At 38.4% G+C, this 71,587-nt stretch overlaps 3 protein-coding genes across 3 annotated transcripts; 2 read left to right on the top strand and 1 right to left on the bottom strand.

Moving 5' to 3' along the window:
• Positions 1 to 23,123: 23,123 nt before the first annotated feature.
• On the top strand, positions 23,124 to 24,610 carry LOC148865050 (uncharacterized). Its single transcript, XM_088975522.1, has one exon. It carries the CDS (start codon positions 23,609 to 23,611, stop codon positions 24,116 to 24,118), a length of 510 nt encoding a protein of 169 aa, XP_088831648.1. The 5' UTR covers positions 23,124 to 23,608; the 3' UTR covers positions 24,119 to 24,610.
• An 11,213-nt stretch (positions 24,611 to 35,823) lies between these two features.
• Positions 35,824 to 48,610, bottom strand: LOC148865049 (peroxisomal membrane protein PMP22-like). The gene is made up of 7 exons (XM_088979394.1): positions 47,556 to 48,610; positions 47,244 to 47,342; positions 46,848 to 46,949; positions 46,647 to 46,722; positions 38,908 to 38,978; positions 38,726 to 38,811; positions 35,824 to 36,023 (listed from the first exon to the last, which is right to left on the bottom strand). The coding sequence occupies exons 1-7, from the start codon at positions 47,625 to 47,627 to the stop codon at positions 35,972 to 35,974; spliced, it is 558 nt and encodes a 185-aa protein (XP_088835520.1). The 5' UTR covers positions 47,628 to 48,610; the 3' UTR covers positions 35,824 to 35,971.
• Positions 48,611 to 68,464: 19,854 nt separating this feature from the next.
• Positions 68,465 to 70,721, top strand: LOC148865048 (alpha-1,6-mannosyl-glycoprotein 2-beta-N-acetylglucosaminyltransferase-like). Its single transcript, XM_088974537.1, has one exon. It carries the CDS (start codon positions 69,257 to 69,259, stop codon positions 70,550 to 70,552), a length of 1,296 nt encoding a protein of 431 aa, XP_088830663.1. The 5' UTR covers positions 68,465 to 69,256; the 3' UTR covers positions 70,553 to 70,721.
• Positions 70,722 to 71,587: the final 866 nt, after the last annotated feature.

Below are 71,587 nucleotides of genomic sequence, written 5' to 3'. Positions count from 1 at the left end.
TGTCCCGATTACTAATTGGGCCACTTTCGGTTCTTACTTGTTCTGAATTGATTCAGAGAGGAGACTATTTTGTTAATAATATTGAAAAGGATTCATCTATGATATAAGAAAGATATGATATCTAAAAAATTTCTCACTAGTCAATTGGAATCATAAACATAATAATCAATCAGGTGTTATTTATCAAAATTTATGAGTGAATTTTAATTGATCAAAACTCTTTTAATATCATATCTTTCTAGCATCATAGATTTTTAATTAAAACGGTTTTGAGTCTATGTTTCATTCCAATTAAATAAAAATAATCAGTTTGAGACTAGTACTGTACTAAATCAGACCCGGTCCATTGACAGCACTAAAATAAAAATACCCCTAACCCTAATTTTGGTTGGGGGTGGAAGGTAAATTAGGGCATTTTCATTTTCACCAAGCAGAGTAGGATGTTTTGAAGAAAGGTTAGAGAATTCTGCGGCTCTGTGGCATTTTACTACGGTTCCTAAATGGGAAAATAACCGTACCTAATTCAGAAATAGTGCCCACGTCGCCAAGAGTTGCGCATACTTGTTTTGTTCACGCCGGACATACATAAAACGTAGTCCTGTTGGACTGCAGAGCATCGTATACGTCCTGCGTTAAAGCTCTCTCACGTACTAGTAGTCTAGCCCTATTCAATGTGTTGTTCTTTCACGTTGATTGTTGACTTTTCCCACCCATCCCCCCTTTTAGAAAGCTGCTCTCTTAAACAAATTATACTGTCTTCCTTTGCTCGCCTCGATCGGATCCAATGCGATATGGCATATCCAAATTTGATTCCTTGGTATTCGGATTCAAATCGAATTTAAATTGCAAAATATTTTTTCAATCACGTTAATTATAAATTAATCAAATTCGGATCACCCTTAATCGAATGAATGGATATCGGTATCGCTTGCACCTCTACTACATAGGACTGCAAGTTAGAGTAATCCAATTTGAAGATTTTCAACTACAACCATTGAAATTCTAACAAATTCCTGATCCAACCCTACCTATGCGACATTGGTTCCTTGTACATTTCTTCGCAGTTTCCTCAATTCGTTTATGGGTCTAGGGTTTTTTTAGAAAATTTTATGGGTCTACGTTCATCTTCGACATTCCTGTCATGCTTTTTAACAAAAGAATTATTAAAATATCATATATTTATTGATAAATGAAAATGTAACTGTCAATGTCATGATTTTCCAACCATTGTTGACCCGGACAATCAGCCATTTGGCCCAAAAACCATTTAGACAACCAGTTCTATTCCACCCCTGACCCAGTCCTTTGTTAAAAATCGTTGACTTGATCAACAATACATTGACTCGAGCAGTTGAAACATCAACCCGTTTGATCTGGAAAATGGTTTTGGCCATTCTTTTAATTACTTTTTATTTTTTATTTTATTTTTTATTTTTTAAATTGCAACAAGTCATCTATTGAGACTGGGCAGTCGAGCTACTGACCTGAAAACCAATGGCCAAAGTAGTTATGGTTCTGAGTTAGTTTTTAAAACATTGGTCCATGTAGTTTATAATCTAAATTGAAATCACTTATTTTCTGTACCTGTTTGGTTGGTTCAGACAAGAATCGAAATCTGATTTCATAAAATACACACAATTCCCAATCAAAATTGGTGTTAGATTAAGAGAAATAGAGTTTATGAACTTCTTAAGATTCTTTTTCTTTTTTAATATTCTCAAGGGGAGAGTCCAAAATAACCATTCCCTCGAACGAGAGAATGCAATTCCACTAGGAATGAAAATGAGAACCAGAAATGAAATCCCAACCAAAATTCTAGAACTGGACCAAACAGATCCTAAAAACCTCCCCTATAGTTTCATTTTAACAAAAACCTCCCCTTTATTTTTTTTTTAAATTGATAGATACCTCCCTTCCGTCAATGACCAAGATGGAAAACATGTATAATTACATTTTTACCCTTGGGTGCCATCATATCAATTTGCAAAATTCTGTATTTGCCCTTAATAACCCTACCCGTATAATTACATGTATAATTACATTTTTCTGGCGGTTGTACTTCACCAGAGACAATCGGTTATCACCGTTCTTCACCGAAGACTATTATTCTATTCATTCTTTGAGAAACCAAGTCATTTTTCACTCTCTGAGAATCCAAAACTTTGTTCACCGAAGACTATCACCGTTCTTCATCGGAGACTATTTTGTTGTTCATTCTCTGAGAATACAGACGGTTCTTCACCGAAGACCTCCGTTCTTTCTCTGTTCTTAACGGGAGACTATTGTGCTTTATACAACCACACTGATACCACCATTTTGGGAATAGGCAGGTGAGGACGAATACCCAATACCGCATGCTCTCCCAACAGTAATGACTCTGGATGAGAGAGAGAGAGAGAGAGAGAGAGAGATGTGGGCACTAGAAAGAGGGGAAAAAAACCAAGTGCCCTGTCACTTCCTAGCTGCAACCAGTATTAGATTCAGAGCTTTTGGGTCCATTGTCTAACCACACCAACAGCTTTGGCTTTGGTTTGGACCTACATTTTACCATCTTAATTAGTTTATTCCCAACAATGCCCCTGCCCTTACCAATAATTTGCAATGCACCTCTTGCTATAGGTCAACTATTTCACACAACTCCGAGGGTTTTTGTTTATTTTTCTCACCTTATAAGGAATTGGTCTATCCGTTCACTGACGTTGTTCTAAAAGAGATCATCGGATTTTGCTTTTCAGTCGGTGACGGCTATTTTTTGAGCAGTAATGGACGTAATGTCACGGAAAACCACATCTTCCTTGAATCCAAATGCTCCATTATTCGTTCCATGGGCTTATTGGACGGTGAAGGATTTTTCCTACCAATAGTGGGAGCTGGTCCAGACTTCTCCTTGGTTTCGTTATTATTGGCTCCTGGAGTGCTTCCAAGAGCCTTCCCCACACTGGTACCACTGGAGACCTCCTTGGTTTTCACTCAGTATGCACTCTTCGTTCTCAACATGGCTTCAAAGAACCAGCATCTTTCTTTGTCATTAGACTCTGGTGCGGATTTCAACAACAACACTAGGGGAGTAGACGAACTTCAGCATAATGATCTCTCCGACACCATCTTCAAATCATATATACAAATCACTGGCCAATCATCACCTGATCTCTCCAAGATCCAAACGTTCCTCACCTCATCCTGATGCATATGCCTCGAGAGAATCCAAACCTTTGATCCTACCTGGTCCTACATTAATGGCAGTTTCGTTGTCTTCGACCTCCTTTGTATCCAAAGTTGGGCTCACCAAACATTTAATCTCGTCGTTGAACAAGCTGTCGCTCGCCTCTTCTAGGAACTCTTCCCTTTACCCCACCCCACTCTCTACAACTATTATCAATCCTCAAACTAAAACTCTCTACAACTATCCTCAATCAGAGAACCCACCTTTCCGAAATTCTTGATTCGTTCTTCCTAGATTCTTTCTCGTAAGTTGCTCCTCTTTAGAGTATAAAATGTTTTAGTGAAAATCGGATACACATTAATTTGTAAAGGGTAAAAGGGTAAAATAAGTATTTTGAAAAAAAAAATAGTCATTAATGAAAATTGTAAAAAACTTTTGGGGATGTTTTTGTATTTTACCCTTTAAATTCGGACCAACGTCACTCGTGGATAAAAGGGTATCATTGTAAATACGTAAAAAAACTTTAAGCAAGTTTCTGTGTCAACACGAAACATTTGACTCATCCCATCTGCCTCTCGCTTTTACTGCAATTGACAGGGTCACAGGGGATTCTCACCACGTGGTAGAATCTAATTAATTGACGAGTCCTTCCACACGCGCAAATCTCGCCTCTGGTTTTCAAATGACAATATTACCCTCAGATCCCTTCTTTTCTCATCCTCCCCTCCCGAGCCCCAAGGCTTCGGAATTCTACTAATTTCCAAACACCTCAAAAATAAACCGGGTCGGACCCACGCAGGTAATATTCTGATTCTAGGCCTACAGAACCCTAGACCGGTCTGGCCCAATAACTCACCATATCCGCACAACTTAGTTAATAAACCGGATTGACCCACTATGCCGTCAGTGTTGATAGCTTCAACCACCACGTGATACGTGAACCATGAGGAGAGAAGAAAAAGCTTGATCGAGCCATGAGCTATGCGGTTGAACATTGGCCCTAATTGGTCCGGTTCTCTAGTTACATTGAAATAATTTGAAACTAGTGAATGACCCCGTACTTAGTACGGGGAAGTTATATATATATATATATAATTTATTTATTTATTTATGAATAAATATTAATGATTATATATATATGAATAAACATTAATAATTTTTATTATCATTTTTTATTTTTCAAGACATTCATACAGTCTATGGGTCCAAATAAATTGACCCTTACATGTCAATGAAGGGATAGGATATCCATCACATGGACGCCCAAATCTTGCAGAATGGATTGGGCGAATTTCAAAAATTTCTCCCATCTTTGTAAGGAATCGAATTCTCTATTTTAGAAAAACATATTTTTCAATGATCAATATTGAACCATTAACCAAACCAGATCTGAACCAAAAGGAGTAGGAGGGAGGATGTACTTGATACGGAGAAATAATATCTCCAATGGAGGTGTTCACGCCCAAGGAATTATCCAAAGACTGCTCCCATTGAAGATGACGCAGTGTAGGATGGAGCAGAATCATCAATGTTCTTCAAAAGAACTTGACCCTTCGCAAAAATCAACTGGATGGCTTGTGAGTACAACTCCAATCAATCTTTTCCCAAAAGATTGATATCAAGATTAGATCTTGAATTCTCCGAAGAACTGGAGATAATGGCAATGGCAGGAATGAGGCAGCAAGAGAGATTTCGCAGGGTGCAAAATTTTCTCTTCTTGTGATTTCAGCTTTGAAGACAAGAGTTGTTTGGGTTGCATATTTAAAGGCTGCCACCCCCTCCTCCTTTTATAGATTTAAAGGGATCAGCTCCTAATCCTATTAGGAGCTGTTGATCCAAATTATATTTGGATTAGAAGTCCCTTTAAGTGATAAGGAAGAACCATTATCTTATCTACAAATCAGATCAACCATCTCCCAATCTAATTAGGAGGCTTCCAGATCTAAATCTTATTTAGATCTTGGACTCTCTAAGTGGATAGGGTCTAGGCTCAATCCTATGAACTGATCCACCTCAGAATTTGCCCATTTTAATTGACTGATCAAATCAACCCAGTTCGAAATGGGCTTAAGGCCCAATTAAGGTTATGTACTCACTTAGTCTTCCAAACTGCTACTCAGTTGGATTTCCTTGTATGGCGTGGGGCCCAAACATTGATCTACACATCAGCCACATGGATTCAGCCCAGCCTTTGTTACAAGGCCTGGCCGAATACATTGTTATATACAGTGTACCCCCTGAAACCCATCTTATGGATTCTATGGGCCCAACACTTATCCTAAGTGGTCCCGAAAAGAAAAAGGTAAATTCCCTATTTTTTTGTCCATGTTCCTAAATTCAATATTAAAATGAAATAATAGAAAAGTGGAAATGAAAGTATCTTTCTCGCATCCGTTCTCAATCACATTGTGGGAACAAATGGATGCATCGGTATAGAAATATTTAGTACATGAAGCCACGATCTGATATATATATCCAGAACTGATTTTTTCTGGAACAAAAGAAAGTAAAGATATTAAAAAAAAGATGGCTCTTGCGTTGTGACTTGGAATAAACGTTTCTCTGTGGAGGAACGGAATAACAATTTATTCCTATAGAGCATAGAAGATTCAATCGGAAATATCGACAAATTCTTTCGTAGTCCAAGGAAATTCAATAAAAAAATGGTCCCCAGCTACAATTTCATCTCTATTGAATTTTAATATCAGAATAGCTCATATAGTCATGATTCAATGGGTCAGGTCCACTTACTTTTCTTTTGTTGATTTTTTTTTTTTTTTTTGATTTCTAATCTTTACAATGGATTTGATTGGAATAAAAAAAGCAGGAATATTTGGTGATTCATAATCGGGCAATTTGGCAAAGAAAAAACTACTCGAATGAAAGGCAGAATTAAGACAGATATAGATCAAACTAAAAATATTAAGCATAACAAACATTTCGTTCATGGAAATAATTGCATTTTGATTGAGTTATTGATATAAGGAGAAAAATGAAGAAAGTAAGAAAATTTTCTTCTTTTTCTTTGAACTCGCCCAATCAAAACGCTCTCAAGTCCCTGAACTTTTGAAGTCTTGTTTCTGTACTGGACCAATTCGTTGACATACCACCAAGCCATTTTTTATTAACATAATGACACCGAGCCCTTATTGCAGCCGATGCTACTAAATCGGCTGCTTTATTTTTGGTACCAACTATTAAGAATTGTTTTCCCCTACTTGCTGCATCAAAAACTAAATCACAAGCTTCTAATAAAAAACGAGCAGTTCTAGTAAAATTTGTGATAGAGCGCAATCTAGTGGTCTTAGCTATCAACGAATTCGTATCTAAGCTGGAGCGTCGGGAGCCTGAAACGGGAAATATGAGAGAACTCCGGGGGGAACCTGGTGTGATAACTCCGAAGCTCAAATCAGTAATCTCTCAAAAGCAAAGTGTAGACCAGATGGCGCAAAGTTTACATACCTTGTTCGTTGGGGGCAAGGAGCTCTTATAATCACTTCGCGCACTCGCTCCGAGGCCCTTGTCAGGTCGGGTATGATTACCCTTACGTCTGTCAATTCGGCCGTTGTCCTTTCTGCTGGGACAGAACCGTCTCTCTAACTGGAGATGGCGGTGTCAGGTGGCGGTGGCAGGTGGCCATTTAGAGTGCGGCCGTCAAGCGTCAGATCCCAAGCCAGTCAGGTGCAGCGCCCTTGGGAACGGACTTCCTCAGTGTCAGGCATAGTACGATTTGTTTGGTTTTGGTGCCCTGAAGGTGTGGAGTGGTGAGCGAGGCAAAGTCTTGAGTTCGGAGGTATGTATAGGGCAGGTCAATTCGGCGAGGTGTATCCCGAGTTGTTACCAGGTAGGTCAGTTTGGCGAGGTATGTCCCGAACTATTGCAAGGCAGGTCAGTTCGGCGAGGTGTATCCCGAGCTGTTACCAGGTAGGTCAGTTCGGCGAGGTATGTCCTGAACTGTTGCAAGGCAGGTTAGTTCGGCGAGGTATGTCCCGAACTGTTGCAAGGCAGGCCAGTGGATTACTCTCCGGTTTGGGGCCAAGGGTGAGTTCGGGCCCCTAGTAGGGAGTTTGGTCCGCTGGTTTCTCCTCTTGGTAAAAACGCCTTAGGCTTGCTTTTGTGCTGAGCTGTTGCTTTTGCCACGTGTCGCATAACTGTGAGGTCGGGCCAAATCATCCTTCATCAATTGCCCCCCACTCCTTGCGCCAAGGGTCTTGCCCTGGTGCGGGGAGTTTTGCAAGGTGGTAAGTGGATTTGTCCCATCCTTCGAATCTTGACTGCGCGAGTTGCATTTGCCAGGGTTCTTCGGTTTCGAGAAGGCGGGAAACGTGCCTACTGCTCATGAATGTTGATGGTCGTGACAGTGCACATTTTTAAATTTCAAAAATTCGCGCCGCTAAGACATGATAGTGGGTCATTTAAATTTGAAGAAAGTGTGCCTCTGTCGTTCTGAAGGGACGTGCGCTGGTGGTTTCTGTCAGTTGCAGGGGGACGTGCGACGCGGTTAGTTTCGGAAAGACGTGCGCCGGCGCGACGTCGGTTTCAAAAGATGTGCGCTGACGTTTTGCTCTTTTTGGAAAGACGTGCGCCAATCACGTCTCAACCTCAGGGGATGTGCTGTCAGCGCAAATGTGGGCCGCCGGATTGTCTTTGATCTGCACGGTTGGTTCTTGGTTACTGTAGCTATAAATAGTGGGGGACCCCAATCGATTTGTCACTTCTGCGGTTTGCCTATTGAGCTCGCGCCCAACTTTTCAGCTCGTGTCCAAGTTTTTCAGCTCTCGTCTAGGCTTGTTACTTAGCCTCCAAGGTTTTTTGGCTTGTTCCCGTCTCCGGAGCCTTCAAAACTTTCTTCTGGTGAGTACCTTCCTGAATCCACCTATTTTCCTCGATGTCTAGCTTTGATAGCTCAGACGACTCTTCAAGTAGGACTGATGTAGGTTCTACAAACTGAGTCATATCCCCCGATTGCCTTAGTGATCCCGAGGTGGAACTTGAGGATGACTATGAACCCATAGGCCGAGAAGCTTCGGGCTGTTTGGCGCCTACCTCTCGCCAAGGTCGGATGCTAGATAGGTTTGGTCCCTCAACCATGACGCCCGAGGGGCTCCAATCTATACTCATGTCTTACAATATGCCTGGGGCGTATACATATTTCATTCCCTCGGGTAGTTTTTCTTGGGAACACGGTCCTGACGAGATCGTGATTTTTCGAGAGCAGCTCGCCGCGGGGCTGCGACTGCCTTTCCACCCCTTTTAGTCGAAGTCATAAACCACTTTGGCGTTACCATTGGCCAGCTTCACCCGAACTCTATTCGGAACCTAGTGGGGACAGTCTCCCTTTTCTGCGAGCAGAATTTCTCTTTAGACTTGGAGATATTCTCCTCCATCTTGATGCTTAAGAGACAAGCGGGTTCTCTTCCTGGGGGAAGATGGGCGTATTACCTTTCTCCTCGCCCGGGCTTTAACCTTCTGCACGTTCTTCCTAATAAGGTCCCGGCATGGAAGCGGGATTACTTCGGCGTGCGAAGTGAGCAAGGATGGCCTTTTCAGACCGGGTGGGGTGAGGCCGCTCCTGATTCTGGTGTCACTCTCGACAAAGAGACGGTGAAGGGCCTCCGGCAATGGGCACGGCAAAGTTTAAAGTGTCATGAGTACTTGACAGAGGCCAAGCTTATTGCGGTCGGTTTGAGTTCGGGTCGGTTTCTAGTTCTGCGATTTCTTGCTTTTTTCCTTCATTTTTTCTGATGTTGAACTCGTTTCTACAGTTGTGATGGATGCGGAGAGAACTCGTGGGGGGGCGCCTGTTCTAGGGCATGAAGAGGAGGAAGCGGGTTGCCAAGCGAACTTGTACCGAGCTACTCCCGAATGAGGAGCCTAAAGTTCCAGGCCACATGCCAGAGGATCTGCGGAGGGAGCCCAAGGTGACTCCGCCGATGTATGAAACTACCGGGGCGCCTTACGCTGAGACTACTCATACGGGTGCTCTTGCATACTCCAGTGCTCCTGCTCACTCTGGGTCCGTTCATACGTGAGTTGGGCCCTCGGGCTCGGGAGCTCAAGGGGAGTTCAGGAGCGTGTTGGCGCCGAACTATGCTCTTCAGAAGAGTAGGGAGGCCACTTTCCCCGAGGAGACCGCGGCGTGGACTGGTCTTCCATTGAATCAGGTCGCCTGCCGCACCGTAACACACGCTATGGTGGTAAGTCAGATTTCGTCTGCCTTCACTTTCTATCGCTTTTGCTGCTGTTGCTCACTTGTTTCTTTTGGTAGGTGAATTCTTCAATTCACGCCTTAGCAGCCTAAGTGGGGAGGAGCTCGCGACAGGCGCAAGCTGCTGAGGTTGCCGCCCATGCTGCTGAAGAGGCTTTCCATGCTACCAAGGCGAATACCCGAGCCGCTGAGGCGGCCGCTTATGCTACCAAAGAAGCTGCTCGCATTGCCATGGCCAGGTAGGCGATGTCTCAGCGTGATGCCGAGGCCATGGGGGTAGTCGTCAAACACATGGCGGATTTGAAGTTGGACTTGCAGTATCAAGTCGAATATCTTCACGAGGACATCAGGGAGAAGACGCAGATTTTTTCCCAAGGTATTGAAGACGCCAAGAAGAAGGTTGTTGAAGACTATATTGCCTCTCCGCATTTTGACGATCTGATGGTGGATTCTTACAGAAGGGGGTTCAAGTTGAGCCAGTGGATGATCCAGAACACATACCCTGACCTCGATGTTAGTGTCATATCCACTTTGCGTATAACTCAGGAGATGGCCAATGCTGCCGATGGTGAGCCGGACTCTGAAGGAGAGGCAGGGCCTTCGGGTGTTGTTGAAGTGCCTTCTGATGGCGAAGAAGTAGCTCCGGGCATGTAAAGATAATTTTTTTTTGAAGTGCCTTCTGATGGCCAATGTACTCCTGTTTCTTGCAGCGGAATAGATAAATCTTTTTGCCCATGTTCCTTTTTCCAGAACTAATTCTTTGTCGAACTGATAATATGCCATTTGTCCGGGTTATTGTACTTCTGCGACCTGTTTTGCCGCGAAGGCTTTTGCAATGAACTGGTTTTTTGCCGAGCTGATAATATGCCCGAATTTTCTTTGCATCTTTACGTCGAGGTTTCTCTTGGCTCCGCATCGTGGCCCATAGGACCTTATAGCGATTTCGTCCACTTCGCTTGGTGGTTTATAAGTAGTATCGCCTTAAGTTCACGATGTTCCACGCTCTAGGTACTAGTTTGCCTTCCAAGGTTTCGAGCTCGTATGCCCCCCCGAGCGCTCTCTTTACTTTATAGGGCCCTTCCCAGTTTGGTCCAAGTTTGCCCACACCGGGTTCGGGCACCATAATCTTACGAAGGACCAAGTCGCCGACTCGGAAGCTTCGTCGCTTTACTCTAGCATTGTAGTAGCGAGCTACCTGCTGCTGGTAGGCCGCTGTCCAGATGTGCGCGAGGTCCCTTATCTCGTCCAGTAGGTCAAGGTTGGTACGTAACTCATCTCCGTTTGTCCGATCGTCGTATGTTTCTAGGCGCAATGCTGGTACTTCGATTTTCGTCGGGATAACTGCTTCAGTGCCGTAGGTGAGGTTGAAGGGGGTTTCTCCCGTGGCTATTTTTTCTGTAGTTCGGTGAGCCCACAAGACACTTGGTAGCTCTTCGGCCCACAATCCCTTAGCACGATCCAGATGTCCTTTCAGTCCGTACAGGATGGCTCTGTTCATTACTTCCGTCTGACCATTTGCCTGCGGGTGCGCGACTGATGTGAAGTTTTGTCGAATCCCCATGTTCTGGCACCACTCTTGGAACTTGATATCCTTGAACTGCTTGCCGTTGTCAAAAATTAGTATCCGAGGTAACCCAAAACGATATATTATGTTCTTCCAAAAGAAGTTCTGTATGTTTCGGGCCGTAACAACTGCCAGAGGTTCGACTTCTATCCACTTCGTGAAGTAATCTACTGCAACAACTAAGAATTTTCTTCCACCTGTTGCTAGCGGGAATGGCCCCAGGAGGTCGATGCCTCATTGTGCAAAGGGCCACAGGCTAGCGAGGTATTTGAGGTCGGAAGCAGGCTGATGGTGGATATTGGCGTGTTTCTGACACTTGTCGCATTCTCTGACGAGCTCGACAGCTTCTGCCTTCATCGTTGGCCAGTAATATCCTTGTCGAAGTGCTTTTTGGGCCAGTGCTCTGCCCCCCAAGTGTCCGCCGCACAGGCCTTCATGAGTGTTGCGGAGTACGAACTCGGCTTCGGCAAGTCACAGGAAATGCAAGTAGGGGAGCGTGTAGGACCGTCGGTATAACCGTTCGTCTATTATGACGTATTTGGCTGCCTGGCGCTGCACCCTCTTGGCCGCATTGCGTTCTGCAGGGAGGGTTCCGTCTATCAAGAAGCTCGCGAGTGGGTCGATCCAACTCGGCTCTGCTTCGAGGACGAGAGCGACCTCCTCTGCCCCCCCAAGAATACTAGGCCGAGGTAAATCCTCTATGTACACGGTTCTCATGTTGTTGTGACTTGTGCTGGCTAACCGGGACAGAGCATCGGCCTCAGTGTTCTCTGACCTCGGGATTTTCCTGATGAAGTGTGACTGGAAGTTGAGCAGGGCCTCTTTTACTTTCGCCAAATATGCGATCATGGAGAGCTCGCGTGCTTCATACTCGCCCATAACTTGGTTGACCACGAGCAGGGAATCGCTGCAGATGACCAAGTGATTTGCCTTTACCTTTTGCGCTAGGTTAAGCCCAGCTATCAGTGCTTCGTACTCTGCCTCGTTGTTGGATGCCGCGAACTCAAAGCGTAGTGTGTATTCTAATTTTGTGCCGCCCATGCCGCATAAGACTATTCCAGCCCCGCTGCCTTGCTGGTTTGAGGAACCATCCACGTGAAGGATCCAGGGCTCCTCATCCCAATTCGCGTTTTGCCTAACTAGGAGAGATGCCACACTGGCTACTATTTCACGGGGTTCAGACTTTATTGGCTCGGGAGCTCCGGGTTCGTCCAAACTGGGGACCTCGGGCTCAACCTGTAGGGCTTCATGACTGAAAGTGCACTCGACGATAAAATCTACCAAAGCTTGGGCCTTAATTGTGGTCCGGGGTTTGTACTGGAGATCATACTCGCTGAGTTCAATGGCCCATTTCGTCAGCCTACCGGAGACCTCGGGCTTCAGCAAAACTTGTCTTAGGGGTGTGTCGGTTAAGACAACGACAGTGTGAGCTTGGAAGTATGGGCGGAGTTTCCGAGCTAATATCACTAGTGCGAAGGCAATTTTTTCTATCTGCGGGTACCTTGTTTCTGATCCCTGCAGAATTTTACTAACATAATAGACGGGCCGCTGGACCCGATCTACTTGTTTTACTAATACCGAACTGACCACTTCGTCGCTCGTCGAGAGGTACAGTTCTAAGACCTCGCCCTCCTCGGGTCTGGCTAAGGTTGGTATGGTGGCGAGGTAAGTCTTTAGCTCGTCGAACACGAGCTGGCAATCTCGGGTCCATTCGAACCCTTTGCCTTTGATTGCCTTGAAGAAAGGCAGGCAGTGGTCTGTCGACTTGGACATGAAGCGGCTCAGAGCGGCTATGCGGCCATTTAGCCTTTGAACTTCTTTTACTTTCCGAGGTGGTCTCATATCAAGGATGGCCTTTATTTTGTCCGGGTTGGCCTCAACGCCGCGTCGGTTGACAATGTACCCTAGGAACTTACCCGATGTGACACCGAAGACACACTTGTTTGGGTTTAGTCTCATGTTATACTGACGTAGAATTTGGAAGACAGAATCCAAGTCTTTTATTAATTCTCGCGAAAACTGTGTTTTGACGACCACGTCGTCTACATAACATTCGATTTTCGTGCCAACTAAAGGCTGAAAAAGTTTATTTACAAGTCTTTGAAAGGTCGCACCAGCATTCTTTAGCCTGAAGGGCATGACCTTGTAACAGTACAGGCCGAACTCAGTAATGAAGCTGGTTTTTTCTTGGTCGGACTGGTCCATCTTAATCTGGTTGTAGCCTGAGTAGGCGTCCAGGAAGCTTAGCAGCTCGTGTCCCGAGGTCGCATCAACCAAGCGGTCAATTCAAGGAAGGGGGAAGCAGTCTTTTGGGCAAGCTCGGTTCAGGTTGGTGTAGTCGACGCACATGCGCCACTTGCTGTTGGCTTTTTTCACCAGCACTGGGTTGGCTACCCAAGTCGGGTAATGAACTTCCCTTATGAAGTCTGCTGCGAGGAGCTTTTCGACTTCTTTGTCGACCACCCTCCAGCGCTCCGGGTATAAGTTGTGTTTCTTCTGTCTAATGGGTCTGACTACAGGGTCAGTGTTAAGCTTGCGAGTTATAAGGCCGGGGTCAATACCGGGCATATCTGTCGTGGACCATGCAAAAATGTCTAAATTTTGGAGTAAGAAACTCACCAGTTCAGTTCGCAAAGGCTCGTTGACGGAGGCACCGATCTGTAGTGTTCCCGTCGGATCTGTTGCCGAGGCCGGGACGGCGACTGTTTCCTCAGTGGGCGAAGCTCGTTCCTCGCCTTGCTCCACAGGTCGCTTTAGTTCGAGATCGTTGGCTGCCTTGGTTTTTCCCTTCAGGGCGGCAACATAGCATTTGCGGGACTCAAGTTGGTCGCCCCGCACTACCCCCACACCGAAGTCCGTGGGGAACTTCATTGCCAGATAATAGGTGGAGACCACTGCACGTAGAATATGCGTAATTGGTCACCCTATTATGGCGTTGTATGGGGAGGGGGTTGCGACCACTAGGAAATCGTGGTTGAGTCTTACCGCGCACGGCCATGTGCCGACTTCCACAGGTACTGTTATTTTTCCCAAGGACATGACTTCCTCTCTACTGAAGCCTACCAGAGGAGTGTGAGTGGGTTTCAAATTGCTTTTTTGCAACTGCAACTGGTCGAACGCCGATTTGAATAGTATGTTCGTCGAACTGCCTGAGTCTACCAGTATGCGCCGGACTTCGAAGTCGTTGATTCTTAGCTTTATGATGAGCACGTCGTCGTGGGGGTAATGAACACCTTGCATGTCGTCTTCTGTAAAAAAGATTGATTCTTCCTTCTTCAACCTCTTGGGAGGGTTCGGCTCCTCTCGGGCTGCTTCGTGAACTGACGTCCTTGCTGCCGCCGAAGTGCATCCTGCCACCACCGAACCGCCCACTATCACGTGGATGGTTCCCCGGACTGGCCTTTCTTCTGAGGGAGGTCACTGCAAGGTTTCGGTCGGTCTGTTGCTCGGCTCGGGGACATCCTTCCCATGTTCCCCTTGTCGACCTGCTTTATTACTATTGTCATAATGTACAAAATTTCTTAAGTACCCGCGACGGATGAGTCCTTCTATCTCGTCGCGGAGATTATTACATTGCCCGGTGCTATGACCGTGATCTTTATGAAAACTACAATATAAATTTTTGTTCCTCTCGTTGGGGTTGCTCTTTAGGTGAGGTGGCCACTTTACGTACGTCCTTGATCGTCATCAGGATCTCGGTCCGCCTTGTGTTCAATGGCGTGTAATCCGTCCAAACTGCTAAGGGAGCTCGGGACGGCTGGCTTGGCTTCGCCTCTCGGTTGTGGCCTCTTCTGTCACCGGGGTTGGAGGGCTCGCCTTCTCTTTTTCTTTTTTCAACCCCACCTTTGTTCCTCTGGTTGATCTCTTCTTCTGTTCTCATAAACTTGTCCGCGAGTTTGAGGAAGTCGGCCATGGTTGCTGGCTGGCTGGCTACCATGTGCCATTTGAACTCTTTATGAGTCACTCCTCTTTTGGCCGCGACGAGCTGTACCGCGGGGTCTAACCGAGGGATCTGCAAACATGCTTCATTGAATCGTTTGATGTAGCTCCGGATGGGTTCTCCCTCTTTGGATCACCCCGAAGATACTTTCCTCGGTTTTCAGACACCTTTTGCTAGTAACAAAGTGTGCAGTGAAGATCTGCACGAACTAGGGCCAGCTTTTTATTGACCCGGAAGCTATGTTCCGGTACTAGGTGCAGACCACCCCTCTGAAGGTGGTGGTGAAGGCCACGCACATGCACGACTCGCTTGCCCTAGCGAGGTGCATTTGCGACTGAAACACGTCGACGTGGTCGTTGGGGTCAAAGGGCCCATCATACTTGTCCAGAGAAGGGAGTTTGAAATCTCTAGGCAAGGGGACTGCCAAAAGTTCTGCTGAAAGGGGGGAAGGAACTGAGAGAATGGGGACGGTTTTTACCTCGCTCGAGATCGTTTCTTCCTTGCCTCTGAGCTCGGGTAGCACGCGGGTAGCAGTTCGGCGACTTCGTCGACGCCTTCTTTGATCGGGCCTGGTGCTGGCGCTGCTTGCCTCTGTGTTGCCGAGCTCGATGGGCTCGGATTGCTGGCCTGCTGCCAAGGCGCTGAAGCGGTTCTCCATGAGTGGGAACTCGAGCTTGGAGCGCCGAGGTGACTTTGTTAGCGAGGTTCTTGACCCACTCGCGGGCTGCGAGACGAGGGTGATCTTTCTTTGCTTTCGGCTTGGGGATGAGGCCTGACTGTTAGAGAGGTTCTGCAGTCGGGAAGCCTATCCTTGGTGAGGTCGTCCACATTGGGGGGAGGCCCTGACCGGCTTTGAAACAGGGTGCCGGGGGGGGGGGGAGGGGGGAGCAGCTGGTTCAAGGGTAGCTGAGGGAATTGTTGTTGATAATGGTGTTGGGAGAGGTGGTGCAACACCTGGTGTTGCTGGAGTTGGTGCTGCTGGAATTGCTGCATTTGGGCCTGCATTGCCCGCATGCATTGCATCAGATCATCTATCTAGTTTTGGCGGGCTGCCAGTGGGACAGCAGTTGGTTCCGCGAAGTTCGTTTCGATGGGGAGTGGGAGAGGGATATTCAGCGAGGGAGTGTTCAGAGGTGCCACCGCATGTGGCACATTCAAACTTGGGATCCCATCCATGAAAGGGGGATGGTGAACTGCCCAATGCACACCGCCGGAGCATGAAGTTGCTCTCCGGAAGTTGCTGTTTCAGTTCCACGTCCGGCACTGCTGGAGGAGGTCATTTCGGTGTTGGAGTGGGTGTTGGAGTTTTTGAAAGAAGGGTAGGTAGAAGAGATTTAGAGGGAGGCTTTTAGAAGCATTCCCCTAGACGGCGCCAATTGATGGAGCGCAATCCGGTCGGTCTTAGCTGTCAACGAACTCGCCTCTGAGCTGGAGCGTCGGGGAGCCTGAAACAGGAAAAATGAGAGAACTCCGGGGGGAACCCGGTGTGATAACTCCGAAGCTCAAGTTAGTAATCTCTCAAAGGCAAAGTGTAGACCAGATGGCGCAAAGTTCACATACCTTGTTCGTTGGGGGCAAGGGGTTCTTATAATCACTTTGCGCATTCGCTCCGAGGCCCTTGTCAGGTCGGGTATGATTACCCTTACGTCTGTTAATTCGGCCGCCGTCCTTTCTGCTGGGACAGAACCATCACTGCCTAACCGTCTCTCTAATTGGAGATGGTGGTGTCAGGTGGCGGTGGCAGGTGGCCGTTTAGAGTGCGGCCGTCAAGCGTTAGATCCCAAGCCAGTCAGGTGTGGCGCCCTTGGGAACGAACTTCCTCAGTGTCAAGCATAGTACGATTTGTTTGGTTTTGGTGCCCTAAAGGTGTGGAGTGGTGAGTGAGGCGAAGTCTTGAGGTCGGAGGTATGTATAGGGCAGGTCAGTTCGGCGAGGTGTATCTCGAGCTGTTACCAGGTAGGTCAGTTCAGCGAGGTATGTCCCGAACTGTTGCAAGGCAGGTCAGTTCGGCGAGGTGTATCCCGAGCTGTTACCAGGTAGGTCAGTTCGGCGAGGTATGTCCCGAACTATTGCAAGGCAGGTCAGTTCCGCGAGTCCCGAACTGTTGCAAGGCAGGCCAGTGGATTACTCTCCGATTTGGGGCCAAGGGTGAGTTCGGGCCCCTAGTAGGGAGTTCAGTCCGCTGGTTTCTCCTCTTGGTAAAAACGCCTTAGGCTTGCTTTTGTGCCGAGCTGTTGCTTTTGCCACGTGTCACATAACTATGAGGTCGGGCCAAATCATCATTCATCAATTTGTAATATGAATACATTTACGCTTTGTAGAGATGTAAGGTGTCATTCTAGGATTCCATTTCCTAGTACCATGACCAAGCCATCTTATAATACCCAGGAACTATGGGCGGATGCAAGATTAGCCCATTAGGTATCATCCTCAATGGTCTTACACTTAACCTCTCAGCCCATAATGATCATACGCTGCCCGACAAGAGAGGACCTCTCCCTTGGTTGTAAGGAACAGTGTTGCACTCTCTGCTTACATGGATCCCGAAAATTAAAACCTTTTGCAAATCATTTCGAAACCATGATATATATACTTTTATATCTCATATAAAATATATTTTGCAAATCAAATCTCAACAATTGAAATCGACTGCCGGCAGTCTTGGTTTCCATCAGTGAGAGTGCATCCCCGATCATTACCTTTGTCCGACAATGGGGTTTGATCCTGTCACTATGATCACCCACTCAGATGAATTCTTAGACTGTACCAACATATCCAGCTTTTGACCCCTGCTAAGGATCTCACTGATTGGTATATCGAAGACAACCCAATCCGACACCTAGTGCAATATCATAATCGAGTCTAGGGGTCGGGTGTAACTTTCCAGTTTTGCCCATCAATCTCCAAGGTACAGGGCAATACTGGAAATTTGGTCCAGTTCATAGATTCAATTAATCATACACTGTATGTGCCTAGGGTCTCACCCTGCTAGCTGAGACAAGCCACCCCAACCAACTTGGTGGCACCACAGTGTCAGCCTTGTTAGGATAGGTCTCCCCAGACCGACCCACTGGCTATGAGCATTCTAAATTAACACGAGTCTCATTAAGTGTCTAGTTTAAGGGTATTACACAGAAACATACCAAGGGAACATGAATCAAATATGCACTTTTATTCATTTACAATAAACTCATAAAGTACATCATTCTGATTGAGGCTAAGGGCATACAAAACTGTCTAACAATCAAACCCCTAAAAATATACAGGTTACTAAATTCAACTTGAACCATTTATTACTTTAATTTAACCATTATTATTATTATTATTATTAGTTTATTTTAGTATTTAATTTAAAATTTTTGTTATATAGTAATAATATTAACTAAATTTGTAATTATTTAAATATTTACTTAAAATATTTTTTCCAACCGATTATAATTATTATATAACAGATTTGTTAATTCATATTTTGTATTTAAGAATAAAAATTAATGATTTGGCTTAACAATTTTAATGACAGATAATAAATATTGATTTTTATTTAAGGTTTAATTATTGTATTCGGTAATTATTATGGGGTATGCTTTGAATAAACATTAATGACAATTGATGATTATTATTTCGATTTTATTATTTACTTAATTAAGTACTTGATTATTATTATTATTATTATTATCATTAATTTTCTATAAATAATTGGTTGTTATTATTATTTACTTAATTTAGTAATTTTTAACAAGTAATTATTTGATTTAATTTGAATTATTTCATTTTTTAATTATTTATAATAGGCATTTAGGATAGTCTATTTATATGTTTAAGAGACATACCATGTTTTATCTAGACAATGACCTCATACCAAGTAAGGGGCAACTACAGTATCATTTAATTTAAAATTTATTATTTAACAATAAAAAATCAATGTCATGTTGAGCAACCCACCCCTAAAAAAGTATCAATAACTTTGAAATCATTAATCTATTTATAAATTAGTAAAATTAAATGATGTTTACAACAATATCACCAATACTGCTTAATATTTAGTGACATATGAATGGATAAAAAGCATTTAAATGATATCTATTCAAAGAGGCAAAGAAGGAATAAAACCATTCAAAGAACTGCTAAAAAAACAATCCATGCCAAACAACATTTGCAGATGCATCCATCCTTTGAAGTAAGAGATGAAAAATATATGACTACAATCAATCATTATGTATGGTTACAATCAAGTGGCAATTTAATCAGGACTCCAAAGCCTATCCAACAGAGGAAACATGAAAGAAAGGAAAATAATCGGACCATCCTTAAGCATGGAAGTCACCTCCAAATTAGGTGGCAACGCTCTTTTTGATCGGTCATCGTTATAGATTTTAAGTCTTAGCTCCCCAAAATGCACGTAGATTATCTAGAACTTATGTTTAGGAAAAAGTCTGGGAAACATGTATATAACATAATGGTATGCTTGAATTATGGGAATTGGGAGATAGAAATCGGAAATGTAGGTTGAAATTATAATTTTGGGCATATTGATGTGTCAAATTCAAGTCAATTAGAATACTCATAGATTTTTAGTTCATTCATTTAGTTGCAATTTGAATATTTTTTTATTCTATGTCTTTATTGAGTAATATAGATTAATAATATACTAATAATTATGAAATTAGTAATAATAATAAGTATATTATTATTACTATTATTTACTAATAATATATTCTTATTATGTGTATTGATTTTGAAATCAGTAATATTAAATTATTATTATTATTATTAGTTTTATTATTATTATTACTATTATTATGAAATAATTAATTTGTTATAATTATGATTTTTAGTTTCACAATAATGGATAATTGAAAGTTTATAATTTAACTTTAACCAAATGAAATATTTATTGGAGAATAATAATAGTATTAATTATAATTACTTATAAGAATAATAATGTAAATAAGTAACACTAATTATATATTAAGAAAATAATTAATATGAATTAATTTAAATATAAAATGATTTTATCCCGATTAATAATTATCATTGTTATAATTAATGAAATAATTATCAGTAAACAATTATAATCAGTAATTAAATTTGATCATAATTCATTATTATTATTAATAATTAATTCTAAATATTGATAATAATAAAAATATATAATTATATTAATTAATATAAGTATTAATTATAATTACTGATAGTTAATTATTTAATATAAATGTATGAATTATAATTTCAGATAATAATTCTAATATAACATTAACTGTTTATTTTCAAAATAATTAATATGAGTTAATATAAATATAAAATGATTATTTTTGAATTATTAATTATCATTATGAAAATTGTTATTAGTTATCATTCCGAATTAATAATGAGAAATATTATCTGTAATTATTTAATATCAATAATTAAGTATTAGTAGTAATTATTATAAGAAATTGTTATTAGTAATTAATTATTATCAGTGAGTTATTATTATTAGTAATTAATAGCTGGAAAATTAATTAATTAAAAGTCATTAATTATTATTACTACTCCTCTCTTTCAAAAAGCCAACTCATCATCATCATCGTCATCATCAATGACAATAACTTGATAAATACATAATTTGAAAAAAATAGATACATATCATTAATTTATTTATTTTTTATCTTTTGAAGAACTAAATAAGAGAAAAGTAAAATGGTTAGCATTGCAAATGAAAAATTATTTGGATTTTTGCAAAAAAAAAATATTGAACATAAAAAACCAAATATTCAAAAATAAGGTCATTAATCAAAGAATATTTAAAATTATTAGGTAAATAATATTTTTATGAAATTAAAATTATTAATTAATTATCTGTCCTAATTAAAATGGGTACTTTCAGCAAATAATTTTAAGTAATTAGATTTTTCTATTAACATTTTTTAATAATAATCAGTATTATTAATAGATTAATAATATATTAATAATTATGAATTCAGTAATAATAATACATATATTACCATTAACTAATAATATATTCTTATTATGTGTGTATTGATTTTGAAATCAGTAATTTTAAAGTATTATTATTATTACTACTATTATTATTATTTTTTGTTTATTAAGTAATTAATTTGTTATAGATACGATTTTTAGTTAATTCATACAATAATATTTGCTTTAATAATTCTTTAAGTTTAACAATATTGAATAATAGAAAGTTTTATAATTTAACTTTCACTAAATGAAGTATTTATTGGAGAATATTAATATAATTAATTATAATAATAATATTAATTATAACTACTTGTAATAATAATAATGTAAATAAGTAACACTAATTATATATTTATAAAATAATTAATATGATTTAATATTAATATAAAATGATTATATCCCAATTAATAATTAACATTCTGAAGTAATAACTATCATGATTAGTATTAGTAATAATTAGTTATAATTATCGATAATAATAATATAATTATATTAATGAATATAATATTATTAATTATAATTACTTATAATAATATAATTAATTATTTCATATAAATGTATGGATTATATTTTTTGATAATAATTATAATATAAATAATTAACATTAATTATATATTTTCAAAATAATTAATATGAGTTAATATAAATATAAAATGATTATTTCTGAATTATTAATTACCATTATGAAAATATTTATTAATTATCATTAATTAATCATCATTTTGAATTAATAATGAGAAATATTGTGAGTAATAAATTATCAGTAATTAAGTGTTAGATGCAATTATTATAAGAAATAATTTTTTGTAATTAATTATTATCAGTGAGTAATTATTATTAGTAATTAATAGCTAGAATTAATTAATTATAAGTAGTTAATAGTAATTAATTAGTAATTAACAATAATTATTATTACTAATTAATAGTTGTAATTAATTAATTAGAAATAGTTAACAGTAATTATTATTAGTAATCATAAATGGAAATTAATTAATTAGTTTAGTAATTAACATTAATTATAACACAATTTCCTTTTTTTTAGGAAAGGATTGAAAGTGGGAGCTTCCCACTTCTCACAATTTTGCATGGTGGTAGGCTCCACTCTCCATGTTAGTGGACTCTTTTCTTGAACTACCACTAATAAGAATTTGGCACATATCTAGTAGGCTCTGCTCTTGAACTACCACTAATAAGAATTTGACACATATCTAGTAGACTCTGCTCTTGAACTACCACTAATCAGAATTTAACATGTATCTCAAATCTTTGGAATGAGATATATCTAAATGTAAATGAGCCACATGTATGACTAAGTTTGAAACATAAAATCATTACTTTAATATATATATATATATATATATATATATATATATACACTAATGAGTTTGGAAAGAATACAAATGCAAATATATAATGTACAACCTTATATTTTGTATTATTTTGTATATATTTAGGCTGTACATATCTCTAATTGTATTCTTTCCAAACTGAACAGTTCTGTAAAAATTCGGAAATTATTAATTAAAAATTAACACGTGGCAAGTAAATCGGTCGAATAGGGCAAGTGGGCAACCCTTACCTTCACCTTCATTAAGACATGCAAAGAGAAAGACATCTGGGCAGATGCCGGGTGAACATTATGGGATGGGTCTCTATTGTGGGTCCTACTTTCTAGCATTGGTCAAATCATCCAACGGCACACACCTCGATATCAGGATCAACGGTTTGCAAAAAATATGGAGAGATTGCTTGATCCACCTTAGATTGGAATATCATGGAATATCCTGGGGCTAATTAATAAGGCATGCTAGTTTCTATGATTCTATCAAATTACTCTATGTAGAATTTAAGTGGGATTGTATGCGGGCCTGAAAGCCGTTGTTTGTCTACCCGGATATTGATTCTATGCGGGCCTTCTCCTGCCAGAATCACTTTGGACGTACGATAGGAATCTATTTTAAGAGCATTTTTGCCCCCAAAACCGTTGCCCGTACTCACACCACCCTCGATGGATCTTGATTCCCTCCCGTTTGGACTCTAGATTCCTTTCGTTACATTCGAGAAAAGATCTTGTTGACCTGGGGCTCGCATTACCTTTTTATCCTACATTGCATCATCCGACGGACATAAACTTGACACATGGATCCGTTTTTCGACAACTTACTAAGGGTAAGTCTGTCATTCTTGAGCACTTAATGGCATTTCCAGATATTTCGGCCAACAAGAGGGGTACTCAATTAATATCTACCCTATAAATAAACCGACTCCGCTTCCATCACATTCTCTCTCCCACTCTCTTTCCTCTTCCGTTTCTCAAAATCACAATCTCCGGTTTCTCTCTCGCTCTCGCTCCCTCTCTTTTTCCCCACTCCTAAACCCCCCAACCTCACCATCTCTTTCTTCTCTACGCTGCCCCCCAGCGGCGCCACCCTTAAAAACCACTGCCTGTACTGTAAGTCCGGCCAGGTCGTCGGATTCTGGCGAAGGGCCTGCCGATCCGATTTCACCATCACCTCTTTTCCCCTTTCTCTCTCTGTCTCGTTCTCGTTTCAAACGTCTTTCTAAATTTTCCCTATTTTTCTTTATCTTGGGTTCTTTTTTTCCTGGACGTTTTTAGCCCTAATTCTTAACTGTAATTACATGTCATCATACGCAATAACGCAAAGCCGAGCGGTCTTTCTTTCATCTCATTCGGGATTCTTGGTTTAATTTAATTACCTTTCTTGGGGGTTTAAAATTCTGACAGGTTTGTTGCTGACGTGGCAAGCTTTCATGCTTTCGACTGAGAGATCCTCGATTACAATGTCGAACAACAACCACCCCCGTCGCGTTTTGACGCCATGGGTGTCGAGGAAGCGTAAAGAGAGGGAAGGATTTGACGCCCTTAAAGCGTCAACAATAACGACGACAACGACATCCGCAGCGCCCAAGGGCGAGCCGGCCTCGGCTAACAAGCTCCTAGCCGGATATCTGGCTCAGGAGTTTCTCACAAAGGGGACGCTGCTCGGTCAGAAGTGGGACCCGGCTCGGTTTGAGGCAGCGCCTATAATATCGACGGTTGCTATTGAATCGAGAAAACCGAATCACCATCACAGAGAAGCAGCAGCAGCAGCCACCACCACCGCCGGTGAAGCTGTGGCGGAGCCGAAGCCGACAACGGCGACGAGGAAGGCAGCGAAGCATCCAAGCTACGACGACGTTGCGAGACTACTGAAGGCGGATGGGACCCATATATCAGGGATTGTCAACCCTAAGCAGCTATCGGAGTGGCTACACATGTGAGGCAGCGGTGGCAACGTTACGGAGACACGTGGCGCGGCTCCATTGGGCATATGTTTCCCACGTACGGTCCACAGCATCCCGTACTCTTCTTTTTTTTGCGCAGAATGAGTTTCTCGATGGAGCGACTGGTTCCCGGTAAGTGACCAGAGAATGAACCACCACAACAAAGGAGAGAGAACAGGCACACAGCCACGCGCGCGCGCGCACACACACACACTCTCTCTTTCTCTGTCTATTTCTTTCTTCTGTCTCTCTCTCTCTCTCTCTCTGGTTTTAGGCTTTCCTTTGGTATCTCAGATTTTCGGTTCTCTTGTAGTTTACATCCTGTAAAATTACGTGGAAAAGTAACTTGGAGCAGAGACCCACGAAATGAAAGTATGAACTGGATAGCCATTGTTGTGGGTTTTTTTTTTTTCATTTGAATGTTTGCATTTTGCATGATCAAAATGTCTTCTAAGTCTATAATACTGTTTGCTCTCTATCTTTCTCTCAGTACGTGTCTCTCTGTACTGTGTGTTGATTGAAGAAGAAGGAATGAATGAGGTGATGAGAGGAGTTGCTCTGCAGAGAGGAAGTGAAGAAGTAGAAGATAATGAGTGAACCGCTGGAGGAGAACTGGAGAGGATTGTGATATGGAAACGGAGGATGTGGGATGCGATACGTGCATGGGCGTGCATGAATTTATGTGCTGTCTTCTGTGTTCATGTGAAAGCTGAGGATTGAATCTTCCTCGTAGTCCTCCATGGGTTTCTCTTCCTGTTTTCTACTTCTGTTCTCGTTCATTTATCTATCGAATTCCAGAATTTGATCCCGAGTGAGATAAATGGGTGGAGCTAGATAGGAAAATGGGCGGATAAGGACGCCTTGTTTGATTATTTCTTCCTCGCTCCGACCCACTTATCCTCTCCTTGTCAAAACGCTTAGCATACTAACTCATGCCATGGCTGTCAATAAAATGGCCTTTTATATATCACCCATACCATAATCCATCCAAAATAATAATAATAATAATAATAAAGCTTTATTTTTGCAAAAAAAAAAAAAATGTTTGTTTTATCTTGTTTGGAATTAGAAGAAAATACAAGGCTGTATTTGGTTTGAAAGAAAAGATAGGAAAAGGAAGGAAAACCAATACAAGGTTCTCTTCTTTTCCATACCTTTTATTTGAAACCAAATACAGCCTAACTGGTATATGTGAAATAATAATGGCTTAGGTGAGAAAGTGCCACCGAGCTGTGGGGTTAGAGGCATAAGGAGCAGCCATGGGTACAACCGGATAGAAGATTCTCATCAACTCAGAGAGAGAGAGGAAAGCACACATGATAGGCGCATGGTAATGTCAGAAGAGTTTGTTTAGAATAATTTTCAATTGCTAATTAGTTATGATAGCTTATATTTTGCCCAAGAGTGTTTGGTTCCGTTGGCGTGGCATTTATGGATAGGTCATTTATTTTTATTTTTTCATTTAAATATTTATTGATATTTTTTCATTTTAAATGTTTCAAGTTTTTGTTATTTGGTTGGGTTTCACTTTAAACATTTTTTACTATTTATGTCAGATTAATATTTGGTTCCAAGAAACACTGGGCCATTTTAATTTTCTATCATTTATTTGATAAATAGTAAAACTAAATAATTATTTCATTTTGCTTCATCTGCAATAAACGCGAATGTCTATAATGTCTATGCAGTGTTGATGTGGCGTTTTTTCAATAAACGCTCATGGAACTAGGAAATGCTGCTTGGTTGGACATTATTTTGTTGTTTGGTTGAGCATTATTTTGCAGTTTCTTAGTTTCCACCTCAAATTAAACACCCCATAAAATATATCACATAAATATTTTATCTCAAGAAATGTTGGGATGAGAAATAAGAATTTGATGTTTTTATAAATGCCTTATGCACATAAGTCCAAATGTTTATATTTTCTAGTATTTATTTGATAAACATTGAAACCAAACCATGGTTTGATGTAAAATAAAAGTCAATGCCTATACACAAAAATTGCTAATCACACGACTCAAAGCAGTCGATACTTTTAGATTTTTTTTTTTCAAGTTTGAAGAATTAAAATAAGACATGACATCTTTAGCAAGGGTATTAACCTTCTTTATCCAAAAAAAAAAGGAGGTATTAACATTCAAAAGTGGACACATGTCCCAACTCCTAATATTTCGTGCAATGGTACACACTGATATTTTGAACCTTGCTTTAAGCCCAAATCCATTTTAAAAGGGTGCCAACAATGCCAGCATATATCTTTGAGCTAACCAGCATGCATAGGGTGACAGAGGAGAGGAGCCCATCATCATCATCATCTATTTCTATTTTCTAAGTTTATTAAATTTCAATTTGAAAAAGAATATATATATATATATATAAATCGATTTTTAATTTCAAAAATAATTTGGGTTCATTCAAAAACTTGTATTTTTTTTTCGGAAAAGACAGAAACTTGTAGAATCGTAGCTTAAGAGGGCATTCTACAACATGAATGTTTTCGTTTTCAATTGTTTTGGAATTGAGACAAATGTTTTTTGAATTTTGGAACTAACAAAATATTGGTTTTTAAAACAAAAACAAATGTTTTTAGCATAAAAGTCATATGATTTGTGAAACATGATGTTGAATAATCAAATGAAAACATGTTTTTAAAACCAGATTCAAAAACATATTTTTGGTTTCAATATTGAAAACAGAAAATACACGTACAATTGGAAACATATTTTTTGTATTTTTATTTTAAGAAACAATCTATTTTCAAACAAGATGGTTTTGATTTATTTTAGAATTGACAACAAGAAAAACAATTCACGTTATAGAATGCCTTCTAAATTGCTTTGAATGTTTTTTTTTAATTAAATTTCAGGGAAATTCTTGGTGATTCTAATGTTAGATAAGCCTGATTATTTTATTAATTTAAAATAATTCCTGTGTGGATTTATGAGTTGATTACGACCCTATTCATTAAGACTTCTGCAAAGAAACACGGGCTATTCTTCCTTTCTATCAAAGAATATATATTTCAGAACAATTCTAACCTCTTTTCAATTCCACTTTTTTGGTGGACATTTCCACTCTTTTGAGTTTAAAATTTTAATAACCTTATCCAAATATTACGTTCACGGATTGTTGCATTAATTGAAAGTAATGTTTTTAAAATCAGATTAGACCGGATGGTCGAACTTGAAAAACCGGTCAGGTGACCGGCTCCATTTCACTCCAGAACCATCTTTTGGCCAAAAATTATTGATTTGATCAATGAACTTTTGATTCGGGTGGTCGAACCATTTAAACTGTTGGCCTAGACAATGATTTTTGGACATTTTTATTTTTTGTCAGAATGAACCATCCGTTCAATTTGAATGATTGAACCATTTGACCCAAAAACCAGACCCTTGATCGGTTTGTTGTCCGATTGAGTTTTAAAAACATTGAATGAAAGCCATTAATCTAACGTGGAACACTTTAGCCTTTAGGGGGGAAATGTTATTATTTTATTTTAAACAAATACACCCTACAATATTCATTGTGTGCGGTGTTAAGGCAGTTACCATAACAAGCTTACCGTGGCGTTAGCATTTCTCTTAATTTCGGTACGCTGTATAGACTTCATCTAGACCCCTCATCTCCATGAAAGTGAATGTGTGATAAATATAAAGAAAACTATTTAATCCAGGCATTTCCATTCCATTACAATTCAGAGAGAGAGACCCAGAATGTGAAGGGTTTAGGAAGCTGCTACTCATAGAATGATAGAAATCAATTTGATTTTTATTTTGAGTTTCTGTTTTATCTGATCCAACAACAAAGCAACCCAAACCCAGATTGGAGAAGTGGGCTATGTGGGTGAAGCAGATAAGTTCTGAAATTGATGGACCCGGAATCAATGTATAGTAGCTACGAGTTGTACTTGAAGAGATTACATAGATGGTAACCCACAAACGCCTCGCATATACATCTCAGTGTTCATTGGGAACATCCCTGAAGTTGCGGGTGGGAGATGTTTCTAATACACGATTGGGATATACTGTGGGACACCCTTGTGGGACGCAGATGTGGTCTCTTCAATACAATTCCTAGCTTCGGTACATTCTGGCTGGGTCTGTCAATTTCAGAACTTATCTGATTCACCCATGGTTTTTTAAAACCGACTCGGTGACTGAACTGGTCAGGGGTCCGATTACCGGTTCAAACTGGGCGACTATTAGACGAATAATCAGCCGTTCTAACAAAAAAAAATTAAAAAATTAAAAAATTTGAAAAATAATCAAAACCGTTTGAACGATTAACCGGCCGATTCAACGGTTTACTAACTAAAATCAATGATTTTAGGAAAAAAAAAATCAATCAGATGACCAATTTCCGATTTTTTCAGTCCAGTCTGATTTTGAAAACCATGAGTTCACCCACATGTCCCACTTCTCCAATCTGGGTTTGGGTTGGTTGGTTGTTGGATCAGATAAAACAGAGTCTCAAAATGAAAATCAAATTGAAATCCATTTCATTCGTACGTACTGGAGATCTGCCAGGCTGCCACATTCATTTAAATTCATTTCATTTTCAATCTGAGACTGTGTTTGATCTGATGACCCAACAACCAAACAACCATCCAAAACCCAGTTCTTGAAACCCTGATTGGAGAAGTGGGCCATGTGTGGGTGAACCAGATAGGGTCTGAGATTATTGCGCCAATCTTATTCCAGTAGTTGTAAAGGGACCATGGAGATCATGTCTCCAAACATCTAAACCAGAGTTTCTATCAACTAATATTTTTCATATTATTATACTAATAAAGTATCTTCAGCAGATTCCAAAGGTTGGGACAAATGAGGTGAATGTGGTCCTACTTCCCTTCATTTGTTTGCTTCTTTAGTCACTTCGACACAACACACAAGGAAGAATTTTTTTTGTATAACAACAAGTTGACGAAAGCACATGGCAACTGAGCAAGGTATCCTCATTTGCTACGAGCAATGACAGAGAGAAGAATTCTAGCTCCATCATTTCTTGTTATTTTATTCAGGAAATTTGCTGAGGCTGGATTTTTAGTCCACCTTTCAGAAGATGCCACGCTCAACAGGTTTCCTTGAAACCATCTTTCTACAATTCTACTTTATTTTGAGATCAGAATTGCATTATTCTAAGGGAAAATTATAGATACACACGATGCAGAATTCTGAATTTCAGCCCCCCTGTAAATCACATCCTGCCCGTGAGTTTGGCATCAATTCACGGTTAGGATGCATTCCCCCTGTACTTTGGGGCTATAAAATTTTGATATGGGCTGATTGGTCATTCTCCCTTATTCTAACACGAAAGAGAACAAATTACTTGAGTTATGTGAACTGATTGGAAAACAAATTCTGTACCACTTTGACTTGACTAGACTAGGATTCAAACACAAAACCAAAATCAAAAGAGCCAAATCACACCACCACCATCATCAGATTCATAATCATGAGCCAAATCACTAAAAGTGAAAAAAAGAAAGAAAAAAATAAGTTGTGGAAAGTGAGAAACCACTTTGGCACAGGCTAACCCAATTTAAGGGTCATTTACATAGACACCCCCAATACTTTCATGTATTTACTAAAGTTTAACTAAAGTTAGTGTATCGCTAAGACATCGCTTCAGATTAGGAATGGCAATAGGGTAGGGATCATACTCCGATCTTGACCTTGACATTTAAGTAAGTCCCCATTCCCAACACCAATCCCTAAATTTTTGAAGGATAACTTATATAAATAAAGACCTCCCAATATTATGGGATCAGTGACAATTATCCCCCTAAACTTTCATTTGCAACAAATAAGATCCTCTTATTCTGGTGTTAGTGATGATAATTGCCCCTTGAACTTTTACTTTGCAGCAAATACCCCTTAGTTGTTATTTAGATGACGGAATGCATTAAAATGCCAAAATACACACCTAAAACTTTCTTATTTTATTTTCCTTGCCCTTTTTTCTTAAACCCTAATTTACCAAAAAATACGTTCATTTTCTCCCAACCAAACTAGATAAAACAACAAGAATCATTTCACTGACATAGAAAAACAAGTTTCTTCAAATTCTTGTTTCCTTTTGCTGACATGAATATCTCTCTTCATCTTAAAATATAAAAATTATCCACTCCTTTCTCTAATAAATTAAAACAAACAAACAAACAAACAAATAAACAAACAAACAAAACCTTAAATTTATATCTATGAAAAAGAAACCTCTACTATTTCATTTAAATATTGAATTTGGCCAAAGATCTACAAGGATCTATTAGAGCAATTAAGAGGACTTCAATATTATATTTAGGAAACTGATTAAATTATAAATCATTCAAATAAATAAGAAATGGATAATTTAGGGGTTTAAAAATTATAAATATCTGGATGAGAATCTTTTTCAAAGTTAACTAATAGAACTGGAACTCTAATAGAGGGGTATTTGTTGCAAAGTGAAAATTCAGGGTGAAATTGTCACTAAACCCATAGTATGGGGGTCTTTGTAGTTTACTCTTTTTAATTAAAAGTTTTTCGGAAAAATGTTTACTTCAAATAAAGGAAACTTTTAAAATATAAATAATATCTTAAATATATATAATATAAATAACATTTAATATATATAATCCGGTTTCCCCACCCCTGAGGTATCTCTATTAATCTTCATTTCCATCATGGTAGTCTTCATCCCCAATCCGATCAAATAGGTCAGGTACCTAGTGGGAACTAGGAAATTGCCATCCCTACTCCGGATATTCTAGTTACCTATAGTTTGTAACCCATGCTGGGTTAGATGCCTGCCCCATACCCATGTGAGCAAAATTTGTTGACTACTAAAGATCTGCAATTAATGGATCCAATTAGAGTAATGTTTCTATTTTTTTTTCCATTGCCAAATATTCAAAACTAGAAAAAGAAAATATTTCCTTTCCTTTCACAAAACCTAAACCCAAGCCCTATTCTCTTTCTCTCTCTCTCCCACCCTTTCTTTCCTTTGCAATCACTTCTCTTTCATTGGACTGGAGACCATTGTTCTCCATCCTATTACATATTCTTTCATCCCTATACAACCTCCCTAGCTTTCAAAGAAAAATTGGATTTGCTCACCACCACCTCAAACCCCTTTGAGTTTGAATTCAAGTCACTTAATTAAACCTTCTTGACAAATCTCCTAAGTTTGCCTGATTTACTTCCTTTGAACTGTACTTTTGTGCCCAAGTATTGAAATAATGGCCTTCCCATTGGTCCCCCATCCTAAAATTTCCAAAAAAAAATTCTCTTATACGAGGAAAGAATATGGAATGGGGTAGAGAATAGTGGTCTTTAGTCCAAAGGAAGAGAAGGGATTACGGAGGAAAGAAAGGGTTGGAACAAAAGAGAATAGGGATTAGAGAAAGTGATCTTCAGTCTAGGGAAGAGAAGGATTGCAAAGGAAAGAAAGAGTGGGAAGGAAAGAGAGAATAGGGCTTGGGATTTTGGTTTCATGAGAAAAGTAAATGTTCTTTTTTTTTTGAATATTTACCAATAAAAATAGATATAAAACTCTAAACAGATCCATTAATTACAAATCTTTAGAAAGATCTTCCAGTAACCCGGATGGCCAAAAGGCATATTGAGCTTTTGGGATCTTGTCTTTAAAGACAAAGACTGTTTGGTAAGTGGCTCGGTCTACCCAGCTTTTAAAAATGTGTTTAGAGGCTATCTATCTCTCGGAAAGACCAAAAAGCTTCATTTGAAGCTTCTAAAAATTCAGCACTTTCGGGTCTTTTTGCACACGTCTTCTCATCTTTCCAGCTTCTAGTTACATGCCAAATGGAAAAATATTGGTTTTTAGTCTTTCAAGCTTGCTGAAGCCCAGAATACCGCATGGAAAGATTTGCCAAACACCGACTTATTTAATCAAGTCATTGCAAACCATAAAGGGTGTTTTAGTAATACAAAAACTATAGGGTAGGTTTTAGTAAATGTAAGAAACTCTAAGGGATTGACCCTTTGATTAACTTACATCAAGAGGACTGATTTAACTTCATAACCAGCAAACGATTTCTCCTATAGATTACAACTAAGGATTTATGAACATCTAACAAGCATTCCATGCCCCTAACCTCAGACCAAGGTTCACATTACTTCACAATATCACAACGTATGGATGCGTATTGTATGATATAAATAAGAGTTTGGACTTTTCAAAAATCCTCTATCATTAATCTGTGTGCTACAAAAATCCACTGTCAACTTTTCGTAACCAAAAAGTACAAGGAAAGAAGAGTTTTGATGGTTTAAAACTCTTGATTGCTTATCAAGGGTACTGGTATTTTTGAACCTTGCCTCAAACCAAAGATGTAGAATTAATTAGATCCACATGGAACGGGATCTTTTGGAATTATAACTAGGAATGGATTCGAGCAAAGCCAAGCTGAATAGTATGAGACTCGAGCTCGGCTCGCCTAGGAAGTATAAGGCTTGAGCTCAGCTTGCCTAGGAAGTATAAGGCTCGAGCTCGATCTCGATTCGAGCTAGAACCTTGAGTTCAAGCTCGGCTCAAGTAAAAAACTCGTAAGCTCGAATTCGGCTTGGTTCGAGCTCTACTTGAGAATATTTGTATTTGATATATAAAAATAAAAATAAAAATTATATATAAAAAATATTTTTATTTGATATATAAAATTTAAGAATTATAATATTTTTATTATATATACTATTTTCTATAATTTTATTATATATATATATATACATATATATTCAAGCTTGACTTATTTATTAATTGAACCTGTAAATTGGGCTTGAGCTCAGCTCGAAACTCGATTGAAACCGAGCCTAGCTGAGCACGAGTAGCTCGACTCGTGGCCACCCCTAATTAGAACCATGAAACATGGGTTGGGTTGGTTTGTTGACCATCCAATTTCTATTTAAATGGGTCATTAACTGGTTGACGGGTTTAAATGAATATGTTAAAGTTAAACCCAAATTCAACCAAGCCAATTACCACCATAAATCGAGTTCAAGTTGGATGTCATAAATTGAAGAGGAAATGCACTAATGTCAAATAAATTATAATAGAGGTTGTACTATCTGGTGTGTAGCCTTTTATCATATTCTATTCAATGATTAAAGTATCGGTATCGGGTATCATATTGGACAATTCGGACACGGATACGGATACAGATACTCTTTGGAAACGCATGAATACACTAGGGAAATATACATGAATTTCATAAATATATCAATCACACTAAATTTAAGATCAAAATGATCACAAAATAGTATATAAATACATAAAAATGTAAATATTAAGGATATATTTGAAGAAATATATTACGATTGATGAACTGGGATGCATAATTTTATTTATAGTGCATCAATCAAGAGTCCAAGACACTAAACATATGCACCTATTATATTTTAATTATTATATCAATTATTTTTTATTTTACTATTTTAATTTTTAACAATAAGATAAAGTCAACTAAATATTAAATTTTCAAGTGCAAATTAAAATATCAATTAATAATTTATAAAAAAATAATCATAACATAAAGTATATCAAATTTGTTAAAATTTCTAAGATGCATATCATATACAAATTCATAGTTTTTAATTACTAAAATAATTATTTCATTATTAACATTTATATTTATATAAATTTTATGAAATAAAAAATAATTTTTTGAAATAAATGTAGATTAGTGGATCTGATAGGTTCAATTTAATATTATATTCTTCAATATTTTGTATATAATATTTTTGTTTTTTTGTAAATAATAAATATGTTGTTATTACTTATTAATGTAAATTAAAATATTAGTTAATAACTAATAAAAGTATATAAAAATTTTAAGATTTATATCATGTGCAAATTTATAAATTTTAAGTATTAAAATAATTATTCTATTATTTATATTCTATTTGTATAAATTTCTTGATATCAAAAATAATCTTTTTTATATAAATGTGGATTTGATACATTATTTATTCTATTAGTTTATAAAATACTATTTTTAAATATTATTTTTTTCATTTTTAGTTAGCATTAAATATAAATATGTGTGTTTTGTTTAAATTGCATGTGAATAGAAAACGTTAATAAAATTTATTTTATTTTACTTTATATTACAAAATGTAACACGACTAACTGGTTTGGAAACACTGCAAATTCTATTGCACGTGTGGTGACTCGGGTTTGAATCACCTCATTCACAATTTTTTATAAAAAGTTCTGAATGATGCAGTGCGTATCGGCTCCATATTGGTGTGTATCGGCTGATACAATACGATACAAGCCGATACACATCCGTATTCATTTGATACGAACGATTGATGATATCATTAATAACTGATACCGATACAATACACCCCATATCGGACGTATCATATCAATATTTAAATCCCTGATCCTATCTATGATTTTAATTACAAGGAAAGCTATCCATTTGGTTGAAACACAAAAACATCTTTTATCCTGATATTACGTCAAAACCATGACCAAATTCCTTCTAAATTTGAAGGGAAAAGAACTACAACCTCGAATTTTCTCTCTCACAAATCAAGCATTTGAGAATATCAAAAGATTACAACCATCAACCACCACGTACATCACATCATCTTGTCCTTTTTTTTTTTTTTTTTATAATAGCCAATAATGAAGACGGATAATAGAAGAAGAATGAGAGAGAGAGAGTCTTAAGAAATGTTTATTAGTTTTATGCACGTGAATATACTGATTAGCTGAACTTATCCGAATTCAATTCAATTAATGAAATAGGTCAACATCTAGATTTCAACCCAGCTTGGTGGTTCAGGCATGAACCCATAGTTCACAAGCCATCAATTTGGCACTCTAATCCAACAGATGCCATCTCGCTGGTATATCAGGCTTAGATTTTGGCTAAACCCATTTTAACTAGTTTAATTTTCTTCATCAGACACAAGCCTTGCTCCATCAACTACTCATCTTAATCATGTACCTGCTTGATTTTTCTTGTTTTTTTTTTTTCCTTTGTCTAGGTGCACTTGTGGGTTTAGAAGGATGTTTGAAGGTAGGGTTTGACCCTAGGCGTGGCAACACATGCCTTGGACCACATTGACCATCCCATCTCACTTACAATTGCCCCATGTTTAGTGATATTTACTATCCATTTCACAAGAATGTAGAGTTAAATCAGCTGATTTGATGCCCATGAACATATCAGGTTTCTTTCAGGCATAGGGGATTATGAAATGGTGAGTTTGATGCCTTGATAATGCACACTATGCATCCACTGATAGGGGTGTCAATTGGACTGGATTTGGCCCAACCCAATGCGAGTCCGTTACAAATGGACTAGGTTCAATCCAATCCAATCCAATGAATATTTCGGACCAGTCCAATTCAATGTCTGTTAAAAATTGTTTTAATTTAGATTAATTCTAAACCAAACCTGGTCCATTGACACCTATATTCCTATCTTCTATCAATGGACCAGATATTTGTTCAATCCAATCCGATATAAAATCATTACAGATGGACCGGGTCCAATCCTATCCAATAAATACTTTGGACCATTAAGTCTGGACTGGTCCAATTCAATATGTCTTATTGGTCCATCCAAATTAATTTTGATTTGGACAAGGTCCAACCCAAAACCGGTCCATTGGCACCCCTACCCACTGCACTGCATCATTGGTTGAACGTCCTAACAAGCACCGTCTACAGAAGATACAACACAAGCATGAACTAAGAAATTAGCTTCCATTAGCCTCACAACAAACAACCTTTGCCTCTCTGTAGTCTTTAAGCAGATTATATAAGCATTACATGATACTAACAGTTTTCCAAGAATTAAATAGAATTTCCAAAGCGAAACTGGGCATCCACCTCCTATGCCTTCTTTATAGCAACAGATCTTGCCTTTAGATTCAGAAATATTGCCCTAAAGTTGGAAGTAGCAGGAAAAAAAAGTAAAATGTTAGTATCCATTAATATGACATTACACAGACGAAGGAACATAAAATACTGAATGCAAGTGATGGCATTTGGCATGGGCTTGAATCCAGATATTGGACTTTTCTCAAAACTCCATGATATAGGTAATATGAATCTCATGCTTACTAATTTTGAAATAATCAAAACTTTTTGCAAGTTGAAGGGGTGGTAGAAGGGCTAGGGGTAGACCAAAAAGGACATGGATTGTAGTAAGAAATGATCTAGGCGCTAATAATTTAACAATGAATATGGCATTAAACAGAACGAGGTGGAATAAAAAGGATTTATGTAACCGACCCCCTATGGTTGGGATTAGGACTTGGATGATGCTAATGATGCTAATGATGAATCAGAACTTTTTACTGATTGGAATTCTCAAATTTGAAAAATCAACACTATAATGGCCCCAACCCCATGATGCTAGTTATGTGAACTGCTACAAGTCTCACTTTTGCACATGTATATTTGAGAACTTGTAGAAATGAAGTACAAAATTTAGTTTACAATACATAGTAAGTCGATCTATAATTACTGCCCTATTTTGATCAGGTAATGGATATACTCAATTACCTCACCTAAGTAGCTTCTACCTTGAATAGAACATGCACAGGGATCCCCAGATCATCTAATGCCTTGTATCTAGCTCACTGTGCAAAAGGGGTTGGAAAACCTGACTGTTTTGTTTGGAACACCAGACCAAGGGATACAACAAGGGGGTAGCACATCCCCCTACCCATACCCCTCCCCCTAACCCTGGTGACTGGGATTTGATCCCAAGTCTCTGCTACAACCAGCCACAGATCTTATCAAGTGAGCCAGTTCGCACCATCCCTTATAAATGTTGGATTTTGATTTCCTTTTATTTAATTAGGTTTCCTTCTCTCCTTTCTTCTTTGGGTTAGTTTTGGATATAATCCACTATATGCAAACTTGTTTTTTCTTCAAATGATCCACTAGAATCCATACCCCATTTATTATATTTAATTGGTGATGACTATAGGAGCTCCCCACTGAGAATACATTGAAAAATAGGGTTCACAATGATTACCTGGACTCGACTAATATCTAAAACAAGAATCAAGTCTAACTAATAGACTATTCAGATGCCATGTGAAATGGATTAGCATGGCATTTGAATCCACGGGTGTCGTATTAAATGGATTGATTTTCATTTGCAAGAAGTAATGAGTTTATTTCTTAGAAATACTGAAACGAACCCGTTGCAATACTACTGGAAACTAGGAATGGATCCATTTTAGATAGTGAATTTGTGCTTAGAAGTGGAAAGGAAAACCATGATGAAGTCACTTCATTTCAGTGACCTGAAAGCAGGCTCCAAGGGATTTTCTGGATTATAATATTACTAGCAATAGATGATAATATTAACTCACTTCTTTGTCATCACTTCCATTTGAATGAGAGATCAAAAAACCAATGAGTTTGTATTCTAACTGCACTAATCATGATAAGGTTTTTTTTTCTTCCTAGTTATGACATCCACTAAATGCTTGTCTGACCTTTCCCTAATCTTCTTTTCTTCATAGGATAGAGAAATCTAAAATTTCTGAAGGGAAAAATTAGTTAATATAGTGGTTTGATGCTTACAAGTATTTGTATAATCTCGTAATGACTAACGCCCATCACAACTCAATTTACCATCTAGTAGGGTGCATTGTGTGATTTATGGGGCATGCTATATGTAGCAAACTGGCAAAAAGGCTTGCTAACAACAACACGGATTTTGTACACATATGGACATGCATTTGGATACACCTTGTCCATCTTGTGAACAAAAACACCAAAAAAGAAGAGAAAAGATGCCACTGAAGAGAGGGAAATACTGTGGAGAAAAAAAAGATAAAAAAATGCAACAATAAAAAAAAAAAAGAGGAAGAACTGAAGAATGAGTAGAGAGAAGAATATGCCTGAATCACGTCTTACTGGGCTGAGTCGATGCAAGTCTTCTGCTCACAAGTTCAAAGTTCTCTTCGAATATTATAATTCAAAGCAAGGAAAAGAGAAAAATCCCATTTCATATTTATAGGCGTTTGCATCCAATTGCATTTTATTTTAATTTTTTTTGTATTTAAATCCCCTATTATAAATTTACTTATATCCTTATAGATTTGTACATGCCCACTATACTAATTTATGTATTTATCATTGAAACAGAAGGTTATTAAATTTTGTCATTCTTTTTAATTTTAAATTGTCAATTTCCCTTAATTTAGTTACATTCATGCAATGTTAAATGTTTTGACGATTAACAATCTTAGAATAAAGAAAATATTGAAAGGAACTTATTTAGTTATTTGCTTAAAAACATACACAGATAACGGATTATTAGCCTCATTCAGCATCCATGTCCAGAAATCATAAATTATTAGCTTGATTGAATCAATGAATAAAAACCAGCATTTTACAAAGTTACTGCAAATAAGGAATACAATAGTTTTTATCCTGCTTAAATCCTAATGCATTCAAATATGATAGAAAAATACATTGCATGTAAAAGATATTTACACATAATAATAAAGCAGGTTTTGAGATGGATTGTGCAAGAAATAGACGTGGAAGCAAATAATTGAAAGATGCAGGAAAACAAAAAGAAAAAGCAAGAGCAAAGAGGTCAAGAAAAAGGTCAAATACCAGCATGAAGCAACAAGGCTATGGAACAAGACACGGAGTTGCAAAGGCATATACTGGTAGTTCACCCAAGCTACTATAGGCCAAAACTGCAAAGTTTAGTCAAGGAGTCTTAGTGAGTTAGTTTTGCCATGCCATTCATAAATATCTTTATCATGTCATAAAATAATGGCCAAAGTTTATACCTTCCATGCAGTCAACTGGACAGGAGGATAGTCCTTCTGGACTTTTTTCCGGACTAAGCCCCATGGTCTTCCTGCATGGCAAAAAGATGTTAACAATAAGAAGCTATAACTTCTAAATAGAAGTGTAATTAGTCCAAAAAAAATTACTCCTGAGTCAGTAAAACAGAATTGCAGTCTTCAGTATTTCTTGATCATGTGCTGTTATTCAGTAATTGACAATTTATGGCTGAAAGGATACATCACCTGTGCAATTTTTATCATTTTATTTTGCTTTCCCACATTCAATGTATAATTTTAAATGATAAACCTCCAGCACAAAACATTGTAGTCAGACAAGGATTATATTATGTATCAGCTGACTTTCTTGTCCACTTAAAGCATACACCAATCTCCCTTGTTATTTATACGAAGGATTTCCCTTATCAACTGTCTAAGTGTCCAGGCTCCCAAACAACTTGACTGCATCCACCCAATTAGCAACTTAGAATCCCCTTCTATCTCAATTTGGTGTAGCCCCATCTGTTTGGCATATCTTACACCTTGAAGCAAAGCTATCACCTCTGCTCTCAAAGAATCTTCCTCTCCTACTGGTCCTGAAAACATAGAATATTCTACCTTCTCCATCTCTGAATACTCCCCCTATACTCGATGGGCCTGGATTACCTATAGAGTTTTCATCAAAGTTCAACATCACCCTTTGTTGTGTTAGCGAGGACCAAAGTTCCTGTACAACAGACTTCAAGGAGGTTGTAACTGCCACAACACCCCAATTCCTGTAGGTATCATTAGTTGAGAAGTCTTTAAACAATTCAATTGATTTCAACCAGTGAGTAATCTTAATTGTTACTCATACACTTTCGTCCTTGGATCTTTTTACACATTTAAAGATCCTATTGCTTCTTTCTTCCCAAACTGACCAAAGCATAGTTGTTCTTGTAGCCCTCCACATAACTCCTCCAGGCATCTTCGGTTGCCTGAAAATTTTGGGTCAAAGAAGCTCACCACATCCAGGGGAGGGGCCCACCTACAACCAAAGAGAGAAGAGAACCAAGACCAAATAAAAAACAAAAAAGGACAGGAGATTAATAGATGTGTGATTGCCTCGCCAGAAACCAAGCAAAGACTATAATCATGGGGTGAAAGGAAATAATTTGGACTTTTTCTTTGTAGCATATCCAAAGTAATATGAAGGTTATTACTCAATGCTGGCCCTGGCCATGCAGGATCTTGGGAGGGGTGGGTTCATACGGACTTAAGTTCTGACACTTTCAGCATGAAGTGGCCACCCTCAGACTTGAATCTGTGTTCTCAAGTTTGTCAAGTTACAATATTTTCATTTTGGGGTTATTGTTCATACAGTTCTGCAAACCAATCCTTTTTTCTTATTGGTAGTTCTGCAAAGAGTGGGGGATCTATTGCTATGGGGGATTGAATCGAAGCTATGGCTGGGAGATGGAGAAGAGAAGTTGACATTAAAGCTAAGTTCTGCTTTGGAGAAAGCAAAAACAAAGTTAAGTGGGCTTTAAAGATCAGAGAAGAAAAAAGGGTCATTGTTGTTGAGGAAGTGATTGGATGGCTGAAGGGATTCATGGATGGGACGGCTTTCGCCATGAAAAAACTGGGCTGGAAGAGTGCAATGAGCATAGCTGTGAAAAGTTTCGAAGCAGAGATGAGAAGAAACGTGAAAGGTTGGCTTGTAGAAATTATGGAAAGATTTGGTGATAATAGAAAACAGATGCTGTGTGTACCAGAGGGTAGAAAGAGGACAGGGTGGAGATTGTTTGCAGGCTTATTACAGGAGGTTATGTTGAATATGGAAGAAAGACAAAGACCAAAACAATGCATTAACACAGAGGATGGTGATAAGAATAATCACAAGGAGAACATGAAGGAAGGGAAAACAGAAAATAGGGTTCCACAAGCCATAGTATGCAGTGGTACCAGAAGTCGAAGATTGTCTTTTGATACTGATAAAGGAGCCTGGGAGAAGAATGTGATCTTAACTTCAGGAAAGAAAAATCAGACTGGGGAAGAATAGCGGAGACAGTTGCAGAGAGATTCAAGTTAAAAGATCCTGCGAGCATTAAACCCTTTGATGTTTGAAGGCTGTTTTAGGTGGAACTGGCAAAGAAATTGTGTTTAACACCGTTGAATCGGTGGAGAACTGGTATTCGTCTTGTAAACAGATTCTTATCTCTGAAGAAAATCTTGAGCTTCAATTTGTGGGACTTTTGTTTAATCTATGGAGGGAGGAGTTCCTTGAAAAATTGGTTCAAACTATGGGTGGTGTTCTGGTTGCTTATAATCTGCAAGACCTTCATGCTGCCAGAGCTAGAATCAAGGGCCTAAAACCTGAGGAAGCTTCCAGATGCTTGAATCTTTCCACTGATGGTCTTTGGCTGAAGGTCTGGGTCCTACTGGAAGTTGAAACATCTCTGTGGTTGAAATTTTCTAAGGTTGAAGACAACAATTGCTTCAAAGGATCAATCACACGTGGAAACCAAGGGTTAAAAGCTGGTGGAGAATCTCAGAAGGAAACCGAACAGGCATCACACAGGTCAGATGGAAAGCATTGGATAATAAAGAATGCAATTCAAAATTACTTGAAATTGGACAGCGAGGTTCAGGCGAAAAAACTTATGCGGAGGCTATTAATAGTGGTGCCATGTCACCTAAAAGAATGGGCCCACAAGATGCTTTTAAGATAAGTCAGGGATGGACTGAACCAGATCGAGAGGCTGAGCCGCTCTTAGGATTTAGTCGGGTCAGCAAAAGCCAGCCAGGTGATATCTTAGAAAATCACGTGATTCAAGTGGTAAGGCTTTCGAATGGCTCAACATGTGGAGACTTATCTCTTCATTCATTACAAGAGAAGTTCCCTGTCATTTCAGAGCATGCAGGTCTATGGGAACCGCTTCGAGGGCTCGAGAGAGGCAATAAGGAATGTTGAGCATGACGGTCATTGTCTACCTCAGCTCAGAATAGTCGAACGAAGCTTCTGCAGAGCTCAATACTAACATCAAATGAAGTTAATGATCTCAACTTCACTGTGCATAAAGGCTTGAAAGATTTTCAGATCAGGAAAAAGAAAGTTGGTAAGAGAAAGGTCTTAGGGCTTAACAGACCAAACTTCAAAAAGAAGAGGAAAAGCAGGAAGTAGTATTTCGAATGAGGCTATAGAAAGAAAGGGAGAAAGGTGGATCTGGGTGATTGCAAGGTTTGACAAAAACGGCAAGAGATTGTTGGTGAATCAAGCACGTACCTAGACGAGAGTCCTTGTTCTCCAGCATTTGGGGTTTCTGGACACTATTCCCAGGTTAGTAGTTGTCTCGATGAGATCTGAACTTCCTCTAAGCCCAAGGTTGCAGTCTCGAAGATGCTAAAGGCTAGATGTGATTCGGAAAGGCAAGATTTATTGGCCTCGACAGAGAGTGCCTTTGTCGATTCAGAGTGACTGGAAAGGCAAGATTTGCTAGAAGGGCATTTGAGGAGTTTGAAACAAGAAAAAAAGTAGAGAAATTGAAGAATAAAATCCTTTGGAATGGAAGCAAGGAGTGGATGAAGATGACTCTCAGCAGGAGAATATTCTCACTGATGAAGATTGAAGTTCTGGTGGTTTGCAGAGAGGGGCTTTCCTTTTGGTTTAATTGTCGGGTGAGTGGTCTTTGTATTCATGGTAGTTCATCATTGGGTTTTTTCCTTTGTCCTTTGCTCGAATTTAATTGGGTAAAACTTTGCTTGTAATTTGTGGGGTTTTTCGATTTTATGGGCTCTTTGAGGGTGTTCTTTGCTAGATATCTTATCACCTTACCACTGTAACTCCTTCCTTTTTATTTTAACAAATCTTTTTTCTTTTCTTAAAAAAAAATGTACTGATTTTTTGGAGTACCACCTCCCAGCAAAAATCCCAAATTTTTGGAGGTACAAGGCTACACCAAATTGCCTTTGTTGGAAAGTTTTCTTCAATGTTAGAGGACTAGAGGAAGGCATTATAGAAGGAGGAACAAGTGACAAAACCAGAAGGGGAAGAGTTACAAATTTTGCTATCCATGCAAGACTTATTCAAGTAGACCAACCCTTAAAAAGAAGCAAGTTCATCAATCGGCCCCATTTCCAACTCCCTTAACCCTCTCCTCAAGCTCAGATCCCATGAGTTTTCAATAAAAACTGAAGAGATCACTTTTCTTTTGATCTCTAAAAGGGAATAAATAGATGAGAACCTATCTCTAAGGGGAATCCCTCCGACTCAAACATCTTCCCAAAACAATATTTGTTTGTTGCACATGCATCAAATTTGAAATATGGAAGGATGGAAGGAAAGATACTATGAATAGCTTTCTGGGGAGAACATCGAGAAGCCTTAGGGTCAAGACCTACATCTCAACCACTACCTATCAATCCATGTATACTAACAATCACTCTATGCCATAGTTTATCCTATTCCAATGGTAGCCTCCATTACCATTTCCCCAACAAAGTTGTATTCCTTAATCTGATATTTCTTTTCATAGGCCTCCATCATCCCTAATTCTAGAAAACACCTCCCACGTTGCTAGGTGATCCTTCTTGGTGTCTCCCAGTTTCCACAGGAAATCCCCTCATAACCTTCACTAATTGGTTTTCCACTTTCACTAGTACTTTGAAGGTAGATAGGAAATAAACTGGCAAATTGGCAAAAGTTGACTTCATTAAAGTTATTCTACCCCCCCCCAAAGAGAAGTAATTTCTCTTCCAATTTACAAACATCTTGCTAAATCTTTCGATCACTAGGTACCAGAAGCTATCTGCATTTGGATTTCCTCCTAGCAGTAGTCCCAAATATTGTAATAGCTAGTCCCCTACTTCACACCCCAAAGGTCTAGCTAGAAAATCCAGTTCTTCTCCCTGAATTTACTCCTACCACACAACTCTTGCCCTAGTCTACTTAAAATTGAAGAGTCTCTCAATATGGTTCACTAGCCTCTTTAAATACAAAAGTTCTTCTACTTCCCCTTCACAAAACCGTATGATATCATCTGCAACCTATAGATGTATGACCACCACGTCCTCCCAACTCTCCAACCTCTGAGCAAATTATTAGCATTTACCTTAAAATCAAATCACTTAGTACATCAGCTACTAATGTAAAAAGGAAGGGGGATAGAGGATCTCCTTATCTAAGGCCCCTTTTAGCAAGAAAAACATCCCTAGCTACTCCATTCACCAATATGGAAAAATGACACGAGGAAATGCAACCCTTCACCCATCTACTACATCTTTCTCTACAGCCCTTGCAATTGAGAACTTCTAGAAGAAAGGGGGACAGAGGATCTCCTTATCTAAGGCCCCTTTTAGCAAGAAAAAAATCCCTAGGTACTCCATTCACCAATATGGAAAAATGACACGAGAAAATGCAACCCTTCACCCATCTAAACCATCTTTCTCCACAGCCCTTGCAATTGAGAACTTCTAGAAGAAAATCTCAATCCACCATGTCATAAGCCTTTTCCTTCTTCCTTCTCCTAAACTCTACACATTCATTGGAAATGAGTATTTAATATATTATTTGTCTCCCAAAAACAAAGGACCCTTGATTTGTAGAGATCAGTAAAGGAAGGACATTTTTTATTCTTAGGGCCATCACCTTAGAAATGATTTTATACATGCTTCCCACTAAACTTATAGGCTTGAAATCCTTTGGTTGAATTGCATCCATCTTTAGGATCAAGGTAATAAAAATCGCATTTGTTCCCGAATTAAATGTGCTAAATCTTCATAAACCTCCAATAATCTCCCAACAATCTTTATAATTCCTCCTTAGGCCCTGGGGCTTTAGATCGATCCATTGAGAAGTTTTCCTTTATACTTATGCCCCGTTCGCTTTTTGGTAAGTCACTTACCCGGGTAAATGCACTTACCTGGGCAAGTGTTTCCCAGGAAAGATTTACCCCAGTAAGTGCATTTATCCATGTTCTTTTATTTCCCATGTAAATAAGGCAATGACAATCATAGCCATAAAAATTCTATTACTAAAAGGGGCATTTTTGTCCCATCCAAGTATTGGAAACTTTCCCCTAGATGGGAAAATTAATTTACCCACCTAGGAGATGGGTATCACTTACCCGGGTAAGTGGCACCTAGGAAAATAAACTTTCACTGGTCCCCACATAAATCTGAAAAATGAACATGAGCTTCTTGGTCAATGGGAATCAAAATCCCATTCACCAACTTTCCCCTCTCTCAAAATCCAAAAAACAGAGCGCCCCCTTATAGTTATGTCTCAAGGGAAACGACTAACAAAGACCCTAACATAGAGCAACCATAGATTCTCTTTGAAAGGTTTTAACTTCAAAAATAGGGATAGCAACAGTTGATTCTCTATGGACAGAAACTGCATGCCTAGACATTTAATACCTTGCTGGACGAGGACTGGAGTTCCATAAATTGTCAAAATAAGCACAAAAGCATATAAAGAGACACCTGACCTGAATAGGATAAAATCGTATACTCATGATGGCTGATATTGACAAAAAAGACTAAAATTAGAAGGGAGGCAGAAATCCACTCCTGGAAGTGGTAGCTGGCTACTTCAATTGAGAGGATTCCAACAAATAACATACAGCCTATATAACGAATTGTCCATAAACATAAAATTATATATTACAGAAGTACCCAGTGATATAGAAGAAATAGATTCATGTTAAAAGAACAGAAAGAGAAATGCCTGGAAAACAAAAAATGGCCTGTTTTAGCTGTCAATATGGTATTTAATTACATGACCTTGCCATGAATAAACAAAGGTGGTAAATACTAAGTTGCAACTTGGCAATACAAAAGACATGCTTAATTCAGACCACCAGAAAGCAAAACAATGTAAACAGATTATAAAACTACACGTTCTACTTGGACCCACAAATCCAAATGAGAGCAACAAACCAAACCATTTTGAAATAAAGAGTTGAATAGAATGTAGTTTCATTTGCTAATTTCACTTCTAGGAAAGTGTCCACCTGAATCTTAGTCTTGTCATGGTGAGGTGATGACTGGTTGTTTTGGCCTCCCAACTGACTAGTTAACCACAAAAGGTGTCTTCTAAATTTAAGAATTGAAGCAATCTCATATATAAGACTATAGAAACCACAAACATGTAATAAAGGACTAATATAAAACAGTTAAGAGTGACACAGATCAGTGGTCTCTATCCTGATTTTAAATAAACAACACAAAATTGTGAGGGGAATAAGATGAATTATCTAATCAAATCATTTCTCCATCAGATGCCACGTAGGTCTCACTTTTCCACAAATATCTCAAAAAGGATTGTATGGAAGATGATTAACAAAGTTGAAGGCCAGAAAACAAACAGAAATTTGGAAATTATTTCTCTTCCAATGCTATAAAAGAAGACAACAAAAAACTGCAAATACAAACATTTATCAAAGCTGAAATAATCCAATAACAATAGAATACATAGTTTATCCTATATCTAGAAAGTGAATTTGGCAACTTATACGAAATAACAGATTATTCCACCTTTACCATAATTGGTGATTAGTGATTCAATACTTTTTTTTTTGAAAGCCAACCCAATACACACAAAACAGAACCCATGTAGCCGCCCCCATATAGTTGGGACAAAGCTCGGATGATGATGATGATGGACTTTATTTTTAGGAAAAGACTACAGACAGACAGACAAACAGCAGACTAAAGACAATGACTTGCTGATTCCCAAAAGCTCAATTCATAGAATTATATACCTTCAACTATAAGACCATAGTACATCATGAAAAGCATGTTGTTCCAAGGAGATGAAGTTAATTGTTCCAAAATCACCTGAAAAGGTAAAAAATATAATAATTTGAACAAATCCCGGATCAAAATAACCCAATAAGTACTGCAGAACTTAATAACCAGACCACGTTTTGGCACCATAAGAAAGGTTTTGCATCACCATGTACCTTCTTAGCAACCGTTTTGTTGCCCTTCTTTCCCTTGAAGATGATGTCCATCAGCTTGTGCAGAAAGTGCCCAAACGGTCCCGAGTATGCAAACCCATAAAGCTGCAGAACAATTAGAAGTTAAAAAACGTATAAACATATAAAGCAGAAGTTTATTAGGTAGAGAACAAAGCAAAAATTGAGATAGAGAAAAGAAAACGAGAGGATTATCATAGCATGATTTAGGACTTCCTTGCAGACATAACAATAGACAATTTCACCAAATCATCACCCATTGATGCAGTCGTAGAAACACATAAACTCAAATAGACAAAAAAGAAACCCAAAAAAGAATTTTAGATCCATCCAGGTCCCAAAATATCAATCAGATAATAAGTAAAACAATAGCAAGCATACCATTATAAGAAGTAATCTTCTTAGTTGAAGCTTTTTTACTCCAGAAATCTTCTGGGCAATTGCATCACTACATCCAGCTAAAACGCCAGCAGTAATTGCCTAGAAACAAGTTAACAAGAAAAAGAAAAACCCAGTTCAGCTATCAAACCCAACACCATCGAATACTCGAATAAAATGAAGTAACACAATATTACGTTTTTCCCAGGAAAGCGAAAAAAAGAAAGAAAAAGCAGGGCAATAGACTCAAATTGAAGTCTGGCCTAGAAGAAGAAGTAGAATAGTCAAATAAGGGTATTCGGATTTTGGACATACCTTGGTTCTAAGAGGATGGAGTTGCAGTTGTAGCAGATATTTTCCCCAAGATTCTTTAATGATATCAGACATGGCGGAATCAAGATTCAAGACTACTGCCTGTCACACCTCTGTCGTTCCTGGGTGTCTGTGAAAGGTGTGAACTTGGAAGCAAACAGAGAGCGGAAAGAAGAATGACAGGTAGGGGTAGGTGGTAGGTGGTCAGGACTTAGGAGGGTCAAGACCATGGCCGATGCCAATGAAGCAGAAGACCACACCAAACCAATTAGGCTATAACATAAAAAGAAATAAAAAAAAAAAAAAAGAAGACTTTTTAATAGTCTAGCCTTCCCATGAAAGAGGTGCAGTCTTCCAACTTCCAATATTCATGAAGTTGCTCAGACGGAGGTAGTTTCATAGAAGCATGTGACGACAATCTGAAAATTTCCGTTGCAAAGTCTGGGCTTTGAAGTTGGGACTTTGGTGGAGGAACTGTTTTGTATTATTGACAAAAATGGGAATAGTTGGAGGGAGAAAACTCCCATATCAAAATGGCCAAATTGGACATACCATCACTCAAGTCTAAGTGTACTGTGTACTTTCTCATGTTGGCCAAAACATCAGCGCCCCACAACACTTTCCAACCAACCGTGCATTGGAAACATCTCTTTTGATGTCTCATTATCTCCCGTGACTTTGTCATCGGAAGATAGGGCTGCAGTCCGATGAATGCTGAATGCAGAATTCTCAAATTACAGCCCCCATGGTAATACTAGTAGCCTTCTTACAAACCGCATCTTGCCCATGAATTTAACATCACTTCATATACGGTCTCTGAACTGGGTTGATCAGTCATTCTTAAATGCACGATTGGGATGTGCTGTGTGGCATTATGAATAGCTTGCACTAATAGATTTTAATTTGTTTGAGCTTCATCAGGTAGACGCCCCTCGACACATCAGCCAAAGTCTTTTGCCCCTTTCAAATAAATCTCCCCAACCGAGCTGACAAGCTCCTCTTCCATTCAAATACAAACCCAACGTTCCACTGGCCTTCCTTTTGTTCTATGCAATCCCAAAGAACAAGTTTCTTCTCCTCACTCCGTACTTCCATCGTTCCAGCCATTATCACCGCTATTGCCTAGCTTATTCGAGGCATAAGGAAGCTTCAGTTGCTTCCTCACCTATTTTCCAGTTGTTCAAAATCTTTCTAAAGCATTGCTGTGGTGAAGACCTATCCATATCTCACCTCACCCCGTCGTAGTGTATGGCAACGACTTCTCGGTGTAAGGCCAGTGGATGTGATGGTGGTCTTATTCTGAAATATGAGGAGAGTTGGTTGAAGTTGTAGAAGAGAAAAGGGGAAAGAAAGGGAGGGAGGGAGAAGTGGTCAGGCTGCCTATATACCCTCCGACGAGGGAGAGGGATTGGGCTGTTGTAGTTCATTAACTGGAGTAGGAATTCCGACAATGACATGAAAAGTAACGGATGGCTGCATAGAAGCAGAGAGGGAGAGAGAAGTCCAAAAGTTATGAATATGCATGTAGTCTATGTGTAATATATTAGTATGATAGTTGTCATCCTGAGTTTTTTAAGGTTTTGTGAAATTGCTAATGCTATGAGCCACAAAGGCCAAGTTATTGGTTCTTAATTTTGACAGCTTGGTGTCTTTGTAAACGGTGTTCAAAGGATTACCGTCGAGCCAGAGCCCCTTGGAGTTACTGGACCTTTAGAAGCTTGGTGCCTTTTGATAAACAATGCCCAAAGGATCACCGTCAAATCGCAACCCTTTGGAGTTAGTGAGTCTTTTGGTAGTTTGGTGTCTTTGTAAGATATGTAAGGTCACAGAGGGGTAATGCCCTTGGGCAGGGCTGAAGTAACAACGGAGTCCTATGTAATGCCGTGGAGGAGTAACGCCCTTGGGCAGGACTCAGGTAGTAATGGAGTCATGTGATGCCATGCCATAGAGGGGTAACACCCTCGGGCAGGACTGAAGTAGTAAAGTAATGGAGTCATGACCAATGTTGCAAAGGGATAACACCCTCGAACATTGTTTATGCGGTGCCACGGAAGGGGCAATGCCAATGCCCTCGGGCAGATTTGGCTTTGTAGCCTATGACCTGCAGGTGTTAGTAGCAGATACACAAATTTAATATTTCATGATATTTTCTAGCCACATGACGTAATAGAGCTACTATGCTTGATGAAAGCTTTTGAAAGTAAGTATTATTGTAGAAATGAACGTATAATAGAAATTTGCTGTTGAATATGTTATTTGGTGAAACATTGAAGTTTGGTATTGAAAGAAAATGTTTAATTTGCTGAAATAGTGAGGCGAATTGATGATACTATTTGGATGTGTTTTGTTGATTTGAGAAAATGAGTGATGAAGAATAACTCCCTGCTTGAAAATAAAAAATTTACTGATTTGTGCTTGAAATGATGAATACTAAACCCCTTGTGAAGTGAAATTGAAATTGTATATTTATGAAAATGAATCTGGGCTGAATTTTTAAATTTTAAAAGCATGGTAGTATGCTATGCTAAAACTTATTAAAGAGAATTTTATTTAGAAAGATAAAATTTTAAAAGTTGTTCAACAAAAGATAATGTAAAAAGTGCCTTAAAAGCCGTTTCAAAATGGGATGTTGGCTATCTAACGGTGAAGGTGAAGAAAAGATGATTTATTCAATAAATATTATAAAAGCCTATTTTGGGACTATCTCCTACTATGCATGATTTTCCAACAATATTGCTCATGCATATCCTGAATTCAATAAAACAACACAAGAGAAATGACAAAAAATTCATTCAGGTTACTCTCAAAGGCCAAAAAAAATTACCCCAAGGTTTAGTGAATATAATTTTGACATTTGCAAATAGATCCGCTTCAAAGAGAATTTGATGATTAATAAATGATTGGTAACACCAAATTATGAGGAATTACCAATCAAAATCAAATTAGGAATCACCATAAATGAGGGTTTCCAAAATTGAAACCCTCAATGATGATTTTCTTATCATCCCATCCCAGTTAGTTGCGATTTTGATACAGGTGTGTGTTTTTCTTGGTTGTATATTTTCTTATTGGATGCATCCTAGGATTATTTTTTGGGAGAATGACCGATCAGCTCAGGGTCAGAATTTGTAGGCTCAAAGTACTGTTGGGGTAGGTGCAAGCTCAGAATTGATGTCAATTAATGGGCGGGCGTTGGTGCATAGAATGTGGGTTGTTGACCTTTTGAAGGTTTATAGCTCTACATGGAAATCAGAAATCTGCATTCGGCAAATCCGTACTTGACTATTATTTTTTCATGTGTTTTTACTTTTAGTGAAAAAAGAATGCACCAAGTTTACCATTTGTTGTGTTAAATGTCTTGAAAGCAAATAAAGTTTTATGTCTCCCTATTTTGATTTTATGTTCATCGAGTAGGTAGACTATGGTTTCTGTGAATCCAATTCCTTTTTTCTGCCATGTCGATTTTCAAATAAGAATGCAATATTGTATTCGACAATTACTCTAAATGGGTTGGAATCCATACACATTTATAGTAGAAGGTAGGAGGAGGTGACGCGGCACTGACGTGGCCGAGGAGATAAGGTGGCCATATAGGCGACACGTGGCATCCAAAGCCAGCTCAACCAAAACCTGAACAATAATGGTCACAAGATTTGTCATGGAGAGCAGGGAATGGACAAAGGAGAAAACTAATTAATAACACTTTCCACTAGTTCTAGTTTGGCCTGCTCTTAGTGCTTTGCTTGAAAATCCTAGGAAAAAAATCTAATTTGTTAACATAAGAAAGCAAGACAACATTAAACAACATAAATAAAAGATCCAATTATTAGGGAGTGATTGGAAGCCATGAAGTAAATGGCATGGTAGGGGATGTCCAATTTGGTTGACTGGCGGTGAATTGTGAGGTTTTTATTTTCTATTCTCATTAGATGTGTGGTAAGTGGTTGCCATGTAACAGGCCGTGAAAATGTTGATTGTCTATAGTGGTTGAAAAATAACCCAAATTCAATTATACATTCTTATAGCTTTATTTAAGAGTGTCTATGCTAATTTTCCATACATTTTAGTATCATTAATTCCATGATACCCTAAAATGCCTATCCTTTGGTTGGAAAATTGTTGCATATGCTTTGTTAGAATATAGACATATCCTTGTTGACATGAACAGATGAGGTAGTTGTGTTTTAAATGAATTTACTGAAATGTTGATATGTTATTCAACTAGTATGAGTACCCAATTGGCCGGTGGAAATCCTTTCCCTGGCAGTTTGAAGTACAAAACGAATTATTGTTATTGTAAAACAAAAATGCATCATTTGAATATCTCAAACTCCTAACCCCCATAAGATATTTTATAATTGCCCTGGTAAACTCCAAGTATGTATTAATGAAACGTCTTGTTTAAAAGTTTATTGAATGTAAATACTTGTATTGAAACACATCAAGGCAAACCGGTCCAATGAAAACTAAGCCAATCATAATGGAAAATGCAATTTTTTCTAGTGGACAGTGTTAGACAATGTATGCCCTGAGCTCTAATTAGATTAATGTATACAAAAATTTATAAATAATTTAAGTGCATTATTGTTTCATGATCACATTTGGTATATATGTTTATTTGAATTACTCCTTAAACTATACACTTATAGGACTCGTGTTAGTTTAAAATGTTCTTAGCCATTGGGTAGACTTAAGGAGTTTATCTTGACAAGTCTAACACTGTTGCTACCGAATTGGTGAAGCAACTTGTCTTAATTACTAGGGTTAGACCCTAAGCACAACCAATGGATGTTTAGAAGAACTATTAAACTTGGACCAATTTCCAATTATGCCCTAAACCTTTGAGATATATGGACAAAACTAGAGAGTTACACTTTACCCCAAAATTGATTATGATATTGTACTAGGTTTGGATTGAATTGTCTTTGATATGCCAACTAGTAAGATCCATCAAGGGTCAAATATTTGGATATGTTGGGATAGTTTAGGAAATTACTTAAGTGGGTAGTCATAGTGATAAGATCGACTTATTTGTCAGATGAAGTGAATATTAGGATTTACACTCTCTGATGGAAGCCTAAATTACTAACAATAGACTTTCAATTATATTTGAAATTTGATTTACAAAATGTATTTATATGTTATATTACTATTTTATGAAAAAATGTTTGCAAAAAGTTTTAATCATGGGATTCATCCAAGTAGAGAGTGTGACACTGCATTTTATAATCAATGAAGGACCTCTTCCCTATGATAAGTATTTTGATGATTATGGGTCAAAAAGTTAGGTATAAGAGACTATTATAGGGCTGAATAATCAATGGGCTTCATCTTACATAAGTCCATTCCCATCGAATCCAACGATCATTTACATGTAAATGTTGGGCCCATCTAAGCCCAAGCTGATTAGGTCAGGGATTCACTACTCTTAAGCAGTGAATTCGGCCTACCCTCTTCCAAAGGTGGGATCGAATGATTATGGACTTATTGAAACCTTTGTGGGTCCCATGCCATATAGTGTTTAAAAATACATGGCCTTACAATGCATAGGAAAGTGACCTATTAAAGAAAATGGACCTAAGGCCCATTACTAATATGATTAGTTAAGTAGGTAAGCTGCCATGTGACATGGGCCGAACATGGGTCATTGATATGGGTATGGAGCACCCATTCAATTAATAAGATAGAGTTTATCCATAAGGATAAATCCTAATCTAAATCTGATTTGAATTCAGCTCCTAGTAGGACTAGGAGAGTGTTCTATATAAGGGAAGAGAGGGATGAGCAAAGTCAACAGAAAGGAGGTATTTGTACCTTTTTTTCCTCAAACTATAGGAGAGGCTTTTATTAGTGTCAAAACACAAAGGTTGTTTATAGAATTGTTATAAGAGAGTGTTTTCTTATAAATATACCTAAAAATAATACAAGAATAGTAATAAACCAAAAAATAATAATATTTTTTTTTTTCAAAAGATTAATAAAAATTAGCATCAATATACAAAAAATACAAATTTATCTAGAGAATAGTAAATTGACCATTCTCACTAAAGCACAACTTAGATTGTGAATGGATAAATCAGACATAATCCCAAAAACTAATACTTGAATTGAACTTAGATGGACACCATTTAATTGGAAATGTTATAGAGCTCCATCTTCAATTTTGCTTATAAATAAAGCATGTGCATTGTGAAAACTAAAAATAGGTAGGGAGCTTCCCATTTTACCACACAACATGATGATATCCCATATTTTGGCTACTCATGGTACCCTTTGATTTTGGGTTGGATTGAGGCCTTAAGGGTCGAGCACAAGCCTGAGTTTACCTAGATAGTCGAGCCATTCAAACCGTCAACTAACCCTATCTTTGGTTTCATGTTTCCTAAAATCTATTATTTTGTAAAAAATATTTGATTTAGTCAAATCTATTTGATTTGGATGGTTGAACCATTAACTCACTTAACTTAGCCGACCATTGGATCACAAGTTACAATATACAATGTATCGAAAACTTCCAAAGACTATAACTCTATAATTTGTTTAGTTTGGGTAATCTTTTTCTAATTTGGGTATTTTGTTTGCAATTTATGCATTTAAAGGTGCCAAGCTCCACTATTTTGCAAAAAAAAATGCAAGTATGGGCCTAAATTTTTAATTTTTGGCTTTTTATTATAAAAAATAAAAACATAAATTAGACCTAAGATAATATTATATATATATATATATATATATATATATATATATATATGAGTAAAATGTATAAATAAAATATCAAATAATACATATTTTTTACCATATAAATAAAAAATAAAGTACATAAATAAAATAAGTCTTGGAAATCCCATATGGAGATGGTAGGAAAAATGAAAATTAATTAGAAAAAGATAAAGTTAACAAACATCTTTTATTCATTGCTTTGCTATTTGTATGTAAAAGTCTTCTTTAATTTTATATTTTGGGTTGGTAATTAATTCTTTGTTTTGGAATTTGGGAAAGCTTCAATAGTTTTTTATGGAGTAAAAGACTTAAATATACCCTAAATTTTCATAAATCTTGTGACTATTTTGTGACTATTTTACCCTTCATTTTTTTCAAAATTTAAAAATATACCCTGAATTTTTCAAACTCATGTGAGTGATGGGCATTGAGGCATACCAGACTACCCCCCAAAAATTCCGTAGATAGAATCATCGAAGATTGTAAACCCGTACAATACAGATCTCAATTCCACATTGATGAGACAACCTGAAGCCTTTAAAAATGATATATCCAACACTCCAAAATGGAAGACATATATGCATATCAAGCTTCTCAAGGTTATATATTAAAGCAAATATCATTCTCTGAATGCAGAAAATCCAGGAAGTCCATCCCTCTAAACCTAGAATCCATGATGAGAACCCAACTTCATAAAAGCCATCAGCTTCAATGTGAAAAAAAAAAAGTGTTTAGAATTTGAAATGTTTAAGCCAAATAAATTCTCAAAACACCATTAAGATCAAATTATGAACTTGGAGAATGGCCAATCAAATTCTAATATCTATGGATGTGAATCCTTTGAAATAAAACCAATCCTGGTCATCGTTATTTTCTCATTTCTCCTCCCACATTCCTCCTCCTCCTCCCTTTTCTTCTTCCAAAAGGGTAAAATAGGATTCTTTTTAATTTTAGGTAAAATTCCTGATAGGTACCTTGTACTTTAGGCTGAGTGCCACTTTAGTACCCGTACTTTAAATCGTGACAATCTAATACCCAAACTTTCAATTTGGGACAATTTGGTACCCGCCGTTAGATTTTCGTCGGTTAGAGACCCCCAACGTTATTTTGACCTATTAATCCCAAACTATTAAAATAATCCATCGGTCAATGCAAGTACGAACCACTGTTCATGCTTGCATTTATAGAAAACGAACGTCGGTGCTGTCAGGCGACTGTGTTGTCGAGAAAGTTGATTTCGGCGTCAGAAAACTATTGCGCCACTGAGAATCTGAGAAGTAGTGCCATTTTTTTCATTTACAAAGAACCAACTCCCTCACGTCGGTGGTCTCAGGCGACTGTGTCATCGGGAAAGTTGATTTTGACGTCAGAAAAGTATTACGCTGTCGAGAATCAGAGAAGTGTCATTTTCGGAGGATGACTCCTGTTGCCCGTTGCTGGAACATTCTTGTGCCCACTGTTTACTCAGCTGTTGCCGGAGAAGACGACTTGTTGCCAGAGCCGAAGAGACAACCAAGGTATGTTCATTTGCTATTGTTTTTTATCATTTTTATGCATTTTTTAACATCGACTTCTCCTTGATTTCTCTACAAGTGGGTTACTGAGATTTTAATCCAAGATTTTTTAGGGTTTTGATTTTTTTTAGTGTTTTTCATGGTTAGATATGTTTTGATTTTAACATAGACTTCTCCTTGCATTAGTTGTGGACACTTGGTTTTGATACATACGAGAATGATGTGCATGGGGAATGTTTCCCTTTCTTTAATCGATCATTATTAATGGTGGTTCCCCACCTTGTCTGCCAGACATGCATGTCTTCATAGATGGAACCTTATCTATTAGACATGCATCTGTCTTCATAGACAGAAAGCAAGGTGTTGTTTGGCGTGTCTTTCTACGTTGTCTTTTGGTTGTTTACAAGCCGGGAAAACTGAAAATCGGTATATTCCCGTTTGGCACGCGGAAGATCTAGCCACCAAAAGACACAGTGCCAAAAAGATGCCCGAAGCCCATTTTGGGCTGATTTTGGGAAGCTCCAAATGAAGCTTCTCGTGTCTTTCACGTTTTAATCTCACGCGGAAAGACTAGAAATGACGCACGAAAAGATGTGCATCTGCCAAACGGTCTTCGGGTTGCCCAGATCTTATGTCAAAGGCTCAATGCATCTATTGACTGTCAGAGCTACGAGAAGATCTTCTAAAAAAGACATGCCAAACAGGCCCTAAATGTACTTACTGCACATGTAAAGTGGTTCCCCACTTTGTTTACTTGTTCTTAGCTGCCCAATCCTTGACAAGTAAGACACCCAAGCCCTAACCTGTGGTTCAAATCATGGTCCAAACCATGGTTCAAACTTATGGTGCAGACCATGGTTCAACCATATGGTTTAGAAACATTGGGCTGAAGTGTGCTTGAGACAATGGTCCAAACCTATGGTTTTATAGGTTATATTGGATTTTATAGTGTATTATATCATTTTTTGTATTTTTTTTTTGTAGATGTATACTGTTTTCATCCATCAAGAGGGTAATGAGGCCAGCTCCTCAGGTCTTAGGGCAGATGAGTATGATGATATCAACATCCCATTGGATGGAGCTAATATCGGTGGTGATGAAGAATAACAATGATCACGATGACCATTCCACACCACTAGAGGATGATGTTCTTGGGCCAAAATTGTTGAATGATTATCATAAGCCAGAAGAGTTGCTTAGTCCACATGCATCGAATGACGAGAGAGGTGCACAATATGAGTCATTTATACCTGAGAGGCAGATGGGTTCACCCAACTTATTGGTGGGGATGAGATTTTTCGATCCAACTATATTTAAGGAAGCACTGGTTAACTTTGTGATCATACATGGCATGCAGTATTATTATGTGAAGAATAATAAAGATAAGGGCACGGTAGCTTGCAAGTAGAAGTGTGGTTGGAGGATTCATGCATCTTGGATGCAAGACCAAGAGTCTTTCCAAATTAAAACTTTTAGTGACAAGTGTGAGTGTGCACGGGCATTGAGGAATAATAAAATGCCATCGACATGGCTAGCCAATAAATACAAGAACAATTTTATGGATAGTCCTGGTTGGAGGCCCTTGCTTTATGCGATGAGACTCTAAGAGATTTTAGAGTTGATATTAGTAAGCGATTGGTTTACAGAGCTAAGAGAAAGTCCATTTTCCAGTTTGAGGGAATACATAGTGAACAGTTCAAGAAGTTCGCCAATTACTATCATGTCTTGCTGAATTCAAATTCAGGTAGCATTGTGAAGATTGGTTTCAAGGAGGGGGTCCCTGGACAATTTGAGAGGATGTTTATTTGTTTCAATGCAATGAAAGTTGGCTTTTTGGAGGGTTGTCGCCCATTCATAGGGCTTGATGGATGCCACATGAAGCCACCTAACTTCGGCCATATCCTCTCGGTTGTTGCTTTAGATGGGAATAACTACATATTCCCAATTGCATTTGTTGCTTGATGGAGTCGTGCACTTGGTTTTTGACTTTGTTGTTTAACGCAATTGGAGGACCAGATGATCATGGTTGGACCTTTATTTCTGATAGGCAGAAGGTATTATACTAGTGCATTTATGTATTTTACATTTTATATGTGCATATATACATTTATATTAACATTCTTACTTGGGTTATGTTGTAGGGACTTATTGAAACTTTTGAGAGGTTGTTGCCGAGTACAAAGCACCGCTTTTGTGTGAGGCATATGTATGCCAACTTTAAGATTCTTTTCAACGAGAATGATCAAAGAAACTGTTTATGGGGGGTTGCTAGTGCATACACATCTGCCGAGTTTGACTGATACATGGATAAAATGAAAGAATTGAACAAAGATGCTCATGACTTGTTGAAAAGGGTGCCCCCGGCAATGTGGTCCAGGTCAGCCTTTGGACTAAGAGTCCTTAGTGATGACATTTGTAATAACTTACCAGAGTCATTCAACAAATGGATATTAGATGCTCGTGACAAGCCTATCATTACATTGGAGGAGGTAGTTGATATCTTTAATCAAAAGAAGACATCAACAACTTACAAATGACAATGTACCTATTTGCCCCAATGTTAGGAAGAAGATATAGTGGCTTGAAGAATGTGCCCGAAACTGTTTTCCTGTATATGTTGGGATATCTACATTTGAGGTGACCTATTTTGATAAGAGAGTAGTTGTAAATCTTGAGAGAAGAACTTGTTCATGCCGGCGGTGGGCACTCAAAGGGATACCATGTACACATGCAATTTCTTGGATAAAGGTGTAAAAGGAGTGTGTATACAATTATGCTAATCCCATTTACACCAATCAAATATGTATCCAGGCCTATAGCAACATAACTGTCCCGATCCCAGATAAGTCTTAGTGGCCCATTGTACATCAACCAATACCTATCACCTCACCCTACATCAGGCCACAACCAAGAAGGCCAAGGAAATTAAGGAGGAAGGGGCCTGATGAATTGATAAGTGGGCATAGTGTAACACAGAGGGGCAGACTTATGACATGTTCTAGATGTGGGCAGACGGGACACAACATTAGAAGCTGTAGGGGCCGACATCAGGGAAATTCTGAGAATAGGACTGATGATGTAGGCCCATCACAAACATCATCATCATTGAGGGCACAAAGACAACCTCGGGGCAGAACCACTACTACGAGGGGTAGATCATCGACATGTAGAGGCGTGTCATCAAACTAGAGGGGTGGACCATCATCTCATACTGGTACATCAAGTGTTGAAATTCCTCACCAGATTAAATATCTGCAACTACCACGACCCCAAGTGCCAAATATAGGTGTTGATTTTTCTTCCCAGGTTGTGTGGTCTCTACTTTACTCTCATTACCATTGTATGCCAATTCAGAGACAAGAGTCTGGACACTGATATTAACTAACCTTGATGGATGAACATTGTTGCAGGAGAACTTTAACATGGATGGTGGTCCTCCTACACAATAATATGCATGGCTCTAGATGGTGAGATGAAATTCTAACTTGGGTCTTAACATCTAACTTTGATTACTTTTGCTTCACATCTGCCTGTGTTTTGTTTGTTTGTAAGGATGATGTGGTTCCAATCTATATAAAAGAGAGTAAATCCACAAATCGGATATATGAAGGGGGAGAGGAGAGAGAGAGAGAGGAGAGAGGAAGAGTTAAAGGGGGAATCTGATCAGCTAATCAGAAATCTAATCGGTTGATCAGATTTCAAGGAGGGGAGGAGAGAGGAGAGAGAGAGGAGAGAGGAAAGAGGAAAGAGAGAGAGCTAGAGGGAAGGGAAGGAGAGAGGGAGAGCTAGACGGAGGGGGAATCTGATCAGCCGATAAGATTTTAGGGAGGGGAGAGAGGAAAGATAGAGAGGAGAAAGAGAGCTAGAGGGAGGGGGAATCTAATCAGCTGATCAGATTTCAGGGAGGGGAGGAGATAGGAGAGAGAGAGGACAAAGGAGAAAGAGAGAGGAGAGAGAGAGCTAGAGGGAGGGGGAGAAAGGAGAGAGGAAAGAGAGAGCGGAGAGAGAGAGGAAGGGAGAACTAGAGGGAGGGGGAATTTGATTAGCTGATCAGATTTCAAGGAGGGGAGGAGAGAGGAGAGAGGGAGAGAGGGAGGGGGAATCTAATCAGTTGATCAGATTTCTAATCAGAAAATTAGAAATCTAATAAGCTAATCAGATTTCAGGGAGGGAGGAGAGAGAGCTAGAGGGTGGGGAATCTGATTAGCTGATCAGATTTCAGGGAGGGGAGGAGAGAGGAAAGAGAGAGAGGAGAGAGAGAGAGCTAGAGGGAGCGGGAGAGAGGAGAGAGAAGAGAGAGAGGAAGGGAGAGCTAGAGGGAGGGGAGTCTGATCAATTGATCAAATTTCAGGGAGGGGAGGAGAGAGGAGAGAGAGGGAGGGGGATCTGATCAGTTCATCAGATTTCTAGTCAAAAACTTGATCAGCATTTGGGGGGGAGAGAGAGGAGAGGGAGGGGGAATCTGATCAGTTGATCAGATTTCTAATCAGAAATCTGGTAGGGAGGGGAGGAGAGAGAAGAGAGCAAAGAGAGAGGAGAGAGAGAGAGGGAGAGAGAGGGAGGGAAGGACAACTTCCAAACATAATCCTTTATTATCAATCCAGACATCCTGAAATGTATATATTCACACAAAGCCCTATTATGCCTATACCACATTGCCACACACCAAGTCATAATATTCCTTAATGGATTCATGTTTGCTTTGTAGTAAAAAGCAATACTATATGAACCAGAATATGCCAAACATAATCCTCTATTATCAATCTAGACATCCTGAATTGTATATGTTCACAATTTCCAGGTTTGGAGGTGATATGTTAGTTAAGTTCATCTTAGATTTACATTACACCTCTCTTATGTATTGAGTGTAGGGTCATTAACTAGTACATGTATTAATAGTTGTAACCTTTAATATTTGTTGTTTTATGCTTATTTTGCATTACACCTCTCTTAAGTCATAGTTTTGTCTCTGTCTTTCCCCTTTCTCTCTCTCCTCTCTCTCTCTCTCTTTCTTCTCTCTCCTCTCTCCTCTCTCCTCCCCTCCCTGAAATCTGATCAGCTGATCAAATTCCCCCTCCCTCTCCCTCTCCTCTCTCCTCCCCTCCCTGAAATCTGATCAGCTGATCATATTCCCCCCTCCCTCTCTTTCCTCTCTCCTCTCTTTCTCCTCTCTCTCCTCTCCCTTTCTTCTTTCCTCTCTCCTCTCTCTTTCCTCCCTAAAATCTGATAAGGTGATCATATTTTTTACTAGAAATCTAATTAGCTGATCAGATTCCCCCTCCCTCTAGCTCTCTCTCCTCTCTTTCCTCTCTCGTCTCTCCTTCCCCTCCCTGAAATCTGATCAGCTAATCAGATTCCCCCTCCCTCTAGCTCTCCCTCTCTCTTTCTCCTCTCTCTCTCTCCTCCCCTCCCTGAAATTTGATCAGCTTATTAGATTCCCCCCTCTAGCTCTCTCTCTTTCCTCTCTCCTCTCTCCTCCCCTCCCTAAAATCTGATAAGCTGATCAGATTCCCCCTCCCTCTAGTTCTCTCTCTCTCTCCTCTTTCCTCCCCTCCCTAAAATCTGATCAACTGACTAGATTTCTAACTGATCTGATTCCCCCTCCTCTCTCTCCTCTCTCTCTTTCATCTATCTTTTCTCTCTCTCAGGTTTCCCCTCCCTCTAGCTCTCTCTCTCTCTCCTCTCTCCAGGTCTGCCTGTATGAGTTAATTGAACTTAATGCTTGTATGAGTATTGAATTTAGTGCTTGCATGATTTTGTTGAAATGCATTTGCTCAAATACTGACTTATTCTGTTAATGATACAAGGGACTATTGGATGGATATTATTATGCGTGGGCTTCTAACCATAAAGCTACTACAGAAAGGATAATTGTACCACATTTGCAATTGTAGTTTATGGTTTTTTTGTTCTTTTATTTTTTGAAGGGTGGATGGGGGAATAATGTTTTATAGGTTGGTGTTAATATGATAACCACAACATTTAGATAGATTGTGAAAGAACTATCGCTTATTTTTTGCTTCCACATTTTTTGTAAATGGTGATGGGATGACTTTACAAGAATACTAATGTTGAATGGGTGTGGTCCCCTTATTTGTATTGGTGTGAGAATGCTAATGTTGATCACTTTAGAATCATTTCTCGTATTAATGAAGGATTATTTGTTAAGGTAACTTGTTCCAGGGTACCTATTATTGATAGACAATTCCTCATCACTTTAACCAACAATTGGATCTCACGCGCAAAGTTGGTCATCCCACTCTAATGGAGATATGCAAAAAATTGGAATACGATTATTGTTGGACAATAACCATTAGAACTTCATTGTACATATAACTTGAATGCAATGGAAAATGCAGTTCATTAACTACTTCTTGTACATATGACTCTAATTCTTGTACATATACATGTCAAAAAATACAGCAATTAACACAATAACTAAGACCCTCATGCTCTTTAACCCTTCAATAACTACTTCTTGGGAAGACTCCATAGCCTTAATACGATAGTCAAAACCAGCTACTAGTTGATGAAGCTCTGCAATGCGGCTTTCTAGATGATGTTCTAATGAATTGCCTTCATTAGAAAAGTTTGTGGGAACTGCCCATTCAAAGAAATTGCATGGCGGAGGTACGCTGCCCTGAATAAAATCAAATGCAAAGAAATCAGCATCTCATAATTAATTTGAATACAAAGAAATGCCCTTAATTGCTTACCAGATTAATTGGGCAACTGTAAAATATCCTATTCAGATTTCTACTTGTTTCCGAAACATAGGTCAGAACTAAAACATTTCGCGAAACATTGGTCAGCATTGAAACAACAGTCAGAAGTCCAATAGCTCTGATTGCACAACATTGATTTTTCTTTACACTTGTAAGTGGAAAGCATGCATGAGAGTTAAAGAAGCACACCTAGGAGGTTAATGGCAGCAAAGTTGGGATACCAGGTCAAAACAAGCCAGACAATTAGCCGAGTGTTATAGATGTTCAAGAACTTCAAAATTCCATTTGACACCACAATTCCCGCCATTGAATCACCAGGTAAAGTGGCAGTAAAGTTGTGGTTGTAGAAGGTATTGAGACTCCTAGAATTTCTGCAACGAATCTAAAAGAAGATTTCAATGTAGTACTCATGTCTCTTAAGAAATAAGAGAAATTTGTGCAACTTAAGCCCTTATAAGAGTTATATGTGCCAACCTTACCCATGCTGACAACCAGCCCAAAACCCCAACCTAACTGTTTTCTTGTGTTACTGGGCTACCATAGATCAAACTATTTAATAATCTGACTAATTTTCCCCCTCCCTCTAGCTCTCCCTCTCTCTCTCCTCTCTTTTTCTCCTCTCTCTCTTTCCTCTCTCCTCCCTCCTCCCCTCATTGAAATCTGATCAGCTGATTAGATTCCCCATCCATCTAGCTCTCCCTCTCTATCTCCTCTCTCCTCCCGTCCCTGAAATCTGATCAAATTCCCCCTTCTCTAGCTCTCCCTCTCTCTCTTTCCTCTCTCCTCCCCTCCCTGAAATTTGATCAGTTGATCAGATTCCCCCTCCCTCTAGCTCCCTCTCTCTCCTCCCCTCCCTGAAATCTGATCAACTTATTAGATTCCCCCCTCCCTCTAGCTCTCCCTATCTCTCTCCTCTCTCTTTCCTCTCTCCTCTCTCCTTCCCTCCTTGAAACCTGATCAATTGATCAGATTCTCCCCTTCCCTCTAGCTCTCCTCTCTCCAGGTTTGCTTGTATGAGAAATACTTGGCTGCAGATATAACTCTTTCATGACAAACAAAGTCTATATTCAGACTATAAAATTTTCTCTTACAAGAACAATAGGAGTGTTTGATGTTTGAATAGAGAAAATAAATCCCTATCCAAGCCAAGGAATGAAGGAATAGCTTTCCACGTTTGGTTTGAACATATTCTTTAAGAAAATTTTCTGATTTATCCTAGTGAAGGTTTTGTATGAACGAAAATTGCAAAAATTGTTGTCTTCATTCTGGATTGAACGAATGAAACATATTCTTTAAGAATTACCTGGAAGAAGTTGCAAAATTTGTTGTCTTCGTTCTGGGTTGAACGAATGAAACATATTCTTTAAGAAAATTACCTGGAATAAGTTACAAAAATTGGTAGGTAAAGAGAAGAGATTCCGAAGAAAAGGATTTGCAGAAATGACTGAGTTTAAAGTTTATCGGGGGGGGGGGGGGGAGGGGGGAACGATACGTGAAATGTCAAAAAGTGACCTGTGCTTTTTGTTCGTTCAACCCAAAACGAAGACAAGAGGTTTCTTCATTCAACCCAGGACGAAGACAACAACTTTCGTTCTTCAACCCAGAAAGAAGACAACATGGGAGAAATAGGTTTCTTCATTCAACCCAGGACGAAGACAACATCTTTCGTTGGTTTTTCATAAAGGGTATTTTTGGTATTTTGAAAATTTTAACCTAGCATGTGAGTTTGTAACCAACGGAAATCTAACATCGGGTACCAAATTGTCACAAATTGAATATTTGGGTACCAAATTGAAAGTTTGGGTATTAGATTGTCACGATTTAAAGTATGGATACTAAATTGGCACTCGAGCTAAAGTATAGGGTACCTATCGAGAATTTTCCCTTAATTTTAAATGACTTCACACATGTTTTTTCATTGGTGGAGGGTATGTTTAAGTCCAGTGAGGTCAACCCACAAGGCATATTTAAGTCTTTTTGAAAAACTTAGAATATGTTTAAGTCAATTTATGAAACCTCAAGGTATTTTTAAGTCTTTTACCCCTTTTTAGTGTTTCTACAAAGGTAGATTACTTGGACCTCTCTTCTAATTTCAATAAAAAATAGACTTCCTTTGAGGTTTACCTGTTAATTATGTCCCTTACCACAAAACTACTAGGGGTTTGTTATAAAATACAAAATTAAGATTAAATAAATATTTTATCAAAGTGCCCTTAATAATAAAATATCATTTTGCCCCTAAAATATATATCATGAAATTGATAAAGTGACTTCAACTATAAACATTAAATACATACAGTTTTTATCATCTTAAATCTTAAGGTAAATTACACTGCCACCCTATACTTTAAGGTAGTGTTTTCAACCTACCGTTGATTCCAATTATTGAACTACTCAAATCATCATCCAAATAAAATTCAAGTCCAGGTAATTTCCAAATTAGGAAGTTGACAAAAAACCATTGGTTTTGTCAAAACCCATTTGGCCCATGTAGGTGAATCGTTGGCCTACTTGACCTGGTTATTGGGTCACATGTTACAAATTATATGTATATGAAAACTTTTAAAGGCCATAACTTTACACTTTATGGTTCGATTAAGGCCATAATTTTTTTATCCTTTTTTGGCCTCAAATATCATTTTTTAGCTTTTTTTTATGAAAACATAAAAACTAAGACCAAAAAAAAAATTAAATTAAACCTAATATATAAGGGGGAAAATGGTTTAACATTTGGTTTGGTTTTTAAAATAGTGACTTCTCTCATGGGTTTCACAACTAGACCTATTGATGGGCCAAGCATCCTGATCGGATGGCCTGACCTTGGGCTCAAAATCTAGACCCAATGGTTGGGTTGGGATTATGACAAGCTTGGTCATGTTCTATTAATAAAGAGGCAAAGCCCAACTTGAACCTGGTCTCTGAATAGGTCTATTCACCATAATATATGTGAGCCTAGAGAACAAAAGCAAGTTTATTTCTATTATATAACCTAGTTTATATGGAAATAAAAGAATGAAGATAGTGTTTAAAAAATAAGTTTTTCCCTCTTGAACAAGCAATAAATCGAATTAATGATTTTGTCATGGAGTTTTATAGTTGCAGCTTACTCACAGGACAACAAGTTGCCAAAAAAGGTTAGAGGGATATTAAGTAGAAATCCCCTCCTGAGAGATGGTGTAAGCTCAATACCTATGGTGCTTGCAAGGCTACTTCAAAGGATAGCTGCAGGAGTTATTGAAGAACATTGTGAGGGATGGCTTTGTGGCTACTTTGTGTTTATTGGGAATACTTCAATTGAGATTGCTAAAATGTGAATCTTTGGCTCAGTTTGGAAGGAGTACAAATACATACAAAATAAGAGGCTTTGCACTCTATATATTTGTATTTGTAATCCTTCCAAACTGAGCATTAAATGCTATTGATTCCTTTGTCCCTACTAAAAGAAGCTCCTCCGTATGCAGGATTATCCATAGGTTTAGGGTCGACTGCAACCCTTTCATTGATTTCTCAAAGAGAGATTGATAAGTCTCCATCTGTACAAGGTACTTTCTTTGGATCCCTAGCTATCATATGGATCTAGAACATATTCTTCAAACCTGTGCTTGAAGACTTTTCTCAAGCAAAGGGACACTTTTTCTTCAGCTACGGGTGGTGCTGTTCCATTTGGTACTACTACCAACATGCTTCTAACATGATCTATGATCATACATCAACACAAGACCCCATCAAGAACAACATACAAGTACAAAACATGTTTGAGATGTGTGACCACCATACATCATGTTGGAAGCTTTGTTAGTAGTGTGTTGTTGGTGGTAAATCAAAACTCCTAATATATGGGCAATTAGAGAGGTTCTTAAGATGGTTTTGGACAAAGGATACCATTATGGTTGAAGCTGATCCAATGTTTACAATTTTTATGTTGCTTCATGTAGGGATGGCAATTTTCCCTATCCCCATCAGGTATTAGCCTTCTCGACTTGATGGGGTTGGGGGTGGAGATTATTGCCTTGGCAAGGTTGAGGGCGGCGATGGAGATTAATAGGGATCCCAGTCGAGGATGGGGAGTGAAGTTTCCACCCTGCCCCAACCCCAATTATATATTAAATATATTATATTATTATATATGAATATATTATTTATATTATATTATTAAAAATATATTTAAAATTTTATTTATATTTTAAAACTTTCCTTTATTTTAAATAAATCTATTTTCCAAAAAATACTTATAATTAAAACTTTTGGGGATTCTATCAGGGATTAGGAATGGAGGGTAACTTGTATCCCAGATGGGGATTTGTTTCAAAATTGGGGTTGGAACAGAGGTGTAAAATGGGTCGCTTGGGTCGTGTTGTTCCGACCCGTGGACCTAAACCCCAGGCCCAGCATGGTCCACACGATCGTGTCAAGCCTGGCACGGCCCACGGACCGTCATGTCGGGCCGCGAGCAGTACAACCTGATTTACACCTCTAGGTTGGGATAAGGAATATGGTCCCCACCTTGAACTTTATGGTCATTGTAATAGTTGGAAGCTTAAGTTGGGATCTCCTCCCAATAAAAACTGTCCAACACACTTCGAACATGATCTATGTCCACACATCTCACCATAAGGCTGGGACCCACCATGTATGAGATGTATAGATATATAGATCATGTTGGAACATGTTGGAATGCTTTTTTTTTTTAATTTTTTGAGGAGATCTGGGAAGCTTTGCAATTTATTTCATGAAACTTTATATTATTTGAAAGCACTATCCACGTAGTGTGCCCCATAGCACATCTCAATTGTGAACATCTCCCCATGACAAGTACGGGAAATGTTTCTAAGGCTGAGTTTGGAAGGAGTACAAATGCAAATATATAGAGCATAAAACCTTATATTTTGTATTATTTTGTATGTATTTACACTATACATATTTGCATTTGTACTCTTCTGGAGGGAGTACAAATACAAATTTGTAGAGTGCAAAACCTTGTATTTTGTATGTATTTGCACAATACATATTTGTGTTCGTACTCCTACCAAACTGAGCCTAATGCACACTTAGATGTGTTGTGAGATGTGTGCGGAACCATATAAACTCATGCCTATGATCTAGTAGCCGAGATGGTCACTCAGAACCCCCAAAAGAAGCTTTTGAATGTAAGTACTTAAAATGACATGATCAAATTTGGGGAATGGCAAAAATTCATATGAAATAGAGGAACTCTCTCTGAGATAGCATTTCCAAAGGCTTTTTAATGAGAGTTGGAGTTTACCAAAGAGACCAATCAACATCAAACCAAAAAGGCAAAGTAGAACCCAAACATGGTATCAATATGCACACTAATGAATGAAAGGGAACAATATCAATTTGAATCGTAGATTTGAGGGGTCACCAAAGGCCCAAAATAGAAGAATCATTGATTTGAAAGAGATTCATTTAGATAACACATACATAGCAACCTTTCTTAGAAGGTTTTTCCATGGCATCCATCTTCTTGATCTCTTTCACCACTTTTTCTATGGCATCCATCTTCATAGATTTGGTTTAATGGATCCATGGAATCTAACTTTGTTTGGTATTTGGTGATATTCATCACTAATAATTCCCCTTTTTTTGCAAAATTCATCACTAATAATTTTGTTTAATCTAATTTTATTTCATAACCAAATTCATTAATTTAACTGTTTATGATTACAATCATGAATAATAGCAGAGTATAAAAAATAAGGACACAAAGATCATGTATGTATGTGATTAATAGTTAGGACATGTTTGGCCAACATATGAACACAAAGACCATGAAGGCAAAGTTAATAATTGCGAGAAATGTTAAGGGAATGTGGCGAAAAACTAATAAAAGGGGTTTCCCATTATCAGGAATCATATGGGTACTTTAAGTAGTTTATGAAATCATAAAGGTAGATTAAGTATTTATCAGAAATTCAGGACAACTGCACAATAACAACCCCTTTAATTAATGGTAATCATACTTCAGCCAGATTCAGTTTCCTATCAGTTAATCAAACGACCGTAGCAGATTAAAAAAAAAAAAAAAACAAGTAATTCCGGAAGTAATCAAGTAAACACTACGGCACTCGATTAAGACTTTGAAAGCTTGGACCGATTTTTTCTGAAGCAAGAAGATTCAAAGTCTTCTATCGTGAAGACCAAAGACCTGGAGGACTTCCCTTGAATTAGTCTTTATTCCACTGTTCCCTGCAGTTTCCACGAGAGCTCCTCAGGAGTCAGGACTCGGGAGTCAGGTCGTCTAGATGGCTTTTGAGGTTTTCCGCTCTTGAGCAAATCTGATGTTTGGAATATAGATTTTGAGGCAACCCTGTTGGATATTCGACGTATCTCATGGTGGGTTTCTCTTCTTTCGTCTTTTTTACGGTGTCTTGAATTATCTGCGATCCGTGTCTTGGGCTGAGAGATTTTGAGATGTATAAGCAAAAACCAGAGTGCTTTGGGGTGTTTGTGTATTGGGGGTCCCCGGATTTGGTCGCAAGCATCAAAAGTTTGGTGTAAAATGCACTGCTTGTCTTCGTTTGAAGCGTTGGATGCTCGTATCTTACTGTAAAGATGATGCAAGAGGCGTATGATTCTTACCCTTTATTTCGTTTGATCTAATATTCAATGGGTTCTGCGAGTTGTGGTGTTGACCTGTTCATTGATTCTTTCTTCGTTGGCTGTGGATGGTGTAATTAGTCTTGTAGTTGGTAGTCTTTCGGGGTTTGTTTCTCTGAGCAACAAACTAATGAGTTTGGATAGGAAAAACCGCATCAAGCATGCGGCTTTCCGTCGGATATTACATGTGGCTGTAGTTGCCTTCTTGGGGGTTCTGCTGCTGTTTTTTCTCTGGAGAACAGGTTCAGTTTATCATATTACGTGGGATTCTGATGAAGTTGAAGAAGGTATTGTGCAGCATACAGCCTTAGTCTCCAGAGAAAAATCCGGACTCCCTAAACAGACCAAATTGTCGGTTTCATTGGAGAAAAGAAATTGGTTGCCCCCAAGAAACTTGGATCTTTTTCCAAATCTTGCAGAGGACCATATAACACTTGTTCTGTACGTTCATAACCGGCCTCAGTATCTCAAAGTAGTTGTAGAGAGCTTGTCTAAGGTAGAGGGTATTGGTGAAACTTTGTTGATAGTCAGCCACGATGGATACTTTGAAGAAATGAATAAGATAGTTAAAAGCATTCGATTCTGCCAAGTAAAGCAGATCTTTGCCCCTTACTCACCCCACTTGTTCCCCAATAGCTTTCCTGGTGTCTCTCCTGGGGACTGCCAGCAGAAAGATGATCCATCCAAGAAGCACTGCAAAGGTAATCCTGATCAGTATTTGAACCACCGATCTCCGAAGATTGTGTCGTTGAAGCATCACTGGTGGTGGATGATGAACACAGTGTGGGATGGGTTGAAAGAGACCCGGCAACATTCAGGTCATATCCTCTTTATAGAGGAAGACCACTTTATTTTTCCTAATGCATACCGGAATATTCAGCTACTTACCAAGCTGAAGGCTCAGAAGTGTTCCGATTGCTATGCTGCTAACTTGGCACCATCTGATGTGAACTCAAGGGGTGAAGGTTGGGCAAGTTTGATTGCTGAGAAGATTGGGAACATTGGTTATGCTTTTAACAGGACAGTTTGGAGGAAGATCCACTCTAGGGCAAGGGAATTTTGCTTCTTTGATGATTATAACTGGGATATAACAATGTGGGCTACTGTTTATCCCTCCTTCGGTGGTCCTGTTTATACACTAAGGGGACCTAGGGCAAGTGCAGCTCACTTTGGTAAGTGTGGCTTGCATCAAGGACAAGGGGAGCAAGGTGCTTGCATTGACAATGGCTCTGTCAACATAGCAATAGAAGAGGTTGACAGGATTACAAACGTCAATTCAGACTGGGAAGTGCATATTTACAAGCGTCAATCAGGGTATCAAGCTGGATTTAAAGGTTGGGGCGGCTGGGGAGATATGAGGGATCACCAGCTTTGTTTGGATTTTGCAAAAATGTATTACTTGGGCAGCACTCCACTACCAGGTTGAGAGTTTAACTGTCGGTGTTTTGAGTAACCAACTTCTTGTAACTGGCAGGGCATGGGCTATCCCAGAGATATTTCTATCTTGTTCCTAATACTGAATGAATGTAATGACATTCTTCTGTACTGGTTTAATGGCTTGTTTTTGTTTGTGATAAGGTCCTCTTTTGCTTTTATTACTTGGTCTTATTTATCTGAATCCTGGGGCAATTAACCTGGGGAATGTTCACCAGAGGGTGAAGGTGAGTGAAAGTAGGGAAAGGAGGGAAACAAATCTTCTACAATGCAAGGCAGTTTTTCACCATTTGGATATTTCTTGTGAACTAGAAAGAATACTTTCTGCTTTGATTGATGGCAAAATATTCCTGTACTTACATGTTTCAATAGTTTTTATTTTCTCTGGTTCTTATTTCTTAAGAAAACAAATACTAAATACTGAGGTTTTATTTGGTACAATAGGTTAAATGCTTGATTTGGCAGCAAGTGTTATGAGAAAAATGCAATATTTCCTTTTCTTAACCTGTTTGCTAGTACTTATGGAAGGTGGCAAGATATCTCTTAGTATGATATAAAGGCACCATTTGTTTGTGGTGCAAATCCAAATTGCGTGCAAATTTTGCATCCAGTTCAGTTGTGCATGTTTTTTTCTAACACTACGATTTTCATTACTTCTGAGGATGAAACAATCTGCAACATTTAAAGGAAGCTTGCCATAGAAGGCAAATGTATTGGTTTAATCAATGTAGGTTGTGCATTTTAATGATGAGGACCTTTTATACAAGAATTGCTAGTACAGAAGACACTATAATTTAAGGCCACAGATTTAAGTTTTAGATGTTAACTTGTAGTATCTCCGTTGTTCTCGTAGTATAGGTGGATTGTTGCTTCAGTAACATGTCTGGCTATAATGACCCAAATGAGGAGTGCTTACCATTTCCAATTGAAATCTTTTAGGTGAATAGCGCAATAGTACATATTGCTTGAGATACTTGAATTTTGGATTGGTAGGGTTGGATATTTTAGAGGTTGGAGGGTAGGTAAA

The sequence above is a fragment of the Nelumbo lutea genome, chromosome 3 (genome assembly GCF_056320005.1).
Source record: "Nelumbo lutea isolate HS-2025 chromosome 3, American lotus-T2T, whole genome shotgun sequence".
Taxonomy (NCBI): Eukaryota; Viridiplantae; Streptophyta; class Magnoliopsida; order Proteales; family Nelumbonaceae; genus Nelumbo; species Nelumbo lutea.
The sequence above is the reverse complement of the archived record's forward strand: the minus strand, read 5'-3'. Positions and strand labels throughout refer to the sequence as shown.

Coding starts and splice junctions, on each gene's coding strand:
- LOC148865050 (XM_088975522.1), top strand. CDS start 23,609: ATGCTTTCGACTGAGAGATCCTCGATTACAATGTCGAACAACAACCAC.
- LOC148865049 (XM_088979394.1), bottom strand. CDS start 47,627: ATGTCTGATATCATTAAAGAATCTTGGGGAAAATATCTGCTACAACTG. Junction 38,812..38,907: donor TCCAGTTGACTGCATGGAAG/GTATAAACTTTG, acceptor TAAACTTTGCAG/TTTTGGCCTATAGTAGCTTG. Junction 36,024..38,725: donor AGCCTTGTTGCTTCATGCTG/GTATTTGACCTT, acceptor TTCCAACTTTAG/GGCAATATTTCTGAATCTAA.
- LOC148865048 (XM_088974537.1), top strand. CDS start 69,257: ATGAGTTTGGATAGGAAAAACCGCATCAAGCATGCGGCTTTCCGTCGG.